General features: G+C 46.6%; 5 protein-coding genes across 6 annotated transcripts; 4 read left to right on the forward strand and 1 right to left on the reverse strand.

The window, feature by feature from the left end:
* The first annotated feature begins 4,320 nt into the window (after positions 1-4,320).
* On the forward strand, positions 4,321-9,408 carry LOC120656862 (AP-2 complex subunit mu). The gene is made up of 13 exons (XM_039935056.1): positions 4,321-4,620; positions 5,496-5,673; positions 6,534-6,624; positions 6,708-6,802; positions 6,926-7,015; positions 7,287-7,335; positions 7,432-7,570; positions 7,710-7,826; positions 7,929-8,019; positions 8,088-8,230; positions 8,358-8,472; positions 8,818-8,862; positions 8,936-9,408. The coding sequence occupies exons 1-13, from the start codon at positions 4,538-4,540 to the stop codon at positions 9,014-9,016; spliced, it is 1,317 nt and encodes a 438-aa protein (XP_039790990.1). The 5' UTR covers positions 4,321-4,537; the 3' UTR covers positions 9,017-9,408.
* Positions 9,409-28,801: 19,393 nt separating this feature from the next.
* Positions 28,802-29,705, forward strand: LOC120653706. Its single transcript, XM_039931389.1, has 3 exons — positions 28,802-28,898; positions 28,982-29,067; positions 29,166-29,705. Exons 1-3 carry the CDS (start codon positions 28,802-28,804, stop codon positions 29,703-29,705), a joined length of 723 nt encoding a protein of 240 aa, XP_039787323.1.
* Positions 29,706-31,937: 2,232 nt separating this feature from the next.
* On the forward strand, positions 31,938-36,730 carry LOC120656863 (acetylornithine deacetylase-like). The gene is made up of 10 exons (XM_039935058.1): positions 31,938-32,409; positions 33,071-33,324; positions 34,424-34,532; positions 35,048-35,186; positions 35,273-35,330; positions 35,711-35,728; positions 35,815-35,940; positions 36,042-36,198; positions 36,281-36,314; positions 36,489-36,730. The coding sequence occupies exons 1-10, from the start codon at positions 32,065-32,067 to the stop codon at positions 36,596-36,598; spliced, it is 1,350 nt and encodes a 449-aa protein (XP_039790992.1). The 5' UTR covers positions 31,938-32,064; the 3' UTR covers positions 36,599-36,730.
* A 10,855-nt stretch (positions 36,731-47,585) lies between these two features.
* Positions 47,586-51,581, forward strand: LOC120656864 (transcription factor bHLH96-like). The gene is made up of 3 exons (XM_039935059.1): positions 47,586-48,429; positions 48,932-49,504; positions 51,064-51,581. The coding sequence occupies exons 1-3, from the start codon at positions 48,043-48,045 to the stop codon at positions 51,169-51,171; spliced, it is 1,068 nt and encodes a 355-aa protein (XP_039790993.1). The 5' UTR covers positions 47,586-48,042; the 3' UTR covers positions 51,172-51,581.
* A 2,421-nt stretch (positions 51,582-54,002) lies between these two features.
* Positions 54,003-61,275, reverse strand: LOC120656865 (E3 ubiquitin-protein ligase Os04g0590900-like). 2 transcript variants are annotated; one of them, XM_039935061.1, is made up of 3 exons: positions 60,927-61,275; positions 58,404-58,518; positions 54,003-57,230 (listed from the first exon to the last, which is right to left on the reverse strand). In XM_039935061.1, the coding sequence occupies exon 3, from the start codon at positions 55,724-55,726 to the stop codon at positions 54,572-54,574; it is 1,155 nt and encodes a 384-aa protein (XP_039790995.1). In that variant the 5' UTR covers positions 55,727-57,230; positions 58,404-58,518; positions 60,927-61,275; the 3' UTR covers positions 54,003-54,571. The 2 variants fall into 2 exon arrangements, with proteins under 2 accessions (XP_039790995.1, XP_039790994.1); XM_039935060.1 differs by having other exon boundaries at positions 54,003-57,252.
* Between the last annotated feature and the right edge of the window lie 9,057 nt (positions 61,276-70,332).

Genomic DNA, 70,332 nt, shown 5'->3' on the forward strand with positions numbered 1-70,332 from the left:
AAAAGCATAGAGCTAATACTTGCACCATTTCAACAAAAGAACATTATCAATGGCAACATATGCACTGAAAATTACGAACCATGACTAGTGGTTCATGTTAACACATCCAAAAGCCAACAAATTCACACAAACAAGTGGTCTGGTTCCATATATCTTACACAAGGGATCTCCTTACAAAAACAGGAAGCACCTAGTCCAATTTCAGCACACTAATTGCAGCACACTAATTGTTTTAGAACAGGAATACACCACACACAAATTTTGTACTAACAATACAACACAGCAGCCATGCTTAGCTTATGATGCGCCTCCTAGCAATGCCTCCTGGTGATATGTCTAGTTGTGCAGCCATGCTTCTGGTTATGGGCCCTGGACTCAATGGTGAAGCGGAAGGTCTTGTTGGAGTAGAAGTAGAAGCTGCCATCCTTCTTGTTATTGGTCCTGGACTAACTGGTGCTTCAGAGACTAAGATAGTGGAGGGGGTTGATGCTGCTTGAGCCACTGAAGTAGTGGTGCTTGATGTACCAGCCTTCTTGGAATTTTTAGAAGTCTTCTTGGATGTTGAAGTACTAGCCTCTCCTTTCCTCTTCCTACACAGCAACAATTTAGTCAAGCCATTATGCAGCCATATAGAGATTTCATAGTAACAAAATGGGAACAAAATTGAAGGGAGTTTCAGCTTACTTAGATTTGGCAGGAAGTGAAGGTGATAATTCAGCACCAAGTTCAGTAGGGGGCTCACGACATCCCTTCTCAATATGACCAAACTGGAAGCATCTTTTGCATTGGTAAGATCCCCTTTTACCTGGCTCACCTCGACTCTTGATCCTTTTCACTCTTGGCCTACCAGCAGACCTTTCTAGCTTTGGAGGTAACATCTCAAAACCAGGATTACCCACACGCCATTCTGATTTGTCAACCATTGGATTAACTACAAATTGATATGTAGCCTTGAAACGCTCAAGTGAGTAGTAATCATGCACATAGTCCTCTAGTTTAACCCTTCTAAGCGAACCTATGAATGAGATAGCATGGGTGCAAGGTTTACCAGAAATCTGCCATTGACCACATGAGCATGTTTTCATATCAAGATCCACAGCATGCCTCCAAGGGTAGTTGTCCTTAGTCAATCCAGATACCTCGGCCTTTAGCCCACCACTCGCTTTGATCGTGTACTTCAAATTTCTACTCTTCATCTTGAGCTCATTGATAACACTAGGAAGAATTGGCCCTTCAAGTCTCTCAGCTATATGTTGCCTAATTGCTATTTTTTCCATGATCACCCCCCTGATTGTGTCCATAAGAGCATCCACAGGCAAACCTTTAGTCTCCCTAATCCAGCTGTTGAAGCATTCTGATATGTTGTTGTTGACATAATCAACCTTGCATTCTCCTGAGAACTTAGCACGTGACCAGATCTGTTTGTGCTCTGCTTCTAAGTAAGGAACAGCATCTGGACAATTCTCTACAATTTTGTCCCAAAGCCACTTATGCCTTTTAGCTGAACATGCCCAAGCACATGGCCACATGTATTTCAACACATCTCCTTCAAAATGCTTTCTAAAATTTTGCATGAGGTGTCTAAAACACTCTCTATGCTCAACTTTATCTTGGAAGACTTTGTGGACTGCTATCTCTAAACCTTTGCAGGCATCAGTGTGGATGGTCAGTCCATGAGGTGTTCCAATTGATCTCTTCAATTGCATCAAGAACCAAGTCCAATCAGCCTTTGTCTCCTTGTAAAAAATCCCATATGCCACCGGATACATCCAATTATGACCATCAATTGCTGTTGCTGCAGCTAGCTGTCCATTATATTTACCGGTGAGATGAGTGGAGTCAACTCCAAGATACGGCCTGCATCCAGTAAGGAATCCATCCACACATGCTTTGATAGCAATAAACATCATAGAGAAGTAGACTCGGCCATCTTTCTTCTTCTTGCAATGAATCTCTACTATGCTGCCAGGACATGTTGCTTCTAACTCCGCTTTGAAATGCCACAACATTTTGAAACTGTCCTCCCAAGTGCCATGAAGTCCTACTAGAACACGTTGCCTTCCTTCCCACACCTTATTATATGATAGTTTGATTGGAAATTGTTGTTCAAGCTGATCTTTCAATTTTTTGGCTCCCATGGCTGGATTAGACTTGAGTACCTCTTTTGCGCTATCAGCAATCCAAACTTTGGTAGCCTACTTACCCTTCACCTGACTTGTGCTAGCACATATATGACCTTCTGAAATGGAAACAATCTGAAAAAGAATAAATAATCAATACATAAAAATGAACAAATATATACAATCTGAAAATACATGTGGGTAGACAAATATATACAAATCTGAAAACAGTGCATAAATACCATAAATGTAGGGCAGCCACGCAGTTTCTTTGCATGAACTTTCCATTCACAATCTGAATATGCACATCTTGCCCTATACCTTGATTTGTCACTATGCTCTACAAATGTCTGAAACTCCCTTTTAATGGCATATTGTTTGATAACCAGCATGAATGCATTTTTGTCAGCAAATGTGGAACCTGCCTTTATGTCAGGGTTATCTCTGTCATAGGTAGTGTGTGCAAAATATGGAGCATCTCTCGTCATAGTGGCTTCATCACTTGGTACAACATCAGGATCTGTGCCTTCATAGACCTTTCCTTTATTTTTTTCCTGCTGCACTTTCTCATTACTTCCTCCTTCTGGTGCCTTTTGCTGCTTCTTGAAATATCTCCATTCTTCATCAGCTCCAGTAGGATCATCTCCCTCAGGGTCAAAACCACGCGCTATATAGTGTTCCTCCTCCTCTATTCTTTCAGGACCCGCTGCTGTAATCCCAAGTTCCGGTTCATCTGCCCATTCTTTGCCTTGATATTCTGCGATCACACCTCGAGATGAGACTTGTACCAAATCCTCGACATTACTGACCACAAGTTGCTGCTCATTTTCCTTCAAACTGACCATCATCATTTATCACTAGGCTTTGATCCTCTATTTGAGTCATATTCTGACCATGTTCACATCTATCAATAGTCATGATGAACTTCACAAGTTTTGAAGCCCGCAATAAGGCTATAAGCTGCTGATCAGTTGCAAGTCGACTTGTTTGACCATTCTGATCCTCAAACCAAAAATTTTCCTCTTGATTAATTGACCAATGGAAGTGTTCCGCAACATCATTCCCCATATCAATGATGGAGTACTTCTCTGAATCTACCCACCATTCCAATTGTCTGCCCTTCTGGTATACAGATCGACCATCCTCAATTGTTGAGAAGGAGCAGACATCAACCACAACTCTACAAGCATCAATCTCATCGATCCTGAAATAGTAACAGTGCACAAATCAACAATATTTCTTACCTTACCTACCTATCTGTCTTATTTATTGCAATTTTCAGTGAATCACTACTGACCATATCCAATGCATACCACAATCGGTCCGAATCTGACCAACAAATCTGTTTCCATCTACTATCAACCTGAGGATCCCTAACTCTAGATGAACCATGTGCAGTAACAGAGAGGGAGGGATGGGAGAATATGATTCTTGCCATTCGGGGATCTCTGGTGGATGCATCCCTGCTGGAGGGCGCGTGGGCGGCGCCCCTGCTTGGCGCGCACTGGCCTGGAGGGCACACGCGCCCCTTTCGCCGGCCTGGAGGGCACCCCTGCCTGGGATGCTCGGGCGCGGCCCCTTCCGTCGAAGCGGGCGGGGGCAAGGCGGCGCCCAGTGCCGGGAGAGGGCGCGGCGGCGCCCAGATGCGGGAGGGACGGGGCGGTGGCAGCCCGGGAGATCGACCAGGGAGGGCGCGGAGCGGCGCACGGTGCAGGTAGGGGAGGGGCGCGCGTCGGTCTGGAGACCGAGACCGACCAGGGGGAGTCGAACCAGAGGATAAGGTTTCTATGGGCTAAGGGCATATGGGTCATTTTATGTCCAGCTCTTGTTCTAAAAATGGATGATTGGAACCGTTTTGTGAAGGAAAACTGACGGAATGCTAAATTTGGGTAACGTCTGCATCTTTCAGTGGTATTTTACAGGGGCTCACGCTTTCGGTGGTATTTTACAGAAGTCGCGATCTTTCAGTGCTACAGAACCAATTTTCCCTTTTTTGAGTGGACCCTGAACTCATCTTTGTGTTTTCTTCAAAGTTAGTTTTTCTTTTGTATGTTATTACTTTTCTGCTGGCAGTGTTTCATTTTTGGAAGGGAAATATCCAGTGCTGGACCTCAGCGCCAGCTGAAATTGAAAGTTGAAGCTTCGTGGGCCCAATTCCAGGTCACGTCCAGAGGCGACTAAGCAAATACGCCATCGAGAAAGGTCTATTCTGAAAAATTGAACACACCGAAAGCTCCGGGACGGGAAGACGACTTGGTGCTCGTGCTGCCGCGAGATCTAACCAAACCCCGCGCCCTCCTCACCGTCCGGCGAGCCCCGACCCTGCAGATCACCGGCGCTCGAGTGGTACCCAGACGCGCGCGGTGGAACCGGCGCCGAGATAAGGGCGGCGCCAGACGCTCGGGCCGCGGGCGACGATGCCGGTGGCGGCGTCGGCCATCTACTTCCTCAACCTCCGTGGGGACGTCCTCATCAACCGCCTCTACCGCGACGATGTCGGGTATGTTGTGCCCTCGTGGGCTCGGAGCTGTAGATCTAGTGGCTCCTGGAGGCATCGATTAGTTCCTTTCTAGCTCGCGGCTGCGTAGATCGCGAGAGGGCTAGTTGTGGTGGATTGTAGAATTCTATCCATTTCTCTTAGAGAGCGATGAAGGTTTAGCTCGACGGAGCTGAAACGGGAGGCATAGCTTTGGTGACTCACGCGTCGGGCGCTAAAATCTGGTTGTTGTCATCCAGATTAGTTGGAATTTGGAAATGATGTTAAGTTTTTCTGGCTAGGAACTGTGGAGATACTTCCCTTCTGAAGTGGAGCAAAGAGCCTAATCACTGATTCGGGGAATTTGTTATAAGTATTCACCTAGACTCCTAGAGCTGTTCACCTATGTATGACTGCCTTAAAGGAAGACGTGACTGTGTACGAGGCTACTAAGTGTTAATGTTTTATCATTTCAATCTAGTGATTAATCCACAAGTTTTATCACTGTGCAGTTGACTTGGTCATTCTCAGTTACTTTTTACATTAGGCGAAATGTTTGCAGTGAAACTTTATGAACTGCACATTTGGACCTATTTTGAAATTTAGGATCTGCGTAAGGCTTGCATTCGTTCCATAGGTAACATGTTATATCATTTCCCCTACAATGCATATGTTCAATACCATACACATTATTTTCTCGATGATGCGGAAAGATGTAAATTACTAGGAGGGTATCAAGATCATCACAATCATACTGTCATCTATTATCTTGCTGTGTCTGTAACGATCAACTCTGGCAGATGCATTTTACCCCCTTCATTTTCAATTTCATGTTTTGCTTACTTGGTCAACTCACATTTAGTGACTAAATCCCACTGTATTCATGTACTGTTATGCAGGGGAAATATGGTTGATGCGTTCAGGATGCATATTATGCAAACAAAAGAACTTGGCACATGTCCTGTTCGGCAAATAGGAGGCTGTTCCTTCCTTTACATGAGGATCAGTAATGTTTATATTGTGATTGTGGTTAGCAGCAATGCTAATGTTGCTTGTGCTTTCAAGTTTGTAGTCGAGGTATGCAAGTTCTTTTTTTTTATATAGAAACTTTTAGAACACAATTTGCATAGCCCGCAAAGTCATTTGTACAACCTTGATGGTTTGTGAATTTTAAATATACATCTCAAGTACTGATAAATTTAGCAGTATAAATGATCACCCTGTTCTCCCACATTGTTGTATATTAATTTCATAATTTTTTAGTAAAGAAGAGATGACTTGGTCTTGTAAACCATAACGGAAAGCAAAGAATGTGTCAGTTTGAGGAAAGAAAATAAAGGGTAGAAGCATACATCGAGACTTGGGAGACTATATGATTGAGTATATATATATATATATATATATATATATATATATATATATATATATATATTACTAGGAATTATGCCCGTGCGTTGCTACGGACAAAGTTGGTATAAGTATCGGATACATATAGTAGTCGTTTATGGAGGGCTGGTCCGACTCGTATACGGGAAGTCCCACATGTCAATAACACTAGACGGACCAAACCAAAAATTTAGGTGGAAACCTTACTCGCTTTAGAAATAGGTATAGATATATAGTTACAAAGTGGTTCTAATTGGTCACTTAATGAACTGGACAGTTTTACAAGTTGTGTAATAGGCACTCTTTCATGATAGAGGGAGTATAAATATATGGATTCATTAACTTGAATTATTATAATGTTAGGATTACATCACAAAGGTTGGCTTTATATTGCAATAGAACTTGTTATTTGCTAAGGGTGAGGTATTGGATTTTAGCCCTTATTAATTAAATCCAGAGATCTAGACATCATCCTGCAGCTTGCCAAAATATTTTGCAGTGCTCTATGTCATTGTTTATTATCTGGGCTGAATATTATTTGAAATTATCAGGCAGTGGCTCTCTTTAAGTCCTACTTTGGTGGAGCTTTTGATGAAGATGCCATAAGGAATAACTTTGTTTTAATATACGAACTTCTTGATGGTAATGCAGCATCTTGTTTTTTATTTCACTCAATGCTATAATTGATATTTCTGTGCCTTTATACAGTCTTTGATACTGTGCAGAGATTATGGATTTTGGTTATCCTCAAAATCTGTCACCTGAAATCTTGAAGCTGTATATAACTCAAGAAGGTGTCCGGTCACCATTTTCCTCAAAGGTCAGAAAACGTGGATCTGAAATTTGATACGATGGGCTAAAAGTTTACTAAAAGCTGCATGCTGATTGGTGTTCTTCTATGAAACCATCTAAGTACTATTTTCTTTAATTTCTGTGCTGATAGGCCTCAGACAAGCCTGTTCCAAATGCGACCCTTCAAGTCACTGGTGCTGTTGGTTGGAGAAGAGAGGGTCTTATGTACAAGAAGAATGAGGTACCTGAATTTATTTATTAAACTTTAAGTGTATTTGGGAGCAGGCACTAGCGATGTGATGTGTCCCAGTACAGCATATGGCACTTGCAATGTCCAGGATCATGCATATATTCCAAAACGCACCCTAGTTCCTGTACATATTATGCATTGCTGTGTACTAATTTTTGTTTTATTGTTTGCCTTTTTGAAAATCTGTTTCACGTTATCTTATCTTGCCCCGATCTTTGCATCAATTCATCACTGGTGGGGTAATATTATCTCTTTTTTTCAGGTTTTCTTGGACATAGTTGAGAGTGTAAACCTTCTCATGTCTTCGAAAGGTACTTTACGGACCCATATCCTTCGAGCTACTCAATTGTCTTCCTTGTTGTATTAAATGATGTTCCTTGTGCACATTATATCTGCCATTCCTGCAGGGAGTGTTCTGCGATGTGATGTGACAGGAAAGATTCTTATGAAGTGCTTCCTTTCTGGAATGCCTGATCTGAAGCTGGGATTAAATGACAAGATTGGGCTTGAAAAGGAAGCCCAACTGAAGTCCAGGCCTACAAAAAGGTTATTTTCATAGTTATTATAAAATCTCAAAGAAAGCTGTGGGCTGTTTTGCTGCTTAACTATTGTTGATAGCTTGTAAACCTCTTATTTTGTTATTTCTGCTATATTTTTACTGACATTTGTCTTCTATTTCTTACAGTGGAAAGACCATAGAACTTGATGATGTCACGTTCCATCAGTGTGTCAACTTAACAAGATTTAACTCAGAAAAGACAGTCAGCTTTGTGCCACCAGATGGTGAATTTGAATTGATGAAGTAGTCTTCTCAATTTCTTTTATGCTTTTAATTCCTTCCCTGGTAGACCAAATTTTATTAACTGCATTTTGGCTGGCTTCTGATGGATAAATTTTGTTACAGGTACCGAATCACAGAGGGTGTAAACCTTCCATTCCGTGTTCTTCCGACAATTAAGGAATTGGGTCGAACGCGGATGGAGATTAATGTGAAAGTAAGTGAGGCATATTTAGATTGTTGGATTCATAATTGATTTTACTGACATGAACCTTAATGTCAAAGGTCAAGAGTGTTTTTGGTGCTAAGATGTTCGCACTAGGTGTCGTTGTCAAAGTACCAGTTCCAAAGCAGACAGCGAAGACTAGCTTCCAAACAACATCAGGCAAAGCGAAATACAATGCTTCGATTGATTCACTGGTGTGGAAGTATGTGCTGGTTACCTTCATCGAGCATACATCTGGAGTTGCTACGTTTTTGGAACTTTTTTCTACTCAGCCATATCACGAGTGATAAGTGTATTTGAACTGATGACATAATTCTAAAACACTACAGGATCAGGAAATTCCCTGGACAGACTGAGGCAACTATGAGTGCAGAGGTTGAGTTGATCTCTACCATGGGTGAAAAGAAGTCATGGAACAGACCACCTATTCAGATGGAATTCCAGGTATTTTTTACAGTTTACACCCACACCTCCTTTTGAAGATCCTTTGTGATCTGTACTTAATTTCATCTATCATCTGCAAGTTAGAACTGAAAATGCGAAGTAGCGGAGGGCTAGAGTATATATTCTTTGTTTATGAACTGAGCTTGGGCCTACACGAGAAATTGAATTGTAGTGTTTAGAACTTGTTTGTTCACGCATTGCCTTCTAGTGTCATATGAAAAATATCTTCCCATGCTAGGTCATTCTGATAGAATATGCTAACTGATCATATGGCTATGTTGTTTGAGTACTTTCTCAAGTCTCAACACTGTCCTCCATGCTCTATCTGATGCCTCTTTCCTGTAGGTTCCAATGTTCACTGCTTCTGGTCTACGTGTTCGGTTCCTTAAGGTATGTAGAACAAGTGTTGATATGAAACCTTGCAACATCTGAGATGAAAATCCTCATGTGATACATTTTCCAGGTCTGGGAGAAGAGCGGTTACAACACTGTTGAGTGGGTTCGCTACATCACGAGAGCAGGATCATACGAGATAAGGTGTTAGTGACAGATAAATCTTTCAAGCTCCATCGAGCAGTTATTTCAATGATCCACAGAGGTCTCTGTACGGTGTCATGCATGATTATAAAGCGCGTATACTGTGATGACTATCTTCAAACCTCGTACTTCAGCAGAGGGGGCAGGCCAGGGCAGACCAGACAGTTTTCCTTTATGTCCTTCTATTCACTGTAGTCTGGGATATCTATTCTCCCCTCGTGCCCTGTTTGTTTGGTAGGGAGTATTTTTGTTTGTATATTTGGCGCCAGCGTTCCTTGTTGATCAATATACACCCCTTATCAGTTTGTATTATTTTTCGCCTTAAATGGATGAGTGGTTTCACTTGGCATAACAGTGTACAAACATTTGATGCATAAGATTCGGTATAATTGCAGAGCAGTGTTTTGGTGTGAAGATGCTACAGGACACATTGTGTCCCTACCTACCTATTAAATAGTTTCAGTTTTTTTAAAAAAAAATTTTGGTGTATGATGGTGGTTGCTGACTTGCTGCATAATAGACCTCAGCCTCCAGCAGGATATTTCTTGATTTGTAAATTTCAGTTGAACTGTAAACATATAATTTAGAACGGGTCTTCCATTCTAAATTATATGCCGTTTGTTTTTCTAGATACATAATAAGCTTCTCAAGAGGCCGTTAACATGAAAGAGTAAGTACTGCAGCCAAAATATTAACAATCTGAAAATGCTAGTAGTATCAAAAGTGCTGAATTATGAATAAAGTAATCGCCTTATGTGATTTTATGCTATCTGCATTTTTTCTATATTTATTATTGCTTTCTGCCTTAACTGTGATTTATCCCTCCCCCACTGTTGAGCATGAGGATAAGCTGGAAATATTACTTTCTTCTAATAGACGATGAGACGCTCGCTAGTAAGGTGCGCAAGGCACACCAAAGAACCAAATATTCTTGTACACATCCAAATGCATCGGTGCGCCAGGCCAGTCACTGGCTGGGAAATGTGGTACATCCGTGCAATAAAGTTAAAATATTTACGTTACTTCTAAGAAGTCTAACTTCTAATATTATTATGCTATTTTCTCAACTGAAATAAACTTCTAATGGTACCATTTTATTTTACTGATCCTACTGTTGGTGCGCCAACAGTGCGCCTACATTTTAGTGAAAGAAGATTGAGCGATGCTTGGCATGTACCAACTACTGAAATGCCACATGGAACTGTTAAGGCCAGCGGGAACTGTTTAGTATCTGCCATTCCCCGGAACCTGTATGTAGCACATCTACTTTGAGTGCTCCCAGCGCAATAGAGATTATTGGGCGCTTCTAACAAAATTTGTAAGCCCCAACAACCTTGGCCTATTCCTCATCTGCCGTGACTTCGCTCATCCCAACTCCCAGAAGAGACCGTTGGGTTTTTATTCTCCTCCAAGCAAAAAAAAAATTATACGGCCTAAGAGCCCAATCAATGAAGTGATTGGACATGCATGACGAATGGGAGGCAGATCCAGATGGTTTGCCCAATGCCCACACACACAGCCTTAACCTTGAACATGCCTTTCAAGATACGCTCATGGGCAGTAAAAAATGCTTGTAAAAAATACTAGGGGACCAACAAGGATTGCGAATCCGTTAACGTTTGTAAGGCTGAATGAAAAAGTAAGAAGAGGGCACTTGCGACCGAGACGGAATCGCTAGTAGAGCATCTTTTAGCCTAAACCAGGTTTCTGAAAAAAAAAGAGATGGCAACCTTCATTTAGTCAAAGTCAAAGGCCACATGAGGACATTGCATAAGTATCTAAACAACTCCTCATCAAAGTTGAAGAACCTAGTTCTAAATTAAGTAGAACCTCATTCAACTATAGTAATGTTTACGTACAGAAAATATCAACTTTAGCCCGAGCGAAGCATGCCCACTTTTGTTTTTCACTTCTACATACACGGCTATAAAAGCATTATCATAAATACATCGGAGCTCTAAACTATGGTTTGTCCATTACTCTCCTTAACAACCAAATAAAGACATGCTAGCACTAGTGCATTATCATAAGTACATGATAGCTTTGAACTATAACAAACCTTTGTTGTGCAACGCCTCAAAATACAAGTCACTCCACTTGTACTGCATGTTGACCACTAAGTAGAGGGGCTATCCATTCCAGACCTGATCTGGATGAGAAACCTCCTTCCTCCACTGTACTTAAGGTTCTTCCCATCACCATTGGGAGTTGACTCGTCGATGCTGCTCCAGGTCAGCTAGAATGCTGCTCATCACTTTATTATATGTAAATGACAAATACTATAAGTCGAGGGTGAACAGTGGGTAGTGCTATGAACAGTGGGTAGTGCTCATCAAACTATCAAGAAGTGGGGTGGGGTGGGGTGGGGTGGGGATCAAAGGCATGTCAAGAAGGGGGAAATCAAATGCATGATCGCAGAACACTCGACGATTGTGTTGCTTCGTACATCAGGAAGTGGATTTAGAAAAACTTTTCATTTTTCTTCTTACTCTCTGTCGGTTGAGACTTGAGCAGCTTGTCCAAGGATTCTTTTCTTTTTGGGGGCATGGTTAATGAAGAACCAGAAAGAGAGAGTTTTGTGCTAGAATGTGGGTTTTGTGAGGGGTTTTAGAAGGGAAGTAATGGAGGATGAAAGAATGCTTAAAGGGATTTGTTTTGTTGGGAATTAGAGTTGCCCTAATACCTAGTAAGCTGAGGACTTAGTGTATTTGGTACTTTTGACGACAAATCCATTTTCTTTACTTCCGAGTGGCAGAGCCTAGCAACATATGAAGGTGGCTTCCAGGTCTTCCAGGTGACATAGCCAACCTTCGATGAAGCACAATCCCTTTGTGATCCCGGGTGATAGAGTCAACCTTTGATGGATCACAACTTGTACATTAATTAACTATATGGCTTAACCGGGAGACTAATACTTACAAGAACAAGACTTTATTGTAACACAACAATACATAAGAGCATACAACACTCGCTTCTTTAGTCTAGTCTAGCACTCACCCTTCTCTCTTGCTCTTTCCTATCTAGCACTACCTCTTCTCATCTACCACATGCTTATGGATGGATACCATGATAAGGGAGGGGGTCTCTATTTATTTATAGGCCAAGGGTGACCAATGTATTAAGACAACTGTCCCCTTTCTAGAGAATTCCTAAATATTCTACCATTTTCTAATTTTACTTATTAATAATTCTAGAGTGCTACACGAAAAATATCTAGAAAGGGAACACTTGTCTTACTAATTCTAGAGTGCTCCATGGAAAGAAACATATTTGACTTTTTCTGTGTTGCATGGCTTTGAAGTTGAGAAAGAACCTTTTTGCGTTCTCGGTTTCTTGACTTACCATGGCTTTAAAAGTTATTCAGTTGCTGATTAGACTTCAGTTTTCCTCATACACATTTCTAGACCACTTTGGATGTGTTGTAAATTATTCATGCTAGCAATAAAGCAAGAAGCTATAAGAACTTGTATGTTCAGTTATTCCAATGGCCATTGATGTCATGGATATGGCGCTAATAATTTTTCACCTACATATTTATGTAGGATGCTTAGGTATTGCGTGTTGATCGTTGGGCGTTAGACATCCGAGGAGCGATCCTTATCCTGGAAACATAAAAATTGTGTGATCGTTAAAAGAAACCCATCATAATTAGTAACAGTGGGCTAAATAGGATTATTGACATGGGCTTAGTTGCATATATAAAGGGTAACAAAGTTGGCTTTTATAGTAATGATGCAGATAATTTGATATGCTTACCCTGTTATTGGAGCTCATAATTAACCTTACTTTGTTATATATTGTTTAACTTGCTTCCTATTCTTATGGTCCTTGATTTAGATTATCAAACTAGTGAAATTGTTTCAAATAATGTATTCATGGCTGTCTGTGCTCTCCAGAATGAGGTGAACAATTTCTCCACATTCCAATGTATCATTTTTGCTCACTCGCAAAGTGATTTGGAAAGTGGTAGTAAACGCTTCGAACTCTTATCAAGGATACTCAAGGTGGTAGAAATCCCCATGGGGGCGGGTCCCTGCGGGGACCCGACCCGCTACCAGCGGGGACGGGGGAGTTTCTCCCTCGTGGTGAGACCGGGTCGGGGCCCTGAAACGAAGCAGGGCAGGGGAGAGGGGCGGGTTTTTGACCCGTAGAGATCTGCGGGGACCCGAAACTAAAAAAAACAGAAACACTACTCATGTATTAGACAACTACTATAGCCCAATAACGTAGTCCAACCCTAATCATTCCTCACACTGCCTTTCCCTCTCCTCTCCCCATCTACCGCTGCCACTGTCTTTCCCTCTCGGCCTCTCCTCTTCCTTCCACCGCTGCCGTCCACTGTATGTGTTGCTCGGCCCCTCCGACACCGGCGTGCCGCTCGTTGCCTGACCCCGCCAGCCCCATCTGACACTAGCGGCATCTTTCCTTCTCTTCTCCCCAGACTCCACCCGATGCATGTCTACATACCCTCCGGTGACCAGCGCCGCCTTGCCCGATCCAGACTTCAGCCTCCCTCTCTTCGCCACATCGGCGCTCCCTGGTCCTCCCCGTTCCTCTCGTCTGGTTGTTGGCTGCCGCAAGCCTTCCGTGCCACAGATCCGCTCTGTTGCAGCGCCACCACCGCCACCATCGCAAGCCACCATCGCAGCGTCGCTACCGCCCGCCCCTCGATGCCGAGCCTGAAGCGCGTCGCCCACCTGCGGGGCCCAGTCAGGGATCGGGGATCCGTGGGGAATAGTGACGGGGGTCATTTTTGCCCCGTTAAGTACTTCAGGTTCGGGTTGGGGATTGCCCCCCTTCCCCGATGGCCCGACCCGCTGTCGGTGTTTTACTGTCACGTACACCTAGGGATACCCTTAGGTAGTACTTAGTTGCGTAGGGGATCACCGAGATCAGGAACACGATGGTGCAAGCAACACAAGGGTTTAGACAGGTTCGGGCCGCGAGTTGCGTAATACCCTACATCCTTTGTGGTTTGTGTTGACGGTCATTAACGATCAATTTCGACCGTCAACTCCTGCACAAAAAGGGACTAAAATGTGGAATAAATGCTAGGATAGATTTATTTACTAACGGATTCCACAGGTGATGTTCTAGAATGTGTGCAGGTGATTTTCAGCTGATTTTGCAGTATAATGGTGTGGTTTGATCCAGGACATAACGTTCCAGCAAATCAGGACGCGACACGTGTCAGAATACGGAATAGATGGCCCACCAGAGCAAGAAACCAACAGTAAAAGAGCCAATACCCGTGCCAATGACAAGTGGGCCCAGGAAGGAACCCATGGACCGAAAGGGGAGGTCAGTGGGCCCATTGGGAGGCCGGCCGACCAGGCCCATGGGCCCCACCGCCTCAACTTTGCCACGTGGTGCTCCCTCAATGGCTCCCAATGTCGGTTCTGCAGAGAAGAGCTGTGATCTCGGGGTGGCTCCCTCCTATAAATACAAGGGGAGGGGTAGAGGAATGAACACACACACACACACACATCACACCCTCTCAACTCACATTTCTCCCTTGGAGCTTGAGGCCTTCATCCTAGATGCTTAGGTAGACTAGGAGGTGTAGAAGAAGAAGAGGAGAGTGAGGAGGAGTCGGGGGAAGTGACGGGTCTGTCGGCACTCATCTCCGCTTGTACCTCGACGGATGCTTATTCGGTTGTAAGTGTTCGAGACTTTCATTGTTTTTTTATTTGGAATTAGAGTTTAGATCGCAAGTTATCATATCTACCTTATATTAGTTGATGTGTATGCTAGCGAGTAGCATTTGATCTTAGCTTAAGACCCTGGATAGAAAAGGGTAGTCTTGGCCAGGGCTAAGGTTAGTAAGGAAAGGCGTAGACGTGGTGTCTAGGCTGGACTATACCACTCAGTTGTCTGATAGTCCCACGGTTTGTAAAGGTAGCCGGCAGGTGGTGACAGCCCTGTTCGAGCCTTTTCGTAATCGTCCATGTTAGGATATCAGATAGAGCACATATTGGAGCTATCGGCTTGTATAAGCCAGTCGATACCTTTAGCTCGAATTATAACGGCGACATGATCTCTTCTTCTAGACATAGATTCTAGATATAGAAAGTCCTCTCTTCTGTCTTCTCCACACCGGCATGTGTGTCCTTGGATGAACCTGAACCTGTAGATAGTGTACTCACGTTCCCTAGTGGATACGATACCCTGGAATACTCTTGGGTGAAAGCTACAGTGGTATCCGTGCGCTTGCGGATTTTATTCGTGACGTTGCAAAATACCAACAGTTTGTATTGCCTGAAGGGAATTGGTCTGTTAGGGTATGCCTTGGACGGGTCTCTGCCCGCCCTTATATAGACAGGGGAGCAGGATTACATGGAACCCTAGGTCAGTGCAGCACCTAGAGTCCTTCCCGAGTACTACTCGAATGGTTTCTATCTAATCCAGCTAGTTCTAGATTTACACGAGTAGTTACATAACGTATGTGTATAGGGCATGCCCCATCCCATGTCTAGTATAGATCTGTGCCACGTCAGGGATCCTGTGGCCCTAGATCTGACAAGCCCTCGAGCTCTACGTAGCCAAGTAGTCGCAATTCTTCGAATACTTCTAAAGCTATCATCGAGTGGTTCCTGAAGTTCACATAGAATATACCTTCTGACTACTTCTTGGGTTGCACCGAGGCTGCATGGTGCTACTGCTCGAGTAGTCTTGACGCCCTCGGGTGAAACCTATCTTCAGATATAGAGTGCGATGGACAATTGCACTCCTTATGGGGTAGCCCCCGAGCATCTTAAATCTTGAATCATATCAAATATTTTTTTCAAATACTTGGATTTGTCCACCGAGCCTTGTATCCAAATCTCAGAATTTGGAAAGAAGGATCTAAGACATCGTAGCATACTCGGATTTGTGCTTGATTTTGAGGTGCCTCTTTTCTCGGGATAAATCCCTGAAAAAAAATGACTAAGATAAGTATCTTCCGAAAAGTCCTCTGTGCCCAGTCCCAGGCATGGGAGCCAGACGGGCCACCGAAGTCATGTCTAGCCCCCGAGCATGGGAGCTAGATGAGTCGGCGAAGTCACGTCCAGCCCCCAAGCATGGAACTAGCTGAGTCGCTGAAGTTGTGTCCAGCCCCCGAGCATGGGAGCTAAACGAGCCACCACAGGTATACCTAGTTGTTGGCGCTGTCGAGCGAAATGGAGAGTTGCTGACGAAGCCTGATCTGTAAAAAATATAATACGTACATTATGTAGCATAATGTGAAGACACCGAGTTTTAACAACTCTTGAAGTGTATGGTTGTATGAAAGATATGCGAATCCCCTTCCCTCTAGCAAGACACTGAATAGAACGCATCTGCGGCCTCTGCCCCGTCTTGCTACACACCTAACCTTGCTAACAACTGCTCACGGAAAGGACGGCTTACCATAGTACATTGCTCGGAAGACTGACATGTACGCCCAGAAGTTCAAGCAGTTACTTTTTCTACGAAATCAGATCGCCCCTTCAAGAAACTGACTGCGGACGGCATATGGAACAAGAGCATTCACCAATTCAAGTGTGTTCAGGCCATTATCCAGAGAGTTAGTCATGGGTTGCTTCCAATGACAGATGGCACTGTGCACTAGATAACCTTTGCTGAAATCTTCATCGACATCCTCATCACCCTTAATCTTCAAATGGAACTCAAAATACATACGATCACTTATAGCAAGTGCTTGAGACACCATCAGGAGAAATTTGGGTAGATGTGTAAGTGCATCTAGGCTCCTAATGGGTTTTGGTGAATTGATTGACAACATAATTAAAGCACTAACGATATTGTTGAAGTTGTCATGAGCAGGGATTTATTTACAAATCAATTATTGATATTGGCTCATGTTATATATTATCAAACAAAAGGCAAATATTATTGAAAGTCAAGCATGTTGTGAAAGAAAACAGAAACAAGTGTTCATATATTGATCAATGAAGGTTTCTAATTATGGCTTGGCAAAGTGAAGAGTTATTTGACTAAAGGATCAAAGGTTCATGATTACAACAATATGAAGACATGAGAATGAATAGTGGAATTCATTGTTGATATGCAAAGCTTAGCTCAATGTGGCAAGGGTAAGTGGTGAAGAAACCAACCGAGATGACTAGTGCGAGGGACTAAGCAAGTTTTGGTGAAGCGACGGCTTACAATGTGTGAATTGCTAGGGTGAAGTTGCTAGTATCCGTGGAGTTTTCGAAGTATCATATCTAAGCCATGTTGGGAGAAGCAATGCAATCCATCAAAAATATTATGTAGTGACTAGGATTCAAGGACATATTTTCCTAAGAGATAGAATTCCTAAGTCACTAGCTCAATTATAGATTTGCTCAAGAAAAGAGGATGCAATGTTCACAAAGTTGACAAAGTCAAAGTATGGCAAGACTGAAGTGATTCAAGACTCAAGTAATTAAATTGTGTTTTATATTTAATCTTGAGTATAGGCATGCCATACTATCAAGAGGGATGCAACATTGATTATTTGACTCGGTCAAAAGTGTTCATAGGTCACCCAAGTGAGGATCCTGAGAGAAAACTTTTGAGAAATAACTTAGTACTTCTTGGATGATCAAGTCTTGACTTGATGGACCAAGAGGAGCCTTCTAACAGTGGTTTGGGGGTCTCTGGCCCTGACCGGTCGGGGTGTAACGGCTAGTTTCAAGACCAGACCGGTCTGACCGGTCTGCACTAATAGCTCTAACGACTAGTTTTTTGATGGTGGGTATTTATACCCCTTGGCCCTCTCTTGCGTGGGCTGCTGGTTCCTTGGCTTTTGTTGAGTTTTTTGAGGCATTTTCTTGACTAGCTAGCTCTCCCCAACACTCTTTATGAGTTGTGCTAACTAGATTGCATATCATTTGCTCTCCCCAATGTGTCGTCTCTAACCCTATGTTGTTCGGCCCTCCTCTCCTCTGTCGCATTCTTCTTCTTCCTCCTTCTTCCGTCTTCCGCGCCCGAGCCGAGTCGCCGCCGCCTCCAATTGCCCACCCCCGTCCCTGCACCACGGTGGCCGCATCTGCTAACCTTGGTGGCCGGCGGTTGTTCCTTCCTCGACGAATCAAAGGTACATACCCTTAACTCGCTCGCTATTCACCCAGATCCAGTGTGCATCAGGCTTAGGGTTAGGGGTCATGGACTCTACTTTTGTCTTGCGCCTTTGCATTCCTGGATTGATCATTTTCCATCGTTGCGTAGGCTTGTGATGTAGTGTGGAGAGGTGGTCGTATCCAAATGGATAGCAGTGGATGCCCTCCTTGGTAAGTGATTATTGAACCGAGCCGTGTAGGATGAATTGGATGAGTTGAGTAGCGTCTAATTCATCATTTCTTTGATTTTTGCCCTGATGCCAGGATTGATCCTGGCAATGCGTTTAGACTAGTCATTAAGGTTGCTAAATTCATTGCTGATGGCGAGTACAGACTAGTTGAAATAGCAAAGCAGGATCATGAGATTTGGTTGGATAGGAATTGTCGGTATACACTAGCCCAATTCCACGAGGACTTATCAACAAAGATAATCTGGGGGCCATCTCAAACACTTTCAATGTGGGTTCTTGACCAAGATACTGGGTCTGAGTGGAAGATTAGGAGGGATGAGCACTTTGACCAGATGATTAAGGAAAGATGAGATGAGAGGGTGGCTGTTATTGCAGTAGATGTTGTGATGAAGGATGGCTATACTGAAAAAGCTAGCAGAGTGCTTCAAAAGGTAAATGTGTCTCTAGTGTCACTAGTGATCGTAATGGAGGGCCTTGTGTTATGGTAGATGATGCTGAAGGTTGTGGGGAAACATGCTGTTCGCCATAACAAATACCTAGTGATTTGCCTATAGCAGTTGATTGTAGTACTCTAACAATAATAGGGCAGGGTGATGATGATGGAGCAGCAAAAGCAGTTGTTGATGAGGACAAGCTTTACGAGGCAATGGGATTCAAAGAGTCAGAGCCAACACCAGAGGAAGGTACACAAGAGGTTCCCATACCAGCAATGTCAGTAGAGATGCAGGTGTTGATGCAAAAATCAACACACTGGAATCCGAGGGCAAGTGTTCGCCGAGTCACAGAAAGTCAACCAAGCGTGCCAGTCAATTTGACCTGAAATTGACAAGGGAGAAAACAAAGTCAAATTCGAGAGTGTATCGGCTGGGATTCTGAATATATCTCAGATGGGCGTATCGGCAAGCTTTGCCGATACTATAGACGATAAAAAGATATTAAATGCAAGCGCGTAGTAAACGAGCGTATCGGCAGGATCAACCGATACACTAAATGACAAAACCGGCTTTGAACAGCCGATCGTGTATGTATGACAAGATCTAAGCTACGAATGTGTAACTCAGATGTTGTGAAGCTAAAAACAGATCTAAACCGGCTCTTGAGATAACAAAAGTGTTACTCCAAAACCTAAAGCCGATCTAGTATGTTTTTAGATGTGATGATGGCCAAAAAGCATAGGAAAACCTACAAATCTAGCCGATATCGATAATTGGTGAATAAATCTAGACGAGACGACAGCGATGCTCCCAGAAGTCAAAGCCAAGATAAACTCGATAACTTTTGAATAGATTTGAACGAAGCCACAGCGATGCGCCCGGTAGCTAAAGCTCAAATATACTCGGTAAAACGAAAACTCACCAGCAAATCAAGTCGCTCGAATGTGAGGCGTCCTTGATCAACTTGAAAGAACTCGTCGAAAAAAAGTGAAAAGGCGAAGTCGCCGAAAAAGTGCAAAGGAATTGTAAAGTTTGTTGTATTGGATGTGTATCAAGTTTTTCCGGTCCCTTACAACTAATATAAATAGCCTAGCGCTATCAAGTCCTAACCGATCACGGCAAATATTAGTTGACCCTAAAGAAAAGACTATCTAAAAGATAAACTACTTAAAATATTATAACCGAATCATCAAGATTCTCGTAGAGTCCGGATCCTCTTCTCCTTCCTTGACTTCATCGGCAACTCTCCATCGGCCGAGCACCAGAGCTAGCGGATCAGCATCTTCACAGAATATTCTTCTGGTCCATCGGACAGACTCCGTCGGCCGATTCCAACACTGTGCATCTTTTGGTTTCTTTCAAATCGGCCACCTTCTCTTCACAAAAATCACCTTCTTTGACACATGTCAAAAAAACGATGTCAACACATGCCCCCCAGTTTCGGAATAATTTATTTTGTTCCGAAACTACTCCAACCAGCATTTAAAGCTATTTCTCGTACCCCGTGCATACGGCTTACCCCATACAATCGGGTAAAACTCTTCTTTGCCCCTGGCCTTTCACCTTCCGTCCGCACAAACCCAACGCGCCGATTCACCTTTCGTCTTTTCACTTACCCAGACTGGGTCATAAATATCACCTTCCGTCCTTGTATCGGCAACAAGTCTCCATTAGCTACAGAGCCTCCTCTCTTCTTTCTTCAGAAAAAAACTCTAGGTCTTCCTGTAGCAATGGTGGGCTCCAAGCGCCCTGATGAGGGTCCCTCCAATGCCCCACCGGCGATCCGTCGCCGCGTGGAGTAAGCCCCTCTTTCTTCCATCTTCGAATTGCCGTGCTTTTGTTCAACTTCAATCTCTAATTTCTTTGCCTCTTTTCTGTAAAGCGACGATGCCTCTTCTGGTTCCTCCAACTCGGAGGGACCCCCTTTCCCTGGTGTTCCCGAGAGCACCAAGGAGAACATTCGCCAGCTCCTTCGCGAGAAGGACGAAGCTCGACAGAATTATTCCCAGGAGACTATCTGGTCTCAGTACCTTGCCGCCGAACTGGAGGCGGCGCAATCCGATCGGGCAGCCCTCCAGGCCCAGCTCACCGCCGCCGACTCCAGGGTCGCTTGTAAGTTACCCCTTCCGAAGCATTGCTCTCTCCTATTTTTCTGACTCTTTTTTCTGACATCATTGCTTCAGTCCTGGAGTCGCAGGTCCAAACCCTCCATGCCGCAGCCGCCACCGCGACCAGGTCGGTGAACGCTCGCAGTGACACCGTCGCTGCACGTCTACAAGACATCCCCAACCGCGTCCGGGAGGTCGCCGGACATGGGGTCTGCCGCGGCGCTGCTGTAGCCCTCGCCACTGCCCAGTTTCAAACTAGTCACGACCTCCTGCAGATCGAACCGGTCCACCTTTCGCTGGGCAGCGAGGACTGGTGGGTCTTCGAAGAACTCACCGACGACATGGAGATGGCAGCAGCTGCCATCTCCGAAGATGTCAGTATAGAGGCGGTCATCGGCAACGTCTTTGCCGATGATTAGATTTCTAGGAGTAGCATCTTCCTAGAAACAATCTTTTGCTGCATCTGCCAGATCCTCAGATCGGCCCCTTTGTAAACAGTATTATTAATGAAGTATTTCTCTTTTCTTGCCAATTCCCATTGCAATTTCCCAATTGACATTGCAAGAAACCAACTCTGACCCGAATTTGAACAATCTAGATTGTGTAGATTTTTTGCACTAAGGGCGACACATATCGTGTCGGCCATAACAATTCAACCGTAACTCAATTAATCGGCTATCCATCCACCCAAACGCTAGGGTAATACTTTTTCAAATATTTTTCGTTAAGAGCTCTAGAATATTCTTCCCCTTCGAGTATCTCTAAAATATAAGCATTGCCAGGAACGCATTTGTTTACTCTGAATGGTCCTTCCCACGTTGGCGACCATTTGCCGAATTTTGAACTCTTTGTTCCTATCGGCAGTATCAACTTCCAAACCAATTCGGCTTGCTCAAAAGTTTTGGCTTTTACCTTCTTATCATACCATCGGCTAACGCTGACTTTATTCGCCTCAATATTTATAAGAGCCTTCAGCCGATGGCTAGCCAAATCCTCTAATTCATCTTTCATTAGAGCAGAATATTCATCGGCCGTCAATTGATTCTGAAACGTGACACGCCGTGAATCAAGTTTCAACTCCTATGGGAGAACAGCTTCATGTCTGTATACCAAATGATATGGAGACACCTTTGTAGCGCCATGACAAGCCATTCTGTATGCCCATAAAGCTTCATGAAGCACATTATGCCACTTTCTATGATATTCATCAATCTTTCTCTTGATCAATTTGATGACCCCTTTATTAGATGCTTCTGCCTGACCGTTAGCTTGGGCATAATATGGAGAAGAATTCAGCAATTTAATCCCCATTCCAGTAGCAAATTCCTCAAATTCATCTGATGTAAACATAGTACCCTGACCGGTCGTAATGGTCTGTGGAATACCAAATAGATAGATAATATGTTCTTTGACGAATTCAATTATCTCTTTTGACTTAACATTTTTCAGAGGAATTGCTTCAACTCACTTGGTTAAATAATCAGTGGCCACCAAGATAAACTTATGATTTTTACTGGATGGAAGATATATCTGGCCGATCAAATCAATTCCCCATCCTCTAAACGGCCACGACTTGATTATGGGATTCATGGCTGACGCAAGAACTCTTTGCACGCTCCCAAACTTCTGACATTCTTGACAACCTCTATAATATGTGAAGCAATCTTCCAGCATCGTTGGCCAAAAATATCCGTTCCTCCTGACCACCCATTTCATCTTATAGGCCGATTGATGGGATCCACAGACACCTTTGTGAATTTCACCCATTAACACATTTGCTTCTTATTTATCAATGCATTTGAGTAAAATCCCATCAATTGTCCGATAATATAAATTTTTCTCCAACAATACATACTTGATTGCCTGGAATCTGATTTTTCTGTTCACTTTCTTGGATGGATCTTTCAAATAACCAATAATCTCTTTCCTCCAATCATTGGCTGTTAATTCCAAGGCCATTATTCCTTCCATCGGCCGATATCCTGAAGTATGCTGAGTCAGCCGATTTGCATCACTGTTATGAAATTTGGGAACATGCTCGATAGTTATCTTCTTGAATTCTTTCAGCAGCCGGAGACATTCTTCATGATATAATTGTAAAATATCATCTTTGCATTCGTACTCTCCAACTAATTGATTAATCACCAGTATAGAATCTCCAAAAATCTCAATAGCATCGGCTTTGATCTCTCAAAGTAATTGAATTTCCTTGAGAATAGCACGATACTCAGTTTGATTATTGGTTGCAGAGGCTTCAATCGGAAATGAGAACTCAAAATTTGCCCCCCCCCCCTCGAGGGGAAATCAGCACCACACCAATTCCAGAACCGTTCCCACACGAAGATCCATCAAAGAATAAAGTCCAAGGAACAATATCTACCATGTTTAGCTCTAGTCCACAATGTTGCACAACAAAATCGGCTACAGCTTGACCCTTAACTGCTTTAGCCGATTCATATCTCAAATCAAATTCTAAAAATGCCAAAATCCATTTCCCTATTCTCCCTTTTAAAATCGACAATGAGAGCATATATCTAATAACGTCATCTTTGCTCACAACAACACATTCAGCCAATAATAAATAATGTCTAAGCTTGATACAGGAGAAGTATAAGCAAAGATACAATCTCTCGATAGGAGAATACCTGGTTTCAACATCCAGCAACCTTCTGCTCACAAAATAAATAGCTCTTTCTTTTCCTTCAAATTCTTGAATAAGGGCCGATCCGATAGCACGCTCATCAGCCGATAAATACAATTTAAACGGCTTGTGCTTTTGGGGAGGAACCAACACCGGAGGATTTACCAGATAATATTTGATTTCATCCAATGCCTTCTAATGTTCCTCTCTCCATACAAATTCCTGATCGGCCTTCAACTTCAGTAAAGAACTAAACGGCTGAATTTTTCCCGACAAATTAGATATAAATCTTCGAATAGGGGCTTCAACCTTGTTGATGGCTGATATAGTTTTCTGACTAATTTCAATCTCTCGCTCATGTACCATAAAACCCAAGAATTGGCCAGCTGATACACCAAAAGCGCACTTGTTTGGATTCATCTTTAAACCATGCTTTCTGGTGCATTCCAAAGCTCTACGCAGATCGGCCAAATGTTCTTGGTGCCCCTTCGACTTCACAACCACGTCATCAATGTATATCTCCACAATTTTGCTGATGAGTTCATGAAAGATATAATTCATGGCTCTCTGGTACGTAGCACCGGCATTTTTTAATCCAAAGGTCATGACTACCCACTCGAATAAATCGAGATGTCCTGGACATCTGAACGCAGTCTTGTGGATGTCTTCCTATGCCATAAAAATCTGATTGTATCCAGCATTGCCATCCATAAAACTGATCACTTTGTGCCCAGCAGCAGCATCTACCAATATATCAGCTATCGGCATAGGGTAACCATCCATCGGCGTAGCTTTGTTGAGATCCCTGAAATCAATGCACACTCGTAGTTTGTCATTCTTCTTGTAAACAGGAACCACATTAGAAATCCATTCGGCATAACGACACTGCCGAATAAAATTAGCTTCAATTAACCGTGTGATCTCAGCCTTTATATCTGGCAAAATCTTAGGATTGCACCGTCTTGCTCCTTGTTGGTGTGGCCGATATCCCGGTTTTATAGGCAAATGATGTTCCACAATAGACCTATCCAAGCCAGGCATCTCATAGTATTCCCAAGCAAAGCAATTTTTGTATTCTTTTAATAAACTCTTCAATTTCTGCTTGTATTTGGGATCTAAATTGGCACTAATAAACGTCGGCCTTGGTCTACCACCATCTCCAATATCAATCTCTTCTAACAAATCGGCCGACGTAAATCCCTGTCCCAATTTCCCTTCTTCTTCTAGGAACTCATCCATTAGGAACTTTCTGAAGAACCAACTGTTTGGATCGGTGTGGAATTATTACTGGCCGATTCACCATCGGCCTTAGCCTTGACACGCTAGATTTGTGATTTGACTCCTTTCTTGTTCAGAGTTTGTTCTTGTTCTTCCTCAATGATCTCCAGCTGGCGTAACCTCTGAACACGTCACTTCTGAGACCTGGTCAAACCCCCTGGGCACCATTGAGATTGATCCGTGCGATCAGGCTCGCGTTCTGGATCTCTCTGCATCGGCTGATCATCTTGCACTCTTTCATCGGCCATCTGCTCTAGCCGATCGTGTGCGGGCACTCTTCTCCCAGCAGGATCACGTAGCATTGTCCTGCCCCCCAGTCGATCATGCACTGATACCCTTTTTCCTAGCCGATCATGCACAGGAGTGCGCTCACGCCGATAGGATTCATAACGTGGCCTTTCATATGATCGGCTGCCTTGACCATTACACTCGGGACAATCATATGCCGAAGGCAATGTCAACCCTTCTTCCTAGCAGTAGACAAAGAAAGGACACCTCCAATGATCTTGTTCGCGTCGTTCCTCTTCTTCTCTACGTTGCAGCCTTTGACGATCACGTCGAAACTTGTTCAACAGTATTTGAGACGTTACACATCTACGTGGTGCCGATGAACGTCCAACATCCTTCATCGGATTCTTTCCTTTGACCTCATCGGCCGCTATCTGCACTTTAGGATCAACAGCCCCAAATCTCTTGGCCGATGGTGACGTCAGAATTTTGGCTTGAGAAGAACCCTCATCTCTGGCCACATCAACCATGTTTGTGGCGAAAGGATGCCCATCGATCTTCATCATCTTCTTGGGAGCCTCAAATTTCAATCTCCCTTGTTCGAAAGCCATCTGAATCTGTTGTCGGAAGACCTTGCACTCATTTGTATCATGCGACGTGCCGTTGTACCACTTGCAATACTTCATATTCTTGAGCTCGTCCTCCGATGGAATCTTCTGATATGGCTTCAACTTGATCAACCCCTCCGGCAATAACAAGTCGAAGATCTTGTCGGCTTTGTTGATGTCAAACCCATACGACTCAGGCTCTTTCTTTCCAAACAGACATGTCACCGGCTTTTTACTGTTCTGTATCCACTCAGCCGATGCGACCATTTCTTGCTCCTCTTCAGACTCATCATTAGTAGAATACTCCACATAGTTGATCTTCTTCTGAAAAGGCTTCTTGGACTCGTAGGATCGAGTCTCTCCTGTCATCCGACTCGCGATCTGGCTAATACTTTCAAACTCCTGCGATACATATTTATCTTTAATATGCGGCAAGAGCCCATTAAATGATGCATCGGCCAACTGCTGATCGGACAGAACCAAACTGTAACATCGGTTCTTGACATCTCTGAACCTTTGGATAAAAGCAGCAACCGATTCATCATTTCTTTGTCTTAAGTCGGTCAAATCGGTCAACTTTAACTCAGTAATCCCAGAGAAAAAGAACTGATGAAATTGTCTCTCTAGATCGGCCCAATATAATATGGAGTTTGCCGGCAAAGTGGTGAACCAAGCAAAGGCCGATCCAGATAAAGACAAGGAGAACAAACGGACTTTGAGTGCATCATGGTTGCCTGCTTCTCCCAATTATAGAAGGAACCTATTAAAATGTTCCATCGTAGAAACTTCTCCCTGCCCTGAGAACTTTGTGAAGTCAGGCATCTTGTACTTGTGTGGGAGAGGAATCTGATCATAAGCCGGAGGATAGGGAGTCTTGTACATAACAGATTATTGTTTTGGCCTCAAACCAAACTGCTCCCTCATCACTTTAGCTATCTTTGTGCGCCAATCAACTTGCGGCTCAACTATTGGCATTTGCTGAGGGGAAACCGTGCTCGCTGCATTGGACATCATCGCAAGTTGCTGAGCTGCATGATTTATCGGCTGTCCAGCCGATTGCATCTGTTGTGCTTGCTGAGCTATCTGATTAGGCGTCTGCTGAGTCATTGTTGGCCGTGTAGCTGATGGGTTAGCCGATTGTTGACCAGTAATATCCATGTATGGCACATTGACATATCGTATCTGTCCAGTTGCTTGATTATGGAATACCCAGTTGACTCCCCTCTGATGCGGAGATTGCAACAATAACACTTCTGAAGGAGACTGGGGTTGGAGCAGGATAGCAAGACGCTGCTGCGGGGTCATCGGCGATGGCGTCGCTGCATTAGCTTGTGCCATCTGTTGTGGACTCCATGCGCCTTGTGCATTCAGCTGTGTTGCCGATGCATCCTGTTGTGCATCCATCGGCTGAACGGCCGATAGATCAGGCTGAGAGGCTATCGGCTGAGAAGCCGATGCATTAAATTTCATCTTGGGTGGCGTAGAAAAGAAATCCGGATGCATACCATACCCAGTAGCAGGATCCCATCCTTTAGGAAATACGGACGCGGATCCACATTGCACAGTTGTAGCAATCGGCGACGTGGTTGAGTAGATAGGATCTGCTGTACCCGCCGATGCTGCAGTAGTCATCTGGGGCGGAGTTTGACTGTTGCTTGTTCCTGCCTAGCTATTTTGAGCTGACAGGGCTGCTGCCATAGACACCTTCAAGGAAGTATATTGCATCTGATCTGATTGTATATAGCAAGGACCCATGCACCCTGGTAACGTGCCTTCAGCAAAAGTCTTGACCACTACATTGTGCACCGTGTTGCCCATGACTGTTGCACTCTTGATGAAGGCTTGTGCCACAGCCTGGCCAACTGCGTCTATCATCTTTCTTTCACGTTGAGCCTCTGTCAATGGCTGGAAAGATGGAAGATTAAACTTCTTGATCACCTCACCAGATCTATTGACATTGTACGACTTGAGACATTCACGTTTGAATTTCTCCACCAGCTCATCATATTCCTTCTTTTGTTCTTCTTTGAGCTTATCTTCAGGAACAGGAATCTGGTTCTCTTCACTGACCGCAGATTTATCTGTGATTTCCACCATGTTGAAACTTTCGGTCCCACCGAGCGTGCCAAAAGATGTGTTGACGCAAAAATCAACACACTAGAATCTGAGGGCAAGTGTTCGCCAAGTCACGGAAAGTCAACCAAATGTGCCAGTCAATTTGACCTGAAATTGACAAGAGAGAAAATAAAGTCAACTTCGAGAGCGTATCGGCTGGGATTCCGAATATCTCTCAGATGGGCGTATCGGCAAGCTTTGCCGATACTATAGACGACAAAAAGATATTAAATGCAAGCGCGTAGTAAACAAGTGTATCGGCAGGAATAGCCGATCGTGTATGTATGACAAGATCTAAGCTACGAATGTGTAACTCAGATGATGTGAAGCTAAAATAGATCTAAATCGGCTCTTGAGATAATAAAAGTGTTACTCCAAAACCTAAAGCCGATCTAGTATGTTTTTAGATGTGATAATGGCCAAAAAGAATAGGAAAACCTATAAATCTAACTGATATCGATAATTGGACAGCGATGTGCCCGGAAGTCAAAGCCTAGATAAACTCGATAACTTTTGAATAGATTTGAACGAAGCCACAGCGATGCACCCGGTAGCTAAAGCTCAAATATACTCGGTAAAACAAAAACTCACCAGCAAATCAAGTCGCTCGAATGTGAGGCGTCCTTGATCAACTTGAAAAAACTCGTCGAAAAAAGAAGAGAAAAGGCGAAGTCGCCGAAAAAGTGCAAAGAAATTGTAAAGTTTGTTGTATTGGATGTGTATCAAGTTTTTTCGGTCCCTTACAACTGATATATATAGCCTAGCACTATCAAGTACTAACCGATCACGGCAAATATTACTTGACCCTAAAGAAAAGACTATCTAAAAGATAAACTACTTAAAATATTACAACCGAATCATCAAGATTCTCGTAGAGTCCAGATCCTCTTCTCTTTCCTTGACTTCATCGGCAACTCTCCATCGGCCGAGCACCAGAGCTAGTGGATCAGCATCTTCGCAGAATATTTCTCTAGTCCATCGGACAGACTCCATCGGCCGATTCCAACACTGCGCATCTTTTGGTTTCTTCCAAATCGGCCACCTTCTCTTCACAAAAATCACATTCTTTGACACGTGTCAAAAAACGGTGTCAATAGCAGGCTGACATGGCTGAAGCAGCTGTTAATGTTGATGACACTATTGATGAAGAACTAATGCATGAATGTGATAGGGATAATCCAAATATGAGTGTTGGCGCACATTGTATCCCAGCATGAAGGAGTTTAGGCTAGCTATTAGGCAGCAGGCTATAGTGCATGAATTTGAGTATGACATTGAGCATTCAGACAAAGACAAATTTAGGGCTAATTGTTCTTCTGTTGGCTGCCCATGGATCATTAGAGTTAGAACACAACATGATGGCAGCGTCAGGGTATATTTTTTTGGAAGTACAATTTAATATTTTTATGTGTACCCTGTTGCTATTTTACTGAGCTCATTTTTGACTTATTTGTGTTTTCAAAATGGCAGATACAAATCAATGAGGGTGAGCATATTTGTGCATCTACCCAAAGGGTTGTAAGCAAGATGGCCAATATAGGTTGGGTGGCAGAGAGAGCAATCCCACTTCTCAAGAAGGACCCACAAATGGGGGCAAAACAACTCCAAGAAGAGCTGAAGTACAAGTACAAAATTGAGATACCATATCAGACAATGTACAATGGCAGGCAGAGAGCAGCTGATAAGCTTTTTGGTAAGTGGGATGATTCATTCGATTGGTTGTATGGATTTAAAGCAGAGATAGAGTTGAGATCTCCTGGGAGTGTTGTAGAGATAGATACAATCACTGATCCTAATGATGGAAAAATTAGATTTAGTAGATTTTTCTGTGCATTCAAAGCTAGTATAGATGGCTTTGTGAATGGCTGTAGGCCTTACCTGAGTGTAGATTCCACTGCACTGAATGGGATGTGGAATGGCCATATGCCTGCAGCCTTAGGTCTGGATGGACACAACTGGATGTTTCCTGTGGCATTTGGATTATTTGACTCAGAGACAAAGGAAAACTAGGTCTGGTTTATGGAACAACTTAGGAAGGCCATTGGTCCTATGAATAAGCTAGTCATTTGCACAAATGCATGTAAAGGGTTGGAGTCAGCTGTGAAATTAGTGTTTCCACGGGCAAAAATGAGAGAATGCTTCAGACACTTGATGGAGAACATGAAAAAACATTACAGTGGTGATGTGTATGGTAAAAATATGTGGCATGCAGCTAGAGCCTATTCAGCACACAAATTCAAGTATTTCCTTGATAAAGTTTTGCAAGCTAGTCCAAATGTGCAGAATTGGCTGATAGCACACCATCCATTTCTATGGGCTAGAAGTAAATTTTCAAATGATATCAAGTGTGACTATATCAACAACAATTTGACAGAATCATAGAGTTCATGGATCAAAGAGCACAAAGATCTACCTGTGCATTGCATGGCAGATGCAATAAGAGACAAGATAATGACATTGTTTGCTAAAAGGAGGAAGATTTCCAGAGCTATGTCACCTGGTATACTACCTGGGATCATCCATCAACTAAATGCAGCCTCAAGGGCTAGGAGGTATTGTCCTTCTCCAACTAGCATTGTCCTTCTCCAACCAGATGCTAGTAATGAAACACCAAGAGCTAGGAGGTATTGTCCTTCTCCAACTGACATTGAATTGCTTGTGTCAAGATTAACTTTGTAATGCATGGACATTCAACATAACTTTGTTTTGCACATAGCCTTATTTCCTGGAGATGCCCCCCCTGGAGGTTGAGGTACAACCACCTAGGAAGATGACTCCTAGAAAGAAGCAGTTGGCAACTAAGGTGACGAAGACACCTCAGAAGAAAAGAGGATCAAAGAAGAACTGAGCCGCCTCACTTTTATGGTTTTGCAAAACCATTCTTTTGAACAGCCAAAACTATCTTTTGCATGGCCTTATTATGTAATGATGGGCAGAAAACCACTCTGTAATGGCCCAAGTTTCACTTGTTCTGTGTAATGGTATGACAGCCAAAACAATTTGCTAGAGAATGGTCTGTAATGGCACAAAACTCTATGTGTGCCCATAATTTGCCATCTAATATTAGGTATTTTATGGACTCAAGTTGCCAGGATGATTTTTCATTGCAAATGGTTCACACATCTAGTTCATTTCATTGCAAAAGGTTCAAACATCTAGTTCATTTCTGCTTCTATAACTGCTCAACTCAAGCCACTACACAGTGCTCAACTCAAGCCATTACAAGTGATCTCACAACCATTGCTAATACAACAACACCAAAAACAACAAAGACACAGTTCATTTTCCATGTCAGATTCTCCAATTTCTTCTCCAGCCTATTGCGGTCCTCATCCTGGATGCTGCCATGACATCCTTCTTCCACTTCGTCGATCTGTTCGTACTTGATAATGACAATCTTCTTGTCAATCAACTCATCCATGTACTCCTTCTGAAATCGGTAGAAGCCACATAGCTTCGGAACCTGCAAACACCACCACTTCCAATCTGTCAAACTCTAAATCGGCAAACAAAGTAACAGAGGGAGTGGAGACACTGACCCCATTCCGTGGACACTTGAAGAAGGTTCAGTCGTTGTTGGGTGTATCCTTCTTTGCACGAAGCTCGATCACACGGGCCAGATTGCAGTCGGGGCACTCAATCAACGGAAGTCTAGATTCTTTACCAATTGGATACGCCAGAGCATGCACACCAATGGAGCTCCCGCCTCGTTCCTACCTCCTCACCGACCTACTGCCGCTGGAAGACTCCGCCCTGTGCGACATGGCCACTGTGGTGCAGGATGCGGGGAGGGTAGCTGGAGGCGGCGGCGGCTCGGATCGGGTGGGGAAGGAAGAAGAAGAATGCGGCAGAGGGGAGGAGGGGGGCGAACGGCATAGGGTTAGCGGCGGCAAGTTGGGCCCAGCGCGCAGCAATGGAGGGAGCACGGCGTAGGGGCCTGCTGACTCGTCGCTCGCGTGGCATAACACCGTGGCTGCCATATGCGCAAAAGTGGCAAATATGTAAGTAAAACTTCTCACTACTGCTATAGATGTACTAATGTAGATGATATTTTAAGAATGACAATTTGATGAGTGCAATTCGTAATGATGATAAAAATATAAAAGACCATCAGATTGCGATCCTTTCTTGCCATCTTATATTAGAAAAATCTATCCCGAGATTACAGCAATTGGAAACGCCTGAGATTATTTGGGACTCCGGAGGTGGCACGCATCTCCGTGCCAAACGATGGCAAACGGGACATGACTCCTCCCCTCCTAGTTGCCCACGGCCCAACGCACAATTTACCTTTTCTCCCTTCTCTAGAATAGAGCTCCACTACCCCACGCCGCCGCCGCCCGATCACCCGCGTCCCCGCCCGCCCGAGATGGCAGCTCCGGCGCCGGCGCCGGCGCCGCTCAAGGACGCCGTGGGCGGCCTCGACCGCGACGGCTTCGTCGCCCTCCTCTCCAAGCTCATCGGCGAGTCCGCGCGCCTGCAGAACGACCCGCCGGTCCACAGGCCGCAGGAGGACCTCGTGGCGCAGCACGTCGTCGACGCGCTCCGGCCGGTGTCCACCGAGACCGGGGGCGGCCCACTCGTCGTGCGGAAGGTCAGCTACGCCGAGGGCAGGAGCAACGTCATCGTCGAGTACCCAGGCACCGTCCCCGGCCGCGTCGTCTCCTTCGTCGGCATGCACATGGACGTCGTCCCGGCCAACCCCAGCGAGTGGGTAAGTTTGGATGAATCCCTTCTTCCTGGTTATATATATATATATATATATATATATATATATATATATATATATATATATATATATATATATATATATATATATATATATATATATATTCGTTCTGTATACCGATTTTGTGATGTTCATCTGATTTTGCAAATCTTCTCCATTGGCTGGTACTTTCTAGTGTGTCTTACCTCTGACCTCTGAGAAGATGCGTGTTTTCTTGATCTGATAGTTACTCAGTTGTACTTGTATTGTCGTGCTTGCTTGATCTGATAGTTTCTCAGCTGTAAATGTCAGTCTGTTTACTTTCGTTTTTAGTAATGAATGGATGGTCTGCTTCAAAAAAATGTAATGAATCAGTGGCAATATGTGCCCGGTGCTATGTGATTGGGTCTACTGATGTAAAAATTGCACGAATTTCCAGCATTGCAATGTCTAGGTGAACTTGTAGGAATTTTGCTGTAAAAGTGCTTATTTAGTTAGTTCTTTATACTGGCATGCTTTCCTTCTGTAAAAGTCATTTTGTTTCTTGTTACATAATAGTGAAGTGTTTCAGTAACAGCGGTAGTTTTATAACCATCCGAGCCCAATCAGCCATCATAATTGATTCTTGATTTTAATTGACGAACATTGGTGATCCAAATTTCTGCAGGACTTTGATCCTTTCTCACTAACCTTTGATAGTGAAGACAAGGATAAGCTTCGGGGACGTGGGACAACTGACTGTCTTGGCCATGTTGCGCTGGTGGCTCAGCTAATGCGGCGGCTTGGTGAGGTCAAGCCACCCTTGAAGCATTCTGTCATTGCCGTGTTCATTGCCAATGAGGAGAACTCATCTGTCACTGGCATTGGTGTTGATGGCCTCGTGAAGGATGGCTTGCTTGACAAGCTCAAGACTGGGCCCTTGTAAGTAGTACCCCATCGAAAACTGATGTGTTGTTTCTTTTTTTTTCGAGAAAGGATAACCCTGCTTTTAAGAAAGCATATAAAGTTGGTACAAACACAGACGAAAACAGACTGGGGACACCAGCTAACTATGAGCACAGACCAGAGAAATACCGCACCAAACTCCTTCCGAGAGAACACCCGAGGAACAGGATAAAGAAAGACACCCTAACACCAGAGCTAGAGAAAAGGATCATCCAAATGGCGAGCTGAAACCTCCTTCCTGAACTCCACCCAGGACCTCACAGACGCCACCATCTTGTTCAGCTTCTCCTGGTCACCAGCACTCAACCGGCACTTCCATTCCTGCACACAACCAAGAAGCTTAAACATGATTTGACTCGGATCAAGAATAAACCTTCCATCAATCGCCCTGTTGTTTCTGATTGTCCAAAGTGTAAGATTGGGTATAATGCGTGAATATATTGCTTGAGCCCCTTGGGCTGATTATATAGGAGTACATGGCTTGGAGGGCACGTAGCCTCTCCTACAGATAAGGAAGGTTATCCCGGGATTACAATCAATCCTAAACTGACCATATCCGGAGTTGCCTAATATACTCAACACAATTACACAAAGCACCCAAAACACCACCACAGAGAGGAAAAAATTTAAACCAACATTCAGCCCCCCAAGATGAACCCAGTTATCAAAAGAAATTTGCAAATCAGCAGGAACCCCTCGCCACCCCAGAGCTTCATTTAGGCAAGGCCAGACAAATATGTGATGCATTTGAAGAAGATATGCTCAACATCTTCTGCCACCACACACAGACCACATCTATGGTCACCTTTCCAATTTTTCTCTTTGAGAGCCACCCCAGTTTGCAATCTTCCCTGCTTTGCCAGCCGCATGAAAACCTTCAATTTTAAAGGTATCTTGCTTTTCCACAACTTCTGAAGCCTTATGTTAACTACACCATGACAAGTAAAGAATATGTACATGGACTTCGAAGTGTAGGAATTTGATTTTTCTAAGGCCCACAGCACTTTGTCTTGATCTACATTTGGAAACAACACTGGGGATTGTGTGTTGATTGGCTATTGTTGGTGTTAAAAAGGTTCTGGATAGACACAGCTGATAAGCAACCATGCATTGGCACCGGTGGAATGATTCCATGGCACCTCAAAGCAACAGGGAAGCTGTTCCACAGTGGTCTTGCACATAAGGTATTTGATTCAAACTTGTCAGATTGCTTTAGTTCGGTCATATCCCTATGGCCCCTTGCTGAATTGTCTAGACAGTTGGAATTGCTTGGCTAATTTTGAAAAAAAAAATGTATTTTTACCTGTTATACAATTTTGGAGCTATTGGCAATGTAATTTTATCTTTTACAGGACTATCATATGTATATCTGATTAATCTAGACTGTTCTAACCTAGCATTGCCGAAATATGGCCTTGAAATAGAGGTGCCTTTAGCGTCAACAATAGTTATTAGTAATTGTATAGGTAAAATTAGGCTGCAGCTTCGTAACAATTGTAGCTATATGCTTTCCCTCCCTTTCATTCCTAACTAAGAGCCTTTTTATTTGTGAGAATTTCCAGCATATTTTTGACTTTTTGTTTATTCTTGGCAGCTGTAAAACAACCGCCATCAGCTTTATGTTTTAATTATATTTTTTTGAGGCAGCACAATTATTGCTTTTGAAGTATGCTGTCCTTATTTATTGCTTTCCATTCAGGCCATAAATTCGATGGAGATGAACATGGAAGCACTAAAAGAAATCCAGAAAAAGTTTTATACTGACTTCCCTCCACATGAGAAAGAGAAAGTCTATAAGTTTGCTACTCCATCGACAATGAAGCCAACTAAATGGAGCTGTAAGTCCAGCTCACACATTTTTAGTAATTTATTCATGTTAATAAATATGTGAGTACATAATTGTGTATTGCTTGATGCTTTGCAGATCCTGGTGGAGGGCTTAATCAAATTCCCGGAGAATGTACAATTTCAGGAGATATAAGGTAAGTTTCTTGCCAAATTTTTAACTTCAGATCCTTTAGTTGTGGTGTTTTGCTTGATGTAGGCATTGTATGCTGGCATGGGACCTGCGGGGGGACAATCCCCTACAGAGCCTAATGCAATTCCATAGAGAACTCTTTTAGTGCTTAAAGGTTGTGATTGCCTTTGCCTACAAGTGATCAGTTCAAAATCCTATTTGATGAAAAAGATTGGCCCCTCTTAAATCTGCCTATGGAAATGTCTTGTTGGGTAGAAAGATTCTGGCAACCATTGCTTCTTGTACACTCAAAGATTTCCCACTTTTGCTGTCCGTTTCATTTTATTCTTGAATCATCTAATTTGGAGTCGTTCCTGACCTTGCATTTATTTTCGTGTATTACAGGTTGACTCCTTTCTATAGGTAAGCACATTTATATAGATATGCTCCTGCTGATTCTTCTACTCTGCAAATGATCTGTTGAAATGACAGTTGCCGTTATCATACAGCACTTCCCATGTCGTGGAGAAGTTGAAGGAATATGTAGAGGACATAAATGAGAGGCTCGAGACAACTCTTGATACCCGTGGTCCCGTGTCCAAATATGTTCTTCCTGATGAAAATCTGCGAGGAAGGTGAAACATTTGACATTTTTCACTCTGTTATTCTTTAGACTTTAGCTGTAACCATCAAGGTGGGAGGGACAATTAACATTAGTAGTGATTTGTTTTTATAGGCTTGAAATCAGTTTTGATGGAGATGTGATGAATGGGGTTGCCTGCAATCTGGAGTCTCGAGGCTTTAAAGCATTATGCAAAGCAACTGAGGAAATAGTTGGCCATGTGGAACCATATTCCATCACCGGGAGTCTACCTCTGATTAGGGAATTACAGGTCTGAAAAGTTTGATGTACAGATTTAGCTTCTTGACCTTATCTCCATGAGCTAAAGCAAAGTCATTCTGAAACTTCTGCAGGACGAAGGATTTGATGTTCAAACAGCTGGATATGGTGAGTACTTAAGCAAACAAACAATGTTTTAAGACTTTCGTTGGTCCTATGGCCAATGAACCAATCAATCTCCTATATTAAACTGTGTTTACTAGTAGTGATGAATATTTTCGTGTCACCTGCATCAAATTGAAATGTATATGCCCATCTTATGTTGCTACTATTTTCCTGCAGGCTTACTGAAGACGTACCACGCCAAGAACGAGTACTGCTTGTTTTCAGACATGGCCCAAGGCTTTCAGGTATTTGTGAGCATCATTTCACAGCTGGAAGAGGAGGTCTGAGCCGTCTTGCAGGGATAGAAGAGTGCCTTCGATTGGAATTACTCGTGTTGCTCAGTGAATCTTTTGGAACTCTCTTCATTAGTCCGTGACACGGACATCTATAATAATAAGATGAGATTGTTGGCGCTCGAACTCGTCTGTTTCCTGTGGAGACCAGCCCCTTATTTACCCTAGTTTTTCGAGGGCCTAACACCGTTATGCTGCAACTCTACGGAGCGCTGAAGACCTGAAGTGCCTTCCTAACGAAAGAGTGCTAAGGCCATACGTGCGCTAGGTGCCACCTCGCTCGCTCCTGCTCCTGCTCCTCTCGATGCCGGGCGGCTCGACGGGCCTGGCGACCAGCATGCGTACGGGGGCAGCCGCACGCATCGACACGCACCTACTGGGACGCCGCAGGCTACAGCTTTTGTAGTACCAAACTAGGTAGCGCCCGGCCCCTGCGCGCGCAGAAGATAGAGCGAGCCCAGAGCCCGCAGGCGCGCGGCGCGTCCGGAGCACACGGATCAGAGCGCTCAATGCAACGCATGGACGGACCCGATCATTGGACTGGCTCGGCTCGCCGTCGCCCCGTCGCCGGCCGGTCCCCAGCTCGGCGCCCCGGCCGCATCAGCGCGCGTCGTACCGTGCATATGCATGCGTGTCTGCGTCGGGCCGCAGGCATGGATGCCCGAGCTGGCCCGGTCCGGCGGCTGCTCCCTCCCCTGCGTCGTCCTGGTCCTGCCGGCCGGCGCGCAGTGACCTGTCACGCTTTGTTCCTTTGCTTGGGCGACGCGCGCGCCCTCCCGATGCAACGATCCCACCGGTTCCCAACGCGTCACGCTGCGGCTGCGCCGCCCGGCCCGCCTCGGGTGCGGCGGCCTGGTGGGGGTGGCTACCGCGACCGCTCGATCACGCTGCAGCTTCTGCATCGCCCTCGGAGAGTCGGAGAGTACCCATCCACCAGTGCCGCAGCGTGCGTACGTAGGTGAGTGCACCCAAATGATGCGATCGACGCAGAGACCAATCATGCTTAGGGTGTGTTTAGTTGGTGAAAAAATTTAGATTTTGATACTGCAGCACATTTCGTTGTTACTTGACAAATAATATTCAATTATGGACTAATTAGACTTAAAAAATTTAGCTTGTGCTAATCAATTAGACTGTGTAATTGGTTATTTTTTTTGAGTGAAATGCACCCTATGCCCATGAATTTGTCTCGGTGTGTCATTTAGGTCAATGGACTCTCAAATTGCATTTTTGTCACCTCGAACTTGTCGAACCGTGTCATCTAGGTCCACTAACTTTTAAAATATTTATTCAGGTCCTTAAATTTGTTAGGGTGTCTCATTTGGGTCCATGACCTTTAAACTTATCACTGTCAATTGATTAATAATTAATTAATTGTATTACTCATACAAATCGAGTCTCTGCAACAACATGTAGAATAGATATATGATCTATCACTAGCACTACGGTACGAGACAAACCCATATAATCTAGTGCTAGCAACAGAGACAACGAGATCGCGAATAGAAGAGAGAGGATCGGCATTCTTACCGTGAGAAATCCAGCGGCATCGGTGAGGAAGTAGACGAAGCAGACCGTCGATGGAGATCCGGACCATTCACGCGGACGTCGCGCAGTGGCACCTCAGCCTCGACGTCCGCCTGTTCTCTGTCGCCTACTTGGGTGTCCTTCCGGCGGCGGCGGCGGCAGCGGCAGCGGCGGCGGACGAAGACGACGACAACGAGATGAATGTAGTTATTAACAGGAGTTCGTTCGATGCTCATCAACCAACTTGATCAACCTGTTGACTCGCCGTATGCATGTAGAATTGATTGGTGGCATTGCTGATTGTGGCTAGCTAGCATCCATGTTATCTGTCGTCATGCATCATGCCTGAACTGAATTCCACTCATATGTCGTCTCGACCGTCTGAATTACACCCATATACGGGCATGAGTTATGCAATTAATTAATTATTAATCAACTGATGGTGATGAGTTTAAAATTTATGGACCCAAATGACACACTCTAACAAGTTTAAGGACCTAGATAAGCATTTTAAAAGTTGATGGATCTAGATGGTACAGTTTGACAAGTTTAAGGTGCCAAAAATGCAATTTGAGAGTCCATGGACCTAAATGACACACCCAGACAAGTCTATGGGTATATGGTGCATTTCACTCTATTTTTTTCAACTGCATTTAATGCTCCATATATGTGTCCGAAGATCCGATGTGACGAGTATTGTGTAAAATTTTTTTAGGAACTAAACAATGTCTTATTTTGTCCAGCACCGACTATAGATCGGAGACTTGGCGAGATGGCGCCAGCTTTTGCTTCTTGGCAGCAGCCATGGCGCGCGCGCGGCGACCACAGACGTACGCGATGACCTGGCGAGCCAAGCACGCAGCATGTAGGGCTAGGGTGCCCTCGAGCCGCGGGCGGTGTGCAGTGGCGTCCGCGTACGGCGCATCATTCCGTGCGTGTCCTTGCAGATGCGGCCGGCCAGCCAGCCCGTGGCCGTCGGATACCGGACGGTGGCAACGCATGGCGAGCTAGCACGACGGCGTACGCGTGGACACGGTTTGAACAGGGGATGGCGCGCGCGGCGTGGGGGCAGCCGCAGCATGGAGCCATCGTCGGCCGGCCGGGGCGCCACCGCCGCGTGTCCTTCCGGCGTACGAAGCCGGCGGGCGCATGCACGCGCCGTCCCGTGCCGGCGGATCTCTCGTGCATCGTGTGGCTAATTAGAGCCCGTGGCTGGCTTCAGCCGGCTCCAGCTCCACCATTGTAGCGTCAGAGGAGCTCAGCTCCACCATTAGTTCTGTGCACACGTTGGACGTTGGGATCTAGCTGCCTCGATCGATGCAATAATCGTTCTGTTGATGATTGTCCTCGCTTCGTGGCAGGAGACACACTGTTTGCAATTTAGGCCCTGTTTAGTTGAAACGCAAAAAATTTTTGCGAAAGAATCTTACTAATTTGAAGTACTATGAAGTATATTTACAAAACTTTTTGCACAGATGGGTTGTAAATCGTGAGACGAATCTAATGATGCTAATTAATTCATAATTAGCGGATGGTTACTGTAGCATCACTGTTGCAAATAATAGATTAAGTAGGCTCATTAGATTCGTCTCGCGATTTACAGCCCATCCATGGAAAAAGTTTTGTAAATAGACTTCATTTAGTACTCCACACATGTATCGAAACATTCGATGTGATGTTTTTTTTTGTATTTACGGAGTTTATATGGCGGGAACTAAGGCCTTAATGCTAGCTTCAGCGCTCACAGCGCCCCTGCGTGGAGGCTGTAATAATGCTGTCGAATGGTGCTGTGGCTCATATGTTATTGATGGAGGCGATGACGAACTGTGCACAGTGGCGAATCCAGAAAATCTTAAAGGGGAGCTGATTTCTTCTTTCCTCTCCTTCTTCCTCATCTTTTCTTCTCCAAAATGAAAGGGGGGTGGGGGGCTAAGGGGGGCTCCATGGTGTTTTTGGGTAGGGGGGCTGCTCCAGCCCCCCCCCCCCCTCCCCCGCCTAGACCCACTGCTGCCTTTGCCCCTGCCTGTGCAGGTAGTGGCCCAGCTGTATGACTTCGTGAATAGCTCTAATGCTAAAGCCAGTCTCAGTGGAGAGTGTCATTACACGATTATCTAAACTGTAAACTAGGTAACCGAGCAAGAAGAGTGTCATGGCGATGTCACTCATCTCACATTTCATGACACTCCTTCTCTCTTCTGCCACATCAGCAAATTTAATGTTCATGATACTCCCATGACTCTCCCACTGAGATTGGCCTAGTCCTCATGTTATTATGCACACTCGTTTGCCTTGTAGGAGAATCCTTCGCCTTGTGTGCCACTGAATGGCACGTAGGAATTTTTTGTGTCTATGACATGTAGAACTAATAACACATAAGAAATGATTATAATTTTCAGTGGCATAAAAAGAATTGACTCTTGATTTTTCTTTTGTTGATGATTCCCTACCTACTTGCGACTCCAGGTACTTCTTTATTTCCAGCGAATTATATATGGAAGCCTTTAAAAAAATAAAGGAACTTCTTTATTTTATTTTTTAGTCAGGGAATTTCTTTATTTTAGCCTCTGCATTCTGCAAGAGTGATGAACTCAACTATCTACTTTGACGAGTCTTGCCTAGGAGTATATGCTAAGCAAAAGTTGAGAACAAATGGCAAAATACATTCATAATAACAAATTCGTGACACAAAGCAGCGCAATCAGCAAGATATGAATGGACTATTGTTCAGTCAACTTAAATGTATCGCGGTCACGAGAGAGAATGACATTTTCATCAGATGGCTAAAGAATGACACTTCGTCAGATGGCTATGCACCGACCTTACTGACATTAGAGTATAGTACAAGAATTTAGAAAAACTTTCAAAACAGACAATAATTTACACCATCAAGACTTATCTCCTCAAAATCGCTCTGTTCAACTTGTTTGTCAGCCAGCCAGTCAGCACCGTTTTTTTCTCATACCAAATCAGCATCAGCCACCAGCCAGCAAATAACCAGCAGTACTTTTTTCTAACAACAAATCAGCACCAACTAGCAATCACAGCCAGCCGAACAGAGCAGGGGTTTAGAGAGTATCCATTGATCTTTAGGAGATAGAGAAATCAAGCTCTTGTAATTCCCTTTAGATCCGCCACTGCCGTCGACCATACATGTAACGGCGTATACGTCTTTCCTTCACTCGTTCGCGCCATGTGTGTACAAAACGCCTTCCACGAATAAGGACATTGCCGTCATCCTAAACACTGGACCACCCGTGTGATGGAAGACGCAGCTTCCGACGTGGGACTGAACGGGACGTGACGCACAGCACAGCGTCCACTGCTCGGTTAGCAACGGCTTCCCTTTCAACGTCACCGGAACGGCACGTAGCAGCAGCAGCATGGAGGATGGATCGGCGCGGCCAAAAATCCGTAGGATCAAAAAAAAGGAAAGGGGCAGGACGCCGTCCACGCCCATCATCCACCGGCAACAGTTGGCATGTTCCGGTCAAAGCGCGGGCGGCAACATGGAGGGCCGCAGCCGCAGCCGCGCCCGCGCATGGCACCAAGCGGCATTAACCGCCGCCGCAGGCCGGCATGGCCGCGCCCGGCGTCTCTCGCGCGCCCGCCAGCGGCCGGCGGTCGGGTGGGTCGGCCTCACACACCCACGCCACGCGCCGCCGCAAGCGGCCACCCGCGTCTCACCAAAGCGCATTGATTCCGCGCCTCGTCGCGCAGCTAGAGCTAGCCCAACCTCCCCGCCCTGCGGCGGTGGTGAGCCCTCCTCGCCCGCCCGCGCGGCGTCTGCAGCTAGCTTCCCGCGCGTCCCTCCAGAAGCGGCCGGCACGGCGCGCAGCGGCACATGCCGCCGTGCCTGGCGGCCTTGCTGCATGCCGGCGCGTGAGCTCGCCAGGGAAGGCAACAGGGCCATCACGTACGCATGCCTGCGCGCGCGGGCGGCCGGGGGAACCAAACCGCCCGTGAGCGGATCGATCGGGAGCCGCCGAGTGGTGCGTCTCGCCGGGCCTCTTCCTCTGTTTGCGTACGTGATACAGCGATGGCCACGTTCCGGACATCCATGGCAAGCTAGGGAGGCGCTCGTCGCCGATGCGTACAGCCTATAGGAGCACGACGCCGAGTACGAGTAAACAATCACTTCCATGTAGCTACATCTACGTCGCTGCAATCCTGCCGGCTGCAGCTCAGAAATGGCCGGTCTTGGGACGCATCAGATACATGTACCTGTAACAACACCATGGTGAAACATGTAGAACACTGAACACCCGTGCTAGCTGCTGCCGCCGTGGGCCGGGCCCTGTGGATTGTAGGCCATTCCAAATTCAGAGTCGTCCCCGCGTCTAGGTTAGGTTTCTTTTCTTTCTACTGGGAGTCTGGGAGTGCGTGTTCCGGCTCCATCCCGGCCAGCTGCTTGGCTCTTGCTGCTCTGCCGACTGCCGGTGCCGGACCACCGTCGCCATGGTCCAGGGCTAGCTCCAAGTTGTCAGGCCAGTCCCCATGTGATGACCCAGCAGCGAGCAACGATCGATCTCCTCGAAAGCCGCGTCGCTGCATGGCTGGCAGCGATGGATGGGTGCAAACTACAAATCTCGCTGGGCGAAGACAGGAACGAGCTTGGCGAGTGTACGCTGTCGTCGCTGTGGGAAGACTGCGAGTGTGCCATACGCGAGCAGCCGGAGCAGTCGCCTTTTTGGGTCGGGATGGCTCCCAGTGCCCCAGTCTCGCCAAACTTTCTACTGCGAGGTGGTATTCTTTCTGAGGAGGAACGTTCCACAATAATCATACCGTATTCTTGCGCCAGCCAGGACCATTCGCGATTCTCCAAGATTTGTACAGGAGTTGGGGTGGTTCGAATTTCAAACGAGGCATGAGTAGTAGTTTCACTGCGCCTGCTGTCTACGCAGATGTATACAATGGCTTCAGGACAAGTTAGGATCCTAGTAGTCTCAGAAACACAGATTTCTACTCTAACGTATTTGATCGTGCACATCTTTTAGGTCTGGTCCAAACATTTGTATTGTATCAGTCAACAAGCATCCATGCTCACGCCTTCCATTTCCAACCAACGATGGACCTGCAACCGTTGACACCTTATTAGTGGCCTACTACCACTGTTGGCCCGCTACAAGGGATGATGTTCCTACTGTTTGTACTATCTATCTGCCTGTATTGCGGACATATCCTTGACTTAGTAATACAATGTAGTATTGAAAGTGTGTGTTTTCGTCTTCTCTAATCAAATTAAGCAGCTTACTAGGGACGAAGGCGAGCATTTGCGTCTACATTTATCCGAGGGGGCCGGCATGCTTGATAATGTATGTAACATTTTGTAAACAAATTTTCTACAACTGAAAAGTATAATGTGGAGTTACTATTACTCTTTTTTCTATAGAGGAAAAAAAATACTCTCTCTCTCTCTCCAAGCTTCGTCCACACACCACACACTTAACATGAACTAAATTGTAGATTAAACTGAAAAGGTAAGGAATCTGGTCTTGACAAGCAATGTTGTTAAGTTATTATCAGCAGGCGCCGACCATTTTTTCTGTAGATAGTCCAAAGCACATTTGCGCCTTCTGTGTAGTACTAGCTTGAGTAGTAGTTTGTTAATCAATCTCCTCTTTGCGCCCCCGCGTCGCCCCCCGCGCAGGACGACTGGGGCGGCCGCCACCCAGCGCCTCCGCCGCCCCTCTCTCCCTCTCCTCCCGTCGCCGCGCCGCCGCCAGAGCCGGCCGCCGGAAGCCCGCGCGGCCCGCGAGGACGGAGGCGGCGGGGCCATCCTTCTCTCCTCCCTCTGGTCTGGCGGGCGTGGCCGCGGGGCGCATGAGGTTTTGGCCGTGGTGGTGCCGCGGCGGGCCGGCGAGCCGGGATTCGGGGTCTGCACGCCCGGATCCGGCGGCCATGGAGGTGGATCTGCGAGCTACGGCGGTCCGCCATGGCGACGGTGTGCTGCTGCAGCGGTGTTGAGGAGGCGGCGACCATCCTGTGGGCGCGTGTGGGCTCGGGGTGGCCGGCTATGGAGAGGCCACCCTTGGCCTTGGTCGCCGGTGTGGGCTGGCAAGGAGGCACCGGCGTCGCTGGATCCGGGACCTCCGCGGCCGGATTTGGCGCACGCGGTGCCGGTGTCGTGGCGTGGCGGCGGCGGCTGTTCAGTCCGGCGACTGCAGGCTCGGCGGCAGCGGAGTGTGGCCGGCTCGACGGGCTGCGGCCGGACGCGGCGGCGCCTAGCTCGGCGTGCCCGATGCGAGCGACGAGGCCGCACTCGCCGAAGGGCTCGCGGTGGCGAGGTGCGCTGATTGCAGAGCGGCAAGGGCCAAGTGCGCGGAGGTGCACTGGTTGCGGAGCGGCGGCTTTGCCTGCGGGGGGCGTGCGTCGTGTGCATTTCTGGGCGACGAGTGCAGCGGAGCTAATGGTCAGCGGCATGGTGCGTGGAGGCGCGGTGGTGGAGCTGCTCCGGATAGGCTACCATGGCTGTGTTCCAGGAGAGCCAAGCTGAGGCGTGCAGGTGGGTTGGTTCGCTCAGGGCGAAAGCCCTTGCCAGCATTCTTGCTGGTAGAGATGACGGCGGCGCCCGTGGGGTCGTCTTCTTCCCTGCTGGGGGCATTATCTTGGAGTTTCAACCTTGTTGTAAGGGTTTTTTTTGGGTGAAAACCCTATCCAAAATTAGACGAGCGACGGCGGCGCCATTAGCGTCGTGTCCTCCTTAGAGGCGTCGTCCCTTGGAGACCCATCTAAGCTCTGTTTTTTCTGGTCCATTGGCTATGGGTGGCAACGGACGGAGTCGGCTTCTCCATAGAAAAATGGAGAAGCCGACTCCGCACTTGACTTCCACGGCAACGGACGCAGTGGAAGTCAAGTGCGGGAGCGGAGCAAGTAGGCGAGGTCGGCCTGCGGCAGTGGCTCGACATTGATGGAGATCTGGGGTTGTGGAGCAACATTTTTCACCACTCGACGACGACTAAGGAAACGGAACCGTGGCGTGGAGTATTGTGGCGGGCGTGGCGAGGCCCCCGCGCGTGGTGATTCTTCGAGGCGACAAGAGAGGTCCAACGGCAGAAGTGGCGAGGCCCCCGCGCGTTGTGTTTCTCGTGGTGGCGACTGCGAGGCAGCCTACGAGAGGTCCAGTTTTGGTGGTTTTCACTCCGTCAAGAGGTGGGTGGTGTTGCAGCGGCGCGGCGGTGGAGGATCTCGCATGGCGGTGGTCTTCCCGGTGCGGTGCTGTCTGCATCATTCGATTCCCTATCGATGCAGGATGACGTCGGGAGGTTCTCGATGACTACATGAGTGTGGTTGTTTTGGGGGTGCCGCATGCTTCGGTTCTGCTACATTTGCCGCGCAAAGTTTTTTTCCGTGACATGGCAGAGTTTGCCTTTCAGAGACGAGTTGGTTCGGCTTGTGTCGATGCCCCAATCCGACCGGCCCGAGTCGTTGATAAGTGTTGAGTTCAGCTTGTGTTGCCTGTGGTTTTTTTTTTTTTGTATTGTCTGGTTATGACCTCCCAGGGACGTAGCCTTGTATTTTTCTGTTATATTCGTCGAGTGTTGTTGTTCAAAAAAAATAGTTAGTTAATCGATACCTAAGACTTCAAGCTCCAGTTCCAACACCACGGCAAACTATTATACACCAACCAGCTGATATACTAGAAGTATAAACCTGCACACTGACTGGACAAAGGTTACTATCTTTTAATCGACTACAAAATTATGCGAAAAGCTGCTCAGATTCTCGCAGAGGATTATCCTAGTCTGATTTCTGATACCATCCACCTGGGGCTAGGGACGAAAACGGACCGAAAAACTTTATTTCTACTTCTGTTTTTATATTTTTTGGCGGAAACGGGATCGGGTTCGGAAAATACGGGTACGGAAACAGAATTGGGTTACACGGAAGTACAGAAACGAACCAATACGGACGTTGAGCCGGAAAGAATAACGCGATCAAATATTCTCGAGTATACATTAACAAAGTCACAAAATAATATACACGTTCGAAGTTATTGGTCCAATATTCACTAGTATGCCATGTGTTAACATGTTAACATGCATACTTAGTGATTGGTATGTTTTTGAACATATCAATTTTTAGACATATCTTATGTAGATAAAAAACGGGATAAAAAACGGAATAAATACGGATCAATTCCATATAAAAATGGGATTCCTCGGAAAAGGACGGAGAAACCTCATTTCTACTTTCGTAAATACGAAAATGGAATCCCACATATATGGAAATAGACGGACAAACATAAAAAACGGAACGAATCGGACGAGAATATTTGCGTCGGTTTTCAACCTGCACCGCCCGTGTCCTCTAGCTGCTAGCCACGCCTTGTTGCCATGTGTGCTTGCATGTATCCCCAACGATTGCACCGCCGTGACAAGCATCTCCTTCAGGAACTCTGCCGATGCCGAAAAGGTAGCTCGACACAACGCAGCGACGCCGCCCTTGGAGTACGTAGTGGGATTCAGCTCGGGCGACTGCGCCGGCTTCTGCTGCCTACTGAGCTCGGTGTTCCCCCGTAGCCTGGACACGGACGGACGGACAGCGCGCTTCTCGCCGTCTCCGTAGGCAGTACGGGGGTGTTTTGGTGAAAAAATTTGAGTTTGACTACTATAGTATATTTTACTGTTATTTGATAATTAATGTCTAATCATAAATTAATTAGCATTATTAGATTCATCTCATAAAAATCAGTTGGACTATATAATTAGTTATTTTTTTAATTACATTTAATGTTCAATGTATGTGTCTGAAAATTCGATGTGACAAATACTTGACAAAACTTTTTTTTGAAACTAAACGCACGCTATGGTAAAATCTGGGGCGGGCGCGGTAAGTACGGCGTGAATCGGTGCCGACAACGACAAGCAGGGCGTGTCCCTGAAGCTCAGCGGAGCCCTGAATTCCTGGCCTCATGGTGGGTGGGTCGGTTGGAGGGTCGATGATTGACGGCTCTAGCCTCTAGGGCTTACGGCCATTGCTACGGATGGATGGCAAGTCCGGAATGAACCTCGATGGCGTAGCACAGAAGTGGCGCAAGCCCACGTTGCTCATGTGACCTGCTTGTCCCGTTGCCGCTCCCTGCACTGTGAATCCATGTGGCCTTGGTGGGTACTTACCACTGTCCCCAACTCCATCCCGTGTGATTGATCGACCGGGTCCTCTTCACGGGGCATCCCAGGCGGTCTGGCTCTCGAAAGCATTTGGAAAAGCAACAAGCACCTCTAGTACCTACTGGCATCTCATTAGTTCAGGTGCTAATTGTCGTGGTCGCCATTAATCTCAGCTGAGAGTATTGCTGTTGCTCCATACTCGGATGCTCCTCCTTCTCTGACTTTTCTTGCATCTCCTCCTCAGCTCGGCTCTGAGCTGAGCTGAGCTGAGCTGAGCTGCGCCCAGTCCGGGCCACTCACCAAACTCGGCATAAAAAAGAAGGCAGCTTTTGGCCATTTGGTGGCTACTCTACTGGGAGTCTGGGCCGAGCTGGCCTGGCCGGGACACTGCGCCTGCCTCACTGTGCCGCAGCGCCACGGCTGCCAGCTCCTACTACCTCTCTACCTGAGCACCCACTGTTCCTCGGCTACTACTCGGCTCGGCGAAACCTTATCCTTTCCCCGTATGCTCAGCCCGCCACTAGTGACGAAGAACACACAGCACGCGTGCCACCAACGCAGCGAGCTCAGAGCCTCAGATACGCATCAGTTGGCAGGCAGCCGCGGCAAAGCTGCGGAGGGGAAGAGCGATAAGTAGTAGAGGCGGGGCGGGGCGGGGTGTTGGTACACGCGCGGCCCGCGAGTAGACGATACATACCGCGCGTTGCCACCGGGAGCTTACCGACACCGAGAAGCGGCCGCGCGGGGCGAGCGGGGGCGAAGCTAGCTAGTGCCCGTCGGCCGGCCGCGACCCCGCCCGCCATGTCGGCGCTAGTGGACGCGCTATGCGCGCCGACCGGCGACGCCGCGGCGCTCATCTACGACACCTTCAACGCCGCTAGCTTCCTCTTCGACGGGCCCGCGGCGGCGGCGCTCTACGACGGCGCCGGCATTGTCGAGTGCCCGCCGCCCGCGCAGCAGCAGCAGCAGCAGCAGGCGGCCGAGGCCGCGGGGGAGACGCAGGCGGCGACGTCGTCGGCGCCGACCAGGGTCAGGAAGCGGCGGCGGCGGGCGCGGAGCTGCAAGTCCAGGGAGGAGACCGAGACCCAGCGGATGACGCACATCGCCGTGGAGCGCAACCGCCGCCGCCAGATGAACGAGTACCTCGCCGTGCTCCGCTCCCTCATGCCGGAACCCTACGTCCAGAGGGTACGACGCGGACGCCTCTTCCTCGCCCCCCCCCCCCCCCCCCCACACACACACACACACTCACTCTCTATCAAACAGACATCACTTCGTGTCAAGCGTGCTCCCTCCCACTCTATCGTTCTTCTCCTGTTCGTCAAACCATGAAAGCGACGGCGGAGCAACCATGGCGGAAGAATGCTCTTCTGCCGAAAGAGACCCGCCGCCATCGCTGTTCAAAGTATCAGGCGAGCAGTTCATGCAAGGCATTCCCCTTTTCTAGGTCAAATGCAACTATAGATACACCCGCCATTCAATACCTCTCCTCTCCTGTTGAATTTCTTTGCTCGGTCTTGCCCGGGCACCCACAAACCATGCATTAATGTGTCCCCCTTCTCTCATTTATTACTCCTCTCTTGTTCTTCTTGCAGAGTTTAATTCAATGCTCCACGGCTAGTACTCGCTGTCCAAATCCTGACAAAATTAATGCTCTCTCCATTTCTGGTTCGAAATCTCTTGCTTGCAGGGCGACCAAGCTTCCATTGTCGGAGGGGCAATCGAGTTCGTGAAGGAGCTCGAGCAGCAGCTGCAGTGCCTCGAGGCGCAGAAGCGAAAGCTGCTGGTTCATCAGCACAAGGCGGCGAAGCCCGACGCGACGCCGATGCACCACTCCGCCAGCAGCAGCAGCACCAAGGCCCCAGCCGGTACCACGGCCTGCGTGGAAACCGCGGCTGCGACGGCGGTTGCGGCGACGACGAGCAACTGCAGCAGCAGCGTGACCGAGGACGCGGCCGACCACGCGCCACCGCCCCCGTTCGCGCAGTTCTTCACGTACCCGCAGTACGTGTGGTGCCACTCCCCGCGCGACCCTGCGTCGTCGGCGGCGGCGGCGGCGGCGGAGGACGGCGGCGGGCGGCCGGGGGTGGCCGACATCGAGGTGACCCTGGTGGAGACGCACGCCAGCCTCCGCGTGATGACGCCGCGGCGGCCCGGGCAGCTGCTCGGCCTCGTCGCCGGGCTGCAGGCGCTCCGCCTCGGCGTGCTCCACCTCAGCGTCACCACGCTGGAGTCCCTGGTCCTCTACTCCATCAGCGTCAAGGTGCCACGCGGCGTGCGCGCACTCGCGGCTCGCTGCTTTCCGATCACTTTCTCCCTGCTAAAAGTTTCACCTCCTTCCAGTCCCGCGTTTTGATGCTAGGACGACAAAGATTCGCAGCCAACACAGCCCAATGCGCTCGAAAACTACAGGGATCTTGCAGGTTAGGCTCACGGATCGAGTGATTCCTGCAGGAAAGTTTTGCTCGTGTCTCGGCGCATCATTTAGGAATCATGACCTCACTCTGCACGAACTAAAAAACCATTAGCAAACCAAAGCGCCGCCGTTGATTCGGCGTGCGTGGCATCGTAGCTTAAGCTTAGTACTAGGTCTGAAACAGAAGCGTGTCAGATATTCTCCTGCCGTTGGATGGGTTAGACCAAAGATCCGGCGGTCAGGAGGTCCCTTGGTGCACAAAGCTCGAACCAGTGCATTATTGTTGGAGGCGAATCCTATTTTTTTTCCCTTTTTATCTCCGCTCCAAATCCTGGACGAGAGAATCCGATGGGCCTGACAAGAACACTGGACACCTGGGTCTTTTCTTGCTCCCCGCCGTGCATGGTGCAGAAGCGGTGCCCTGGTGCTTCCTTTTGACCGGCCGGGGAGTTCAGCGCGGCGCCGGGGCCCTGCCTGCCAACCTGCCATGGCGAGCTGAGCGGAGCTCGCATGGCATGCATGCAGATGCAGCTCCACTCCTGCCTTGTCAATGGAGTTGTCACGTCGGTGTCCATGCACCATGGACATGGAGTGTGCGCGGGCACGCGGCACTGTGCCGAGCTAGTAGTTGTTGTTGGAGTAGACACTGTGGCAAGCAAGCCGAGCTCGAGCTGAGCTGTGGAGCGTGTGACAGTTCAAGGGAAAACACTGGCCGGGCCCGGGGAGAATCTTTTCGCTGAACTAGCACAGCCCGGCGCCCCGGCTGGAGGCGATCAAGGGCCTGTTTAGTTCATTTTGCAAAGGAATCTTGGTCATTTAAAGTACTAAATGAAGTTTATTTGTAAAACTTTTTGTATAAATTGGTTGTAAATCGCGAGACGAATCTAATGATGCTAATTAATTCATGATTAATTAATAATTAGCGGATGGTTACTGTAGTATCACTGTTGCAAATCATGAATTAAGTAGACTCATTAGAATCGTCTCGCGATTTACAGCCCATCCATGCAAAAAGTTTTGTAAATAGACTTCATTTAGTACTTCAAATTAGTAAGATTCTTTTTCACTTTAATGTGTTTTCGGCTTTTTTGTGTTTACATGCAAAGAACTAGGCCCAAGATTGGCATCGAGAAATGGGCGGAAAAAAGCTATGCCTAGGCGGCTAGGCGGCAGGGAGACAGCGTACATGTTGCTGTCCTTCCCCCTCGTATTTATTTTGGCCGCGGCCGTACGGCGCCGCGCCGTAGTTTACGACCACGGGCAGCGGTGGCGGCGAGGGCCGGTAGATCCGGCCACCCCTCCTCGGCTCTTGTTCGTGATGCACATGCGCGGCGTCGCCGAGCTCGCTCGTTCGTTCTGAATGCAGGTGATCTAATCTTGGCGTGTGGCTTGCTGTTGCTGTGCAGGTGGAGGAAGGGTGCGGCCTGGCGACGGTGGAGGACATCGCCGCCGCCGCGCACCACGTGCTCTGCCTCATCGACGCCGCCGAACCCACCGAGCAGGGCCCGCGATAGGGGCCGCCGCCGCGCGACGCGAGCCGGCCGACGACGTCCCCGGCGATCGAGGAGACAGGAGAGGGCCATTTGATGCAGATGCCGTGGCTCCGGTCACGTACACGGCCGGGTCCTTTTGGCCGAGGCGGCCGGGCTTGTGACTCGTCAGCGAGCGATGCCGAGCGCGCCTCGTGTGTTTGCCGTGCGTCTTGCTGTGGACGGAACTGCCGTTTTGCAGGGCTCGGTGGAATGTCTCGATGTAACTGTGTAGTTTTTTTTTCTTTTTTCCCTTCACTTTCTTTTTGGTTTTTCAATTAGATGTTCAAGCGTGTTGTTGGCATGTCGTCGCAATGTTTCGCCTCGCATTTTATGTGAAGGTTAGCTTCTTCAGCTCCATATTGTTCACAAGAATTTCCACAGCTCTTGGAACATTCACTTTCAAAGTACCATTGTACCAAGGACGAATCATAGGCCTGCCTTGGTGGTTCCGGTGGGCTCATCCTTGTTGCTTCGGCAGAAATGATGGCCCATTTACCTCTCCATCGGCCTACGGCGAGTATCTGGCCCGCCGCCCGCGTGCAACCTCGAACCAGACCACTGGGCCAAAACTATATGTTGTACCCATCATGCAGAAAAAACATTTCCTCATGCCCACTCACAACCCATTGCAACATCACAGAACTGACAGCAGGTCGTCAAGAGTCTACTACGGTCATTTCTTATGCAAGCATAACGAAATCCTTAATGTTCCAGAAATTCTATTATCGGTTTCTTGAAGCAGATTTCTATTAAAGGGCCAAAGGATGCTAGCCCAGTTGGTTAGTCACTCCGGCGGCACCCCTCAGGTCCTGAGTTCGACTCCTTGTGGGAGTGAATTTAAGGCTGAGGGTAAAAAAATCCCCTCGCTGGCCCCGTGTGCCAAAGCACTGGTTGTGAGACGACCCAGGTCGGCCTGAGGACCCTTACATGGCACAGGCAGGTAGGTCCCAGGGGTTACGTCTCCCAGTGTCAGGGCGGGGCCAGGGTTCGGGGATTTTCTCGGTCGGGGGAAGCCGGGGCTTCTTCTTAAGCTAATACCGGTGGGGCGGTCTTTCCCCACCCGGCCGAGTTTTAGATTTCTATTAAAGGAACTAGCGGACAAATTTTGTGCCCGGTGAAGGCGGTAATAATCGAGGTAGCGCGTGCAGGTGTTCGAAGAAGGTCTGTCAACGGCCCACTGCCACCACCCCTCGCTTGCCGCACCGCCGAGTTAGGGGAGGGGGCGGGGGTGAAGCGGCCGCCGAAGGTGGGAGGTGGGAGAGTGGCCGGCGAGGTCGACAGTGGTTAGGATGGTGATCGAGGTGGCGGGATTAGAATTTCGGATTGTTGAGCTTTCAATGGCCGGCGGTGGAGACAAGTCGGAGCGGGAGCGCCTCCGGCCAGATGGGTTTAGATCCCCGATGGACGGTGGCTGGCGGTTGAAGCCAGAAGAAACCTGTGATGAAGGCCGATGGTGTAGCGGTGGCCTGATGGTGCGGCCACCGGCTAGGGTGGAAGGCTGGTGGACAACGGCGTAGGGGCGGGGGAGGGGTGAGGAAGAAGACGGGGGGAGGCCTTGGGTCGGCTCGGATCACTTTGAGTTTCGGATTAAAAAATGTTGGCTCGTGCCTGACTCATGACATGGTCGGGTCGGGTTCGGTTGGGTTGACCCGCATTTTTATATGTAATTTTCGGGTTCAATTGGTTTTTTAAGTTTCAGATCAAATATTTCGACTCGTATCCAACCCGTCACTTGATCAGATCGGGTCGGGGTTTTTTGAGCGGGTTGGATCGGATTTATCAGATTGGGTGATCCGTGATCAGGTCTACTGCGGTGGCTCTAATCCAGTCGCGGCCCCGGTGAAGAAAGGCCACTTGTAACCAAGAAAACAGCTCCTGAACGCCTACGTAAGGCACGATCTGGTCCGGAGGTCAAATCCGACCAAACCTCGGCTCAGTTCAGCCTCAGGTCCACAGCAAAATAAAATACCACTTCGTCTGCGTGGACACCTCTGGTAGTCCCTAGTCCGGCGAGATCGAGCACGACCTGTTCTCTGCCTCCTTCCCCGGACGCCATGTGCAGCCCCGAATTTCCTGACCGGCTGGCCCATCATTTCCATGCTTGAATGCTTCGGAGTCACTCCTGTCGCGCGTGTTCCAATCTTATCCCTCCCCGGCGTCGCGAAATGAAACCACAACGCAGAGGACGCCTAGAGCTGCTGAATCAGCGATTATCTAGAGGCTAGAGAGCACTCCTTTAGTCATTCCATTCCACAAGGCTCCAAACCTTGCGATAACAAAGTACGTGATGGAAGGGAAAGGTCGCACTAATAAGCAGGCCATGATTTGCTATGCAACCCCGTACCTACCGCCTTTCAATGGTGAGGATCCGCGCCCATCCACGGCACCGACGACGTCCTCAACCCAAAAAGCAGAGGACGACGAGACGTTGCGTGAATTCCACATCAGTACATGTCCCAGCTTCGCAAGCATCAGGACTGACTGCTACTGACAGTAAGCTTAGCAAAAAATGTCATCCAAGGACAGAGGACAACAAAATATGTTTGTTACCAGGAACAACTGCAATTTTTTTGTGTTGGTTCCTAGCTTATTGGATTGAGTGCCAGCTTCATCCTGATATAGTGATATGTAAGCGGTTGCGGTTTAGGGCTCTGCGTCAACCTACCTCCAACTAGAAAATTGACATGGAGAAAATGCTTGGTAATGGCCTAACCGCAGGATGGCCACCCAAATTGTTGTGCCAAGTAACAGAACCTTGAATGAGCATTATGAGCAGCAAGGCACTAGTCACCTAACAAGACCAAACAGCTCCAGAGCATAACCAAATCGCACTATAATTGAGGCAGGCACTGGCAATGAACCACGCTGAACCGGTCACACTTCCCTTTTCCAAGTTCAACACACACATCAGCAAATGATTGTTCTAAACTGACAACTAGTAGAAAAGTAATGGCCAGTGCTGAAACTGACTCACTTCTCGCCTGGAGAAAAACCTTTGGCCTAAGTCTTAAAACTCACTAATGCAGAGAGGGGGGGGGGATTATCTGTAGTAGAACCCAATGTTTTGGAGAGAGGAGGAGCGGCAAGATGGAAGAAAGAGGGGAAAGAAAAAAAATGGTTTTCAAGCACTATACATTTATCCAGTAGAAACACCAAGCAGGTGCAGAAGATCTCCCCACTCATCAACCGTTGCAGTCTTGCAGACGGACGGTTTCTGCAGCCTGTGGCACCACGATTCCTGATTGGAACAAGATGAAACCTGCAGACTTTGGTAGAGTATTTGGTAGTTGGCACCTTGATCTTCACCGGAAGCACACGCACACAAAAAAGTATCGATGTCATGTATCCTAGTCAGAAGAAGAACCACCGAGAAGCAATGGCCTCACATCGGAAGAACTGAATCCTTCCCCCTGCCGCTCCTGCTGCTGAAGCACGATCTTCCCACCGACGGCAGTCTCTTGGCTGCATCCGGCAATGCGCGGCCGCTGCGGCCGCCGCCACCGTCCTTGTTGCTGTGCTCCCCGTGGAGCCGTCTTGACGACCCCGTCCCCGAGGAGCCTGCCAGGAGGCCGCTCTCCCGGGCCATCATCAGCTCGTCCTCCAGGCTGGCCTGCAGCACGTCGGCGATGGACATGCGGCCGTCGCGGTGCGTGTCCGACAGCGACGACGACGCCCTCACTGGCGGCGCGCCGTCCTCCTTGATCTCGACAATGCCGCTGGCCTCCTCCAATCTCCCTGGACAATCTTTCGGCGCCTCCTGGCCACCGCCGCCGTTCTCCGCATTCTGATTCTGGGGCTCGTCGCGCGCCTGCTCCGAGTAGTCGTCTATGGTCAGGACCAGCTCGAGGTTGTCTGTCCGCTCCTCCCGCGTGCCGCGGCGTTCCGGCTCCGGTGACGGCGACACCACGCCGACGGTGACGAACGTGATGTTGCAGCGGCAGAGCGGGCAGTTGGAGTGGGACTTGAGCCACGTGTCGATGCACGGTAGGTGAAAGGCGTGGCTGCACTTGGGGAGCAGCCGGAGGCTCTCGCCGTCCCGGAACTCGCCGAGGCAGACGGAGCAGTCGGTGCTGTCCACGAACCCGTCGCCGCGCTTGTACTTGCACACTGTGATCTTGTTGATCAGCGTCTCGTCCAGCCCGTCCGACGGCACGGCGCTCCACGGCTCCTGACTCCGCGAGCCGCCGCCGCCATGGCCACGGCCCCTGCCGGAGCCGAACAACCTGTTCCACAGGGAGCTGAAGGTGCCGCAGTACTTGGAGATGATGGTGTAGTAGCTGACGAGGAGGAAGGCGCTGGCCAGCACGCCGATGATGGCGATGACGAGGGGCGAGAAGGTGGGGCCGGAGGAGTCGTCGCTGCCGGGGCCGCCGAGGTCGAAGGCCGGCGGCGGGGGCGGGAAGATGAAGTAGCACCACTGCGGGCAGTACATGCTGCAGAGGCCCTGGGAGCAGTCCCGGGTTGGCTCATAGGGCACCCACGTCGGCTGCGGCCCAACAATTGTTGCTGGAGGAGAAGACGAGGCCACCGCCGCCATGGAAGAAAGAAGCACAGCAACAACAACCAAGCAACACCGGTGGGCTGACTGGGAAGAGGATTGAGCCCCAACGCAGGGCAAATCTCAGCAACTTCTATGGGCTGACTGGGAAGAGGATTGAGCCCCAACGCAGGGCAAATCTCAGCAACTTCTATCTCAGACAATCCTCCTGAGATTGCCGAGTTCTAGCAGCAGACTGGAGCAGGGGATCTACATGAGAGTTTCTGGTCCAAAATCCAGATAATTGTGGCCAGATGATGGAAGCAACCAGCAAGAGAGGTAGGTGCCTGTGCTTGTGCTCCTACCCCGGCACTCCAGGTATTGGGGAAATGTGAGAGGAGAGGGGAGAGACAGATCACAAGATGCTGCCAGTGTGAACCGTGCTTTGAGCCTCCGAGGAACTGCTGCAACAGAGCACGGACCAGTGAGAGGAGTGAGGGAGAGCCAAAGCAAAGCAGAATGTTCTTGCTCGGAAAGCAAAAGCATTTTGCGAGTGGGAGAGGCTGACAATGGAAGGGGAGGAGATGGATGGTGGTGGTTGGGGGCTGGGGCCTACGCTGCCGCTCTGCTTTCATTTTCTTTTCCTTGATCTGCTGCTGCCGTTCATGGGATAGGGCGATCGGGCGATAAGATGTACAGAAGTTAGTGAATTGGGATGCATACTTCCCCTTGTAATGAAATGACGCAGCTGTACGCCTGCACCACGCCTGTACCAATGCAATATGTTTCTGATGCGTGGACTCACATGGAGCAAACCGAACTGATGCAATAGGTTTCAAAATTTTGTCACTTGGCAGAGGTAACCGAAACCAACCATGGCACCCCTTCAGGTTGGTGTTTGGCAGCTAGTCAAAATGGTGTAGCTAATTTGGTGCCCGATGACTATGGTTGTACTAGAGCAAAGATCTTGATCAATTGCACAAAAGGCATTTTTCCTTAGTTTTGAGACTGCGTCTTTTGGCAGTCAGAATCACTAGGGAAAATGAAGAGCTTCGTCATCATGTGATTCAGGCATCCACAGCATTCAAGAAAACAAAGACCGAGGTACAAAACTACTAGCATGGAAAATATTTTACTGGCTATCACAGGACAAACTTACATGAAAACAAAAGCTAACGAGGACCAAAGAAGGTCCATGTCTATCAAAGCATCCGCAGGTATAGCGACCGAGGATCTTGAAATCGCTCTCACATCAATCTAATTTCCTTCTCGCTTCAAGTAAACTAAGACAAGGGCGGCCAGCCCGCCACGCTGACTGACTTTCTTCAAATTTACTTCTCCCGATTCCGACACCTTTCCTTACTTTTGTCAAGATAAGTCACTAGTCGCTCTATATTGGTGCAACCACATGAGAGCCTGCTCACCTAACCCAACTTCATTTGAGGTCCAAGTTTAACCTTGTCCAATTCAGGTCTGGAGACTGGACGCAAGCATACACTTGACTGCATGTACATTCCCTCATGGTCTCATTTTGCATCATAATGGTCACGCCTGAATGAAGCAACTGATGGTAGGAGCCAAATTATCTTCAGCAGGCAGGACAAAAAAAAAAGGAAAGAAAAAAACTGATGAGTATATAGAACTAGTCAACAAGCCCACAAGGAAAGGTTATTTAACGTCATGGACCAGATCGTCAAGGTCGAACTGATTTAATAGGCAGTGAATTTATTTTCTTTTGGATGGCATGAACGAATCATTGTCATTCAGTGGGGTCAGCAGTGTGACAGCAACAGGAAATGAAGAACTGAAGATGATGACAGAAAAAACTGGGGACATGCAGACCAAGGAAGATGTACGGTTCCATTCATTTGAAAGATTAAGACCAGCTAATTTTGGTGCTTTTGATTTTGGAAGGTGAACGGTGAAACACTGTCAAATGCGTTTTAACATACTTTGTAACCATGGGAAACGCAAATAAGTATCAGTATGGACTGCATTTAAGATTCTGGTGAACAATGCAATACAAGGCGCAAACGGAGTGGAAAAGATAATGCTATCAGCATGCCAAAGGAAGTGAAGTGAATGGTAGTACTATAATAGATCACTGAAGAAGACATAACAAGCACAAGAACTAATTGCAGGAAAAAAAACTAACAAGAAATGCAATTGTACTCTGGTAATATCTAATGCATCCAACAGGGTCATATCAAATGCCTCATGGGATTGCATGTGGACATCTTTTCTAATCCATCATCTATTTCTCTTATTCCATCCATACCATTTTGCCCTTTTGTTCTTTTCTTCACAATAGATCTTATCAAGATGCACAACTCTGGCTTAAGCTATATTTCACAAAATGAATAAAAGTGTGCCTGAGTCAAGTGCTGAAAATTTCAGTTTTCGGAGTTAATAGACAAAAAATATAGAAGTGATTAGCTCTAATTTCGTGCTCCAACAGTGACAATGAAATCTCAACAGATGACAATTATTCCCTTTATTTTATATTTCCATGTCATATCATTTGGACACATATAATCAAATAAGTTAATGGAAGATTGGTTGGAGAAGGTATCACATAGAATTGGGGGACATCAAGAACATGAGGCAAAGGATCAGCATACTGGCTTCTTTTTCCAAAAGCATGAGTCCCATTAATAAGGATCGGATCATTCACGATTTTTGCTTTCGTGGTTAAGAACAAAGCAAACTATCCTTGACATCAACAAAGTAAACTAACCTCATTGGTAAATTTTCATAGTGTAGATTTCATGACTGCGTCACATCGATCTAACCATTCTTGCCCTTTAAAGTCTGGCAAAGCAGCCGTTCTGCTCCTGGATTCCTCATTAGAGCTGCACCATAAAAAATATTATGGTTAGAGTGAAAACATGCATGCGTCAAATGGCCAGTTTATTCATAACGTTACTTTACAGAAATGCAGTTTTTCCCTTAATTTTTTCTTGACATATCAAATCATTGCAAATTTGATAAATGAAATGTATTTTACAGGAATCCATTTGGTCCCAACATGCAGCCTGTTCGGCTGGTGAAAATTGGCTGGGCTGATCAGCCCAGCCATCCAGCGGTCACCACCAGCACGTGCGCCAGTGTCTGAGACAAGGAACGAACAGCCGTTCGGCTGGTGATGTTGCGTACGGGGTGGGCTGATTGAACCAGCCAGCCCAGCCAATTCCAACCATCCGAACAGGGCAATGAGAAACGGGCACTTTTGATCCAGAGTATATGCGCATAAGCTGTCTGCTTTGAGTACTCCGTTTTTTTTAAGACAAGGTAATCCTGCCCAAATCACAAATGCATCTCTCCGTCCCAAATTTAGGACATGATATATATCTAGATGCATAGCAAAAAAATAGCATCTAGAAAAGCCAAAAAACTAATAATTTGGGACGGAGGGAGTACCTGCCCAAATCACAAATGCATGACTTTAGTCTTAATAGAATAGAATATTAAGGTTGACTGTGAGAATTTTACGAATTCCAAAATGAACAAACACGGAAGCTGTGATAAATCTCTTATCTGTTCCATATGAAATTAACATAACTGGCAAGCTCTAACTAAACCTTGGAGGTTAAGCATATATTCCAAGATGCCCTATAAAAGCACAAGAATCTAGTCGAAATGTGAATAAAAATGTCAAGAATTATGCCCAACATATGTCAGAGCGAATTAATTTCTTGTAGACATAAACGTGGTACAATCTTGATAGTTTACATAGGGCGGGCGGAGGGGACAAATCAATAGCATCACAGTACCGTATGGATGGAAAGTACTAGAGTAGTGATTAGATCCAGGGGGAATACTGAATAGTTAAATCATTGCTTAGCTGGAAAAGCAAGGACAAGGGCTACCAAGTTCAATCTTTCCACAGCTTTGATGCAATGAGGTGGAAAAGGGCAGATCCCACTTGCTGCACCCCACTTTACACAATAAAATAAAGTTGGGCACTAGGGAAAGAGAGAATGTGGAGCTATGCAGTAGCAGCACATGGCAAACCGATTCTACAACAGCAACAGTTGTACTGTTCTAACCGTTTCGAGCAAAACAGGGTGATGTAGATGACGCGACTAGTGGTAAGTCAGTCAGTGACAACTGAGCTAGAGGGTGTGGTTCTCAGAATAGCATGTATAATTGCAGCAGAAAGCAACATGGCACTATGGCAGGTATGTTAGAAGCAAAGGCACAATAATTACAGCTGGTTAGTGGTAACTAGTTCAAAATGGGCACTACAATTGGATTTGATTTAAAGGTAAAGCTGCAAAACCCACACTTGAACTTGGCTTTCATATGAGGAGCTGGCAGCCTTTATTAGGCTTACTGAACAAGCCACCAATTCTGAGATCAATCAGGCAGCATTGTTGGCATCTTGCAAGAAACAACATTCTCAACACAAAGCAGATTTTTGCTTCTATATTTGATATTACCATGTGAATCGCTGTTCACACAATCATATAAATGCATAAATTATTGATGAGCTGGTAACAGAAGAATCTGCCCTTCAGCTATCCAACACTATCAAGCCACGTTAAAAAATAGCTTCAGTAAAGCAGAGGAAGTTGTCACCTCGGCTACCATAAGCTTAAAGTAGCTAGGAACAAAAACTGGATAGAATCAATTCTTCAGCTCTATCGAGCATAATCAAGCCACATGGAACTTATGCTTCCAGTAAAGCCGAGCATATCCGCCTATGCGGCTCCCATTGGTCTAGCTTTCTACCATCCTTCCGAGTTTTTGGATTCAAGTTTGCTAAGTGGTGGTGTGGATGCATTTCCTTTGGTACTACTTTTAGACTAGTGTGTGTATACTCAATTGCAGACTAAATCGCAGTATTAATTTCTTTTGTCAGTTGTGAACCTCCAGCTAGCAGTCTAATTGCCCGCACATGTGCTAGTCAAACTGGCATTGTAAAATTTGGAGTCATGACGATCAGGATAACAGGCTAACAGCTATGACTGAAGGCACCATCCAATGATCTTTTAAAAATTAAAAGGGCAGTAAAACACCACCAATGGACGTTGTAACCTGTTACTACATTCAGTTTAACGCAGTAAATCTCAGATTCTCAGGCCGTTTCCTCATCAATTTGAGACGCTCCAATCCCAGGACGAGCAATTGAGCAATGTGACACAGCCACCCAATTTCTGGAGAGCGCTACCCGTTCAACCTAAGCCCTCGTGTGCATCACCGCACAACACAAAATACACACTGAATTATCTGGACAGGGTAGGGTTTGGCCCCTCACCTCGATTGGCTCTTGACGGCATGCCGCGGCGGTATCAGGCAAGAGGCGATGGATCTAAGAGCGGAAAAGCGATTTCTCCGCGCCGTTAATCCGTGCTCCCTCCTCCCCGCTCGCAGCGGCATTCGTCGGACTGGATTCAGCGGCAGGAGGCACGCGACATTGAGAGAACCGAGAGAGCAGCCGCCGCGAGCGCCGATGTTTGAAATAGCCTCAGCAGGCAGCCGCCTACGTCGTCCCACCCGCCCAGCCGCTCCGAATTAACCAATCGATTGGGTAGAAGGAGCCACGACGCGGCGACGCCGAACGGGAAGCCACGGGGGAGAAAGCTTGGGGCTGCGGAGGGACTATTGGAGCAACTCCAGCATATCTTCTAAATAGTCCCATATTTTAAATTTAGAGGGCTAAAACAAAAAAAATACACTCCAACAAATCTTCTACTTCACCCTCTATTTTGAAGAGATCTTCAAAATCTCTATTCCACCCTCCATTCCTAGGGGGTCTCTAGGGAGCCCTCTAATAGAGCAACTCCACCCTCTAAACAGCTCCTTATCTCAAGTTTAGCGTGCTAAGCCAAAAAATATACTCCAACAGACCCTCTACTTCACCCTCTATTTTGGAGAGGCCTCCAAAATCCCTCCTCCATCCTCCATTCCTAAGGGGTCTTTAGGGAGCCCTCTATTTATATATTGGAATTGAGGACTATTGTTGGAGTTGAAACAAATTTAGAAGCCCCTAAAAAATAGAGGCAACTCCCATTTAACATTTAGATGGTCTGATTTAGAGACTATTATTGGAGATGCTCTTATATATTGAAATTGAGGGCTATTGCTGGATTTGAAAAAAAATAGAAGCCCCTAAAAAATAGAGGCAGCCCCCATTTAATATTTAGAGGATCTGATTTAGGAGATATTGCTGAAAATGTTCTTATGGAAATAGATAATCGATTTAGTAGGGAGAGATTTATGTAAATAAAGAAGGATTTTTAAAAAATTATTTTTTAGAGTTTTAGAGAACTAGCCCAGCCTCACATAAGGGGCAATAAAAAATCAGATTCACAGCGCCGGCTGATGCACTCCACCAGCAAGACTGACCAAAATTTGTTAGCACTAACAAGATTAAAACAAAGCAAATTAAAAACAATTGATAAATAATTTGGGTCAAATTTTCAATGGAAATTGCAATTTCTTTTCCTTTCATTTTGGCCTTGGCTCCCTTCATCCCCTTCCAAAGTACCTTTACACATAATCATAGGCCAATTCGTGGCTTTGTACCTTATCGGTGAGGTGCATGTTAATCACTGCGTTCGGCAAGTTGGAGCTGGAGTCTGGAGCTGGAATGGTGTGAGAGAAAATACTGATGGGCTGGCTGGAGCTGGAGCTAGTGGTTGGAGTGGTGTGAGAGGAAAATACTGTTGGGCTGGAGTTGGAGCTGGCTGCCGAACAGAGTGAATGTGTACTCTTACTTCTCCGATCCCTTCCAACAAAAGTATGATGTTGGGATCTTGGTTCAGTGACCCAAGCAGGGAACATACACAAGGGCGAAGCTAGAGCTGGTATGACCCTGGTGCACTGTTTTAACATTGTGTTCCTTTACCTATATGTTATGTATATTAATTTTTTTTACAATGGTTGGGGGAGAAATAGACGGCTCACGACATTATTAATACATCCACATTCTTAGACCCTCCATACCTCCACAGTGTACAAGTGATGCCTGAAAATTAGATGGGCCCTGCGGCAGGAAACAGGAATTGACGGATCAGCTGCAGCGTGAGAAAAACTGGGCACTGCCTGTTTGGTTAGCGCGCTAATGGTTACTGCTAACAGTTAGTGCGAAGGAATTTTACTAGTAAATAAAATTTATTTAAAAACCTATTTTAAAGATGGGTGTAATTTCGCCAGACGAATCCAATGAACACAATGATGCTACAATAACTGGGGACGGACAAGGAAAGGGCGGGATCGGAGGTTGGAGCGAGCACGCAAGAGTAGCTATTGTGCCGGAGAAGAAGCATAGTACCAAAGTTGGGAGGAAGAAGAAATGCTTAAGATTGTCCCATGAAGATCCTATGATATATGCTTAAGAGAATCTCCAGCAATAGCCCCCAAATCACAGCCCTCATATAGCTTTTGGGGGCTAGTCCTCATCTCATACCCTCCAAATAATACATCCAACTCCAGCAGAAGCCCTTATATTTGAGCCCTCATCCAAGTCTAGAGGGGCTGGTGAGTGGGGCCCATGGATGGAGGCTCCTTAGAGACCCCCCAGGCCTAGGGGTGGAGGGGGAGATTTGGAGGCCTCCCTAGTTTAGGGACTCAAGTAGAGGGTCTGCTGAAGTTGTTTTTCTTGATTTCACCCTTCAAATTTGGGGTAGGGGATTTGATAGAGGGTCTGCTGGAGTTGCTCTTAGGGAGTTAAAAATTAGGCGCTAGCGCAATAACATGTCCCTGAATATGTATATGTGTTAATATGGGAATTTAAAATAGAAAGATTCTAAATGGCCAGAAGATGAGGGAAATCTATAGCTTTCGATGCTATATATCAGACAAACATATTGAGGTGTGTGGTGCACATTTCATGGCTAGGTGAAGGCACGAAGCACACCTGGTGCCTTAGCATCGTAGATGGACGGGCCACGCGGTCATTGACCTGGTGCACACGTTTGCTCAAGGGTGGTGCACAAACGGTAAAATATGATGCTTACTAGCAAAAACATGCCTCGAACCCTGGTGCCAGTGCACCACCCTTGGTCAATGTGGCTCCGCCCCTGAACATACAATCGTTGTGTTTGTTTGGCTTGTCAGCCAACCAGTCAGCAGTACTGTTCTCTCATACTAAACCAGCACCAGCCACCAACTACCAGCCAGTCAGCAGTATTATTCTCTCATAACAAATCAGCACCAGCCATTAGCCACAACCAAGCGAACACAGAGAATGAGGAAAGATTAAGACCGAAGGTTACAAGGAATCAAAGGGGCAGAATTTTACCTTCAAGAGTCAACTTGTACAGTAAAAATATGAGGGGGGTATTTATACCGCTAACCCTTATTACATCATTCCCAAAATACCCTCGCTTGCCCAGAATATTCTATGAAATATTCTGGGTAACAAGTCATTTTAGTGGTGGAATGTACAAATTGTCTACTGCTACGAGATCACGTTTCTCATATGACTTCAGAAGTAGCCATCACGCTCGAGGCTCCACTACGCCTGTTAATGGGGTTGAACCCGCCCCAAATCCGCCCCTACCCATATTTTAAGAGCCCTAACTAGCACCCGCCCCGACCCACCCCGTCGGCCCAATGCCCCAACTCGCCTCAACCCAAAGTCACGACGAAAGATGATATGCGACTTACGCGCCGATATACTACTATAACATCCCAACTCGTCCATACCCTTTCCCGTTTCCACCCATTTAATAGTAACCGTATTAAAATTCACACAAAAAAACCCGTCAAGCCCCGCCCAATTAGGAGGAGTAAGCTCCACCCCACGTGTGACTTTCTCCGCTGAGGCGTCCAACTGTCACCTTCGCCGACCTTTGTAGATCTTGCGAAGGTCTTTGTCCTCCCGATGAGTCTCTTCGTCGAGCTCTCCTCTGTGACACCTCCGCGAGGGCCGTCTTCAAGGGAGGTCGACCTTCACCTTCAACCTTCGGGACTTCAAGCATCGCCGGGTGTCAGCTATCCTCCGTCCAGCGCTCAAAGACTGTTGATTCCCTTCTTCATAGAGAATGTTAGCGTCAGAAAAACGCTTCCCATAATCTTTGGGCTCGGACCGTCGGCCGTACCCAACGTTCGGAGATGACGATCCCCAACATATGAATTTAGATTTTGAGATAAAACAAACAAAAAAATCTTAAATCAACCATGCAAAGCAATGAAAAAAATGCACGCTGCCTCACTAGCACCTAAATTAACCAAGAAAAGACCGTACTGAATGTTACTCCCTCTATCTCAAATTGTGAGATTATTTCTATCTCAAATTATTTGTATGTTAATGCATAGCAAAATCTATAAATATAGTTAAAATAATTAATAATTTAATAATTTAACACAGAGGGAGTACTTACCAGCTCGCCGTGTGCACGCAAAGGCTCAACGCTGGCCTCTAGCCCATTATATTTGACTCATCTAGTGAACGAATCTTGGCCCGCAACTGCCCTAAAAAAACGAATCTTGGCCCGCAGCAACAAAGACAGAGGCAGGCCGCAGGCCCATAACGGTTCAGGACAGATCGGAACACACCAGCCATGGCACCATGGTGGCCGTAGATTCCATACACATATATTTACTTCCTAGTAGAAGATTATCTAAATTCTTATTGGCCCCCCTAAATATTAAATCCTGGGTCCGCCCGTGGAGGCTGGAGCTCGTGCCCTCGGTGGTGAACTGGTGGCTAGCAGAGCGATTATGGGAACGTCCCCTGGATGCTTGACGGTTCTTTCGCGCCCTCGCGCGCCGGGGAGAAGCTGCGCCTGCGCGCGATGAAGAAGCGGGTGAAGGACGAGGCTGCGGGCTCTCCAAGTAGGGGCGACTGGGCGAGGGACAGCACGTTTGGGAAGTTGAACGCCGGGCTGGACAGAGGAGTGGAGGAGAGCTATGCAGAGCAGGAGCAGGTTACTGATGAATGGAGAGAGGCTCCTCTGCTTTTCCTCAGCTTAGAATCAGTCTCCTTTCGATGCTTTGGATAGTTTTGATTGGTGGTAGCGAACCTTTTGCGGATCGAGAACACTGTGATCCATGTGAGGACTGCCATCTTATGAACACATTTTGTTCACTAGTAATTATTTTAAAAAAAAAAAGATTACCAATCCGGCCTTTATGACGAGCCATACACAGCCAAAAATACAACGTTTGCAAAAACATAAAAGGGCACACCAGTCTCTAGAAAAACACAGATCTATTGCAAGCGATAGACATGTTTCCACCCTCCTTTAACTAAATCAAGAGCAACTATCTCAATTAGTCTGCTCAAGCTGGAGATAGCGTTCTTAGCGTGCTCCTCGTGCTGCATCTGAGCCCAGAAACAAAACTAGTATGTTTCCCTGTAGATGACCTGCAAAATTGAGTTAACTTTGATTTTGTTACAAATAATATCATTGCGACATCTTCAAATCGCCCAGCATACAACAGCAACCCCCATCCAGATGGCATTCCTAATCTTTTTAGATTGATTAGACAACCAAGAATTAAACATATGACGAATTGATCTAGATGACGTTAAATCAGTAGCTTAAAAGATAATCCTCCAAACCATTTTTGCATAAGGACAGTCTAGAAAAAAAAGTTCTATAGTCTTATTACTATTACATCCGTAATATTTTTGGCTTCCTGTCCAGTTCTTCTTAGCAAGATTATTTTTAGTTAAAAGTATCTCCTTTAAAGAAACCAGAGGAAAAATCTTAATCTTTAGAGGAATCTTCAATTTCTAGATCATCTTATTGTTGGAGTAATGGGCTTGGCCCATTACTTCTAAAGCATTAAAAGAATTTAAAGCCCACTATTAATGCTAGTGAATCAATGCTTAATTCCATACCGGGAATTGAGGAGGATCTCAACCGACTTAAAAGGTGGACTTCATGTACACCACTTGTGAAACCGGTAAGAGGAGGATGGTGAACCACACGCGCGCGCTCGTTCGCCTCGCCGAGCCGGGCCGTGGCCGTGGCCGTGGCCGAGACGAGGCGCGGCCGGACGGGCGGTGCGGTGCGCGTGCGCGGCCGGACGTGACGTGTAGGTGCCGGTGCGGTGTGATGGCTATTTTGCCGTTGACAGCAATTAATCGTGCGATTAAACGTGCAATTAAATCTGTAATTAATGGCCATAATCGCATCACCTAAATGACTCTGATGGTGTCCAGGTTCAACGATCCTGAGCACCTGAGTCACTATATAAGAAGTGCCATTCCCCTCATCCATTCTGCACCAGAGCACTGAGGCAACTCGGCTCCTCTCTTCTCCCTCTCCAGTTGCAACAACTGAGTTCCCCAACGCTAATTTCTGCGCGCACAGAATTAGCGTGAGCAGGCCTCCGAAACCTTGTTCGCCTTGAGATCCTGCACGGGGTAGGAGGGCAATCAGGTTTTTGGGTAACGCTTTAGCGTGACTGCTCAAAAATACAAAGGCTTTGCCCGATTGAACGACTACTTCCTGGTGGACGAGCCGAACGACTACGTCGACTACATTCTGGTGGCCGAACGACTACATCGACTACATCTTGGTGACCGTTCGCGGGACTGCACTGCGAACTTCTTCCTGCACCGATTTAGTTCGACTACTTCGACTGAGGCCAACCGAGTAGATGTCTACTCCAGTTGGTAACAGCGCAGCCAATGCCTCCGGCAACGGCCCCGCTTCAGGGTACTCCCTGAAACTTTGGTTGTTTATATTGTTTATGCTTATCTGTGTGATAAGTATAAACATGTTCACATGTTTTATTTCACTCCTTAAAGTCATAGAAATATTGCTAGTTTATACATTTAATTTTGGAATTAAATTGTGCCCGAAATTGCCTAAATTTCTAACAATCCAAAAACCTGATTGTGTTAATAGGCTTTCGGTATCTAGCTCATGAAATACATACTCTGGCAAAAGATCTCAAAAATTGCAGCAAAGAGTCCCCATGTGTGTTACCCAATAAGTTTGTGGCCGGAGGTATAATCTCTAAGCCGCCACCTTCTTGGAAGGGCTTTGCTACTTCTCTAAAACACAAGAGACAGGAGTTCACAATAGATGGACTCATAGGGACTCTTGATGTTGAGGAGAAGGCGAGAGCAAAGGACATACGTGGGAAAGGAGTTGTTGGTGCTTCAAGTGCCAATCTTGTTCAGAAGAACAACTCCCACAAGAACAAGAAAAAGCCACCGCAGAACCAACCAAAGACTAAGAAAACAACCACTTTTAAGAAGAAGACGGGAGCTTGCTATGTGTGCGCTAGTACGGATCACTTTGCTGCAAAGTGTCCGAACCGCAAAGGCAACGACTCCGCCAACATGGTTATTAGCGAGCCTGGAGGAACTTCGGGGTACGGTAATTTATTACCTACTGTTCTTTCAGTCTTTGGTTCACCCGAGTGGTGGGTTGACACTGGTGCTAATATTCATGTTTGTGCTGATGCTTCTTTGTTCTCTTCTTACCAGACCGGCGGGACTTCCTCCTTGCTTATGGGGAACGGATCACATGCGCGTGTTCTTGGTGTTGGTACGGTAAATCTGAAGTTTACTTCGGGGAAGACCGTGCAGCTGAAGAACGTGCAGCATGTCCCCACCATCAAGAAGAATTTAGTCAGCGGCTCTCTACTGTGTAGAGATGGTTTCAAATTAGTCTTTGAGTCCAATAAATGTATCTTGTCTAAGTTTGGTACTTTTGTTGGAAAAGGTTATGAAAGCGGAGGCTTGTTCCGTCTTTCTTTGTCAGATGTTTGTAATAAAATTGCATACAATGTTATTAACGTTGATGAAACAAATGTTTGGCATTCGAGGCTTTGTCACGTTAATTTTGGTTATATGATGCGCTTAGCTAATTTGAGCTTAATTCCAAAGTTCACTTTTGTCAAAAATTCTAAGTGTCATGTATGTGTTGAATCAAAACAAACTCGTAAGCCTCATAAGACCGCGGAGGCAAGTAGCTTGGCACCCTTAGAATTAATTCATTCCGATTTGTGCGAAATGAATGGAGTGTTGACAAAAGGTGGTAAAAAATATTTCATGACTTTGATTGATGATAGTACTAGATTTTGTTACATCTATTTGTTGAAGTCAAAAGATGAAGCTTTACACTACTTTAAAATCTATAAAGCTGAAGTAGAAAACCAACTTGAGAGAAAGATCAAAAGAGTTAGGTCAGATCGTGGTGGCGAGTATTTCTCAAATTTATTTACTTTATTCTGCGAGGAACATGGTATTATTCATGAAAGGACGCCTCCCTATTCACCTCAGTCAAATGGGGTTGCCGAAAGAAAGAACCGCACTCTAACGGATTTGGTTAACGCCATGTTAGATACAGCGGGACTTTCCAAGGAATGGTGGGGTGAGGCTATATTGACTGCATGTCATGTCCTAAATCGTGTTCCTACAAAGAATAAAGAGATAACTCCATTCGAGGAATGGGAGAAGAAAAGGCCAACACTGTCATACTTACGTACATGGGGTTGTTTGGCAAAAGTGAGTGTGCCAATAACCAAGAAACGTAAACTTGGACCTAAAACTGTGGATTATATCTTTCTAGGTTATGCTATTCACAGCGTTGGATATAGATTTTTAATAGTGAAATCTGGAGTACCTGACATGCATGTTGGTACTATAATGGAGTCCAGAGATGCTACATTTTTTGAAAATATTTTTCCCATGAGAGATGAAACAAGTTCATCTAGGTAAGAGTTCATCGAGGATGATGGCTCTGCTGAGCCGATAGAACACAATGAACATACCCTTGTAGAAAATCCTGAGGAGGATAACAATGATGCTCCGAGAAAGAGCAAGAGACAAAGGACTGTAAAGTCTTTTGGTGATGATTTCATTGTATACCTCATAGATGATACACCCAGAACCATTGAAGAGGCATATTCATCTCCTGATGCTGACTATTGGAAGGAAGCAGTAAGGAGTGAGATGGATTCTATTATGTCTAATGGAACCTAGGAGGTCGTTGAACGTCCTTATGGATGTAAACCGGTTGGATGCAAGTGGGTGTTCAAGAAAAAGCTTAGGCCAGATGGTACTATTGAAAAGTACAAGGCTAGGCTTGTGGCCAAGGGTTATACCCAAAAAGAAGAAGAAGATTTCTTTGACACTTATTCACCAGTTGCCCGATTGACCACAATTCGAGTGTTACTTTCCCTGGCAGCCTCTTATGGTCTTCTTGTTCATCAGATGGACGTTAAGACGGCTTTCCTCAATGGAGAGTTAGAAGAGGAGATCTATATGGATCAGCCGGATGAGTTTGTATCAAAGGGTCAAGAAGGAATGATTTGTAAGTTGTTAAAATCTTTATATGGTCTCAAGCAAGCGCCTAAGCAGTGGCATGAAAAGTTTGATAGAACTTTGACCTCTGCCGGCTTTGTTGTGAACGAAACTGACAGATGTGTGTACTATCGCTATGGTGGGGCTGAAGGAGTGATTTTGTACTTTATGTGGATGACATACTGATCTTTGGCACTAGCCTTAATGTGATTAAGGAAGTCAAAGAGTTTTTATCTCAAAATTTTGAGATGAAGGATCTGGGAGAAGCTGATGTTATCCTTAATATAAAACTGGTAAAAGAGATCAATGGTGGGGTGATTCTTACACAGTCTCACTATGTGGAGAAGGTGTTAAGTCGCTTTGGTTATAGCGACTATAAACCTGTCTCAACACCATATGATGCCAGTTTAATTCTTAGAAAGAACAAAAGGATAATGCGAGATCA

Source organism: Panicum virgatum, chromosome 1N (genome assembly GCF_016808335.1).
Source record: "Panicum virgatum strain AP13 chromosome 1N, P.virgatum_v5, whole genome shotgun sequence".
Lineage (NCBI taxonomy): Eukaryota > Viridiplantae > Streptophyta > Magnoliopsida > Poales > Poaceae > Panicum > Panicum virgatum.

What these genes read in the sequence shown, in the direction of transcription:
- LOC120656862 (XM_039935056.1), top strand. Translation starts at nt 4,538, where the DNA reads ATGCCGGTGGCGGCGTCGGCCATCTACTTCCTCAACCTCCGTGGGGAC. An exon ending in GGTGAATTTGAATTGATGAA is followed by an intron (nt 7,827 to 7,928) that starts GTAGTCTTCTCA and finishes ATTTTGTTACAG; the next exon opens with GTACCGAATCACAGAGGGTG. An exon ending in TACGTGTTCGGTTCCTTAAG is followed by an intron (nt 8,863 to 8,935) that starts GTATGTAGAACA and finishes TACATTTTCCAG; the next exon opens with GTCTGGGAGAAGAGCGGTTA.
- LOC120653706 (XM_039931389.1), top strand. Translation starts at nt 28,802, where the DNA reads ATGGCTGAAGCAGCTGTTAATGTTGATGACACTATTGATGAAGAACTA. An exon ending in TATGAGTGTTGGCGCACATT is followed by an intron (nt 28,899 to 28,981) that starts GTATCCCAGCAT and finishes TTGAGCATTCAG; the next exon opens with ACAAAGACAAATTTAGGGCT. An exon ending in AACATGATGGCAGCGTCAGG is followed by an intron (nt 29,068 to 29,165) that starts GTATATTTTTTT and finishes TCAAAATGGCAG; the next exon opens with ATACAAATCAATGAGGGTGA.
- LOC120656863 (XM_039935058.1), top strand. Translation starts at nt 32,065, where the DNA reads ATGGCAGCTCCGGCGCCGGCGCCGGCGCCGCTCAAGGACGCCGTGGGC. An exon ending in GAAGCCAACTAAATGGAGCT is followed by an intron (nt 35,187 to 35,272) that starts GTAAGTCCAGCT and finishes GATGCTTTGCAG; the next exon opens with ATCCTGGTGGAGGGCTTAAT. An exon ending in CTCTGATTAGGGAATTACAG is followed by an intron (nt 36,199 to 36,280) that starts GTCTGAAAAGTT and finishes AAACTTCTGCAG; the next exon opens with GACGAAGGATTTGATGTTCA.
- LOC120656864 (XM_039935059.1), top strand. Translation starts at nt 48,043, where the DNA reads ATGTCGGCGCTAGTGGACGCGCTATGCGCGCCGACCGGCGACGCCGCG. An exon ending in CGGAACCCTACGTCCAGAGG is followed by an intron (nt 48,430 to 48,931) that starts GTACGACGCGGA and finishes TCTTGCTTGCAG; the next exon opens with GGCGACCAAGCTTCCATTGT. An exon ending in TCTACTCCATCAGCGTCAAG is followed by an intron (nt 49,505 to 51,063) that starts GTGCCACGCGGC and finishes GTTGCTGTGCAG; the next exon opens with GTGGAGGAAGGGTGCGGCCT.
- LOC120656865 (XM_039935061.1), bottom strand. Translation starts at nt 55,726, where the DNA reads ATGGCGGCGGTGGCCTCGTCTTCTCCTCCAGCAACAATTGTTGGGCCG.